At 42.2% G+C, this 72,089-nt stretch overlaps 1 non-coding gene and 1 pseudogene across 1 annotated transcript; both read right to left on the bottom strand.

Annotated features, from left to right (window-relative positions):
* Nucleotides 1–48,116: 48,116 nt before the first annotated feature.
* LOC122802526 lies at nt 48,117–51,519 on the bottom strand (annotated as a pseudogene).
* Nucleotides 51,520–51,947: 428 nt separating this feature from the next.
* LOC122801916 lies at nt 51,948–52,101 on the bottom strand. Its single transcript, XR_006364822.1, has one exon. It is a non-coding gene; the product is annotated as a 5.8S ribosomal RNA (ribosomal RNA).
* Between the last annotated feature and the right edge of the window lie 19,988 nt (nt 52,102–72,089).

The raw sequence follows: 72,089 nt of genomic DNA, 5'->3' as shown, positions 1-72,089 counted from the left end.
CAGTTAACAAATGACAAATAATTAAATAAATAAATAATATAGACAAGAAATGTTTTCCTCTTTTAAAGGCTCATCAGTTTCCCTGTCTGCGACCACTATATTTGTGATAAAAGTGTTATTTTTATGCAAACTTTTAGTTTATTTCTTAGAATTTAAAGGTTGTTAAGTGTTCTACATGAGCAAAAAGTGTTTTATATGTATTTAATGCTTGTGTACATTTCATGACAACTTACATGTTATTTTTTCTGTCAGGATTTATTGTAGGAAGTGATTTGTTTCTGACAGGGATTTTTATATTTTTCTGCTGACGTTATAGGAAAAAAGGACTTTGGGGGTAAGTGTAATCATGTGTGTCTACTGCTTGTGAAAGGACATACCTTGTGATGTTGACTCGCTTTTGACATAGGCAACAGTGATTCTCCCTTCTTTGGAAACTGTCCAAGGGCAATTATTGCAGTATTCCTCACAAAATGGATTTACTCACACAAGAATGGGTTTGTTTGATACACCTGAATCTGAAAACTCTTAAGTTGACTGCCTGGATGATAGTACTGTGAAACATTTTAGGCACTCTTTTTGTCTGAGGACATGCAGCAAGTATTAAAGGATGCAAAAAAAATGTTAATAGGAAATCATATATCTAAAAATCAAAAAGTAGCTGATGTTAGTCCAAGAACCAGGACCATCATAAGGCCCTTCTGCCTATGGCTCCTGATTATTCATGTGGGCTATTGTCCATTGGCCTCTCTTTCTCTTTTATCAAGGTTCATTTGCTAACCATCTCAGCTTGTCTGCCATGGGATCACCCCTTCTACCTGTCCTCAGAAAAGGCAGATTTTGAAAAGGTTTTACATATGCATCCACCTAGAAAATGTTGTGCTTGAAAAAGCTTCTGTTTTTTCCATTTGAAATAACCTGTCAATGTGAATTGAGTTTCTTAACATGAACAGCTGACATGTTCAATAAACACATTGGCTTATTAGCATATGGGCAGCAGTGCCTGGTAATCTATCAAAGCTCAGAGATCCTCCCACTGACTGTCTGTGGGTGTGAAGGACCGATCATTGGGCAGGACCAGGACTGCCCTTCAAATCAACAGACAGGACCCATTCAGTTTTTTAGTGCCACAGTAAGAGAAAGATCTCTTGGAAGTCTACTCTTCTCTTATGGTTTACTTCAGCTACTGAGCTCAGATAAGAAACCCTTTTGGGGTTTTATTCTTCCTTCTGCCTTTTTCTATCTCTACTTGAAATGTCTCTTCTGCTTATTTGCTTGTTTTTTTCATATTAGAAAATTGTATGTACTTTGAGTTCTAGTTCTCTTTTATTATATGAGTTGTGCTGTTTATTTAAGCTGATTCTAAGTTTCTGTGGGTTTTTAACCTTTTTAATGTGTTTATGGCAGTTGGTGAATCTTTTTGTGAGTTTTTATACTAAGGCTATTTTAGTGCAGTTCCTCTCATTGCCTTCTGCTGCCAGAACCATAAGGAATTTGCAACTGTTATTTCCATTGATTAAAAGTTTCTTTTGAAAGTTTTGACTAGAAAACTGCTGTTTATAATGTTTTATTTCCCTTTGGGGCTATGATTGTTTGAGATATTTAAATAGATTTGCATTTTGTATATTGGTCATATTTAAATTAGGTGTGTTTTACCTCCATCAATTAAAACACACACCCACTTGGACATATTCAAATTAGGTGTATTCTACATTCACAATTTAAAACATCTGGCTATTCTGACCCAGTCCCTCAAAATCCCTTATAACCAGGGCAAAGCTTACTGTAATCCATTCAGATTTGACTATAAGCACACTCATCTGTTTATGAAGACTAAATAAAACAGTTTTTTTTCTAAAAACTGCACCAGTTGCCTTATTCCTGTGGAGAGGATGGGAGGTGTAGATAAGCCATCTACAGTCAGCTGTGGGTCAGATTTTCTTGTATCCCAATCAAAGTCTTGTTTTGTTTGTCCTGAAATCCAGGTCCCTGGGTTACAGATGGGATATGACAAGCTGCCTTCAATGAGTTGATCTTTGGTATCCTTGTCCTTTGGAAAGAATGAGAGACGTCTACTTCAGAATGTCTTTGGTCCCCAAAAAACAGCTGTCATGACCACCAGTGTTTTAGACCTTTCTTTTCAGTGTATGTCTATCAAGGTCCCCAAGTTCAAAATGCTCACCCTGCAGACAGTGCTTCCCCTGTTACTGGACCACTGCTTCATAGTTACCCTGAACATGAAGGATGCATATCATCATATCCTTGTTGTTTATCATTTCAGGAAAGTTCTGATATTTTTGTAAATGGTACACACAAGCAAGTTTTTGTATTGCTGTTTGAGCTATCGACTGTACCTCAAGTGTTTACCAAATGCCTTTCCCAGTAGTGGCCCACTGTCAAACTCTGGGCATCCATATATTTCTTTACTTGGATGACTTGCTGATCTGTGCAAGGTCTGCATCCAGGTGTTTGGATTCACTAGAGAAGGTCTCTGCCTTACTCTCCCAGCTAGGGTTCAAGTTGAACCTCCAGAACATGTGTCTGATGCCCTCACAAAGACCATGGGTTGCTTAATCAATTCCCACAAGCAAATGTCCTTTCTTGCAGAAAAAAAGATCCTGTCGTAATTAACAGTGTTGCTGGAATTCTTCAAGAAGAATTTGCCTTGGCATAAGACTTCTTAAAAATTCTTTAACTGATGGTGTCCATGATTTTCATGATACCACTGGCCCATCTTCACATGAGAAAAATTCAATGGCATCTGCAAAATTATTGGACCTAGTACCTCCATCCCCTGGAATACCAGTTGCCAATGCTGTCCTTCATCAGATGAGAGTTGGTGGAGAGGTCAGTTGAGAATCACTCCAGGACCCCTTTTTTCCCCTTCAGTGCCAGTGCAGTCTGTCTAGACAGATATGTCTGACTTCGCTTGGAGAGAAGTGTCATTGGAGATGAAATTGCAAGTCACTTGGGGGCCAAAGGAATCATGGAATCACATCACTGTCTAAAAGATGTTGGCAGTGATTCATGCCTTGAGAGTCCTTCCTTGTGGTTAAAGGCAATATCACAGTGATGTGGTACCTCAAAGCACAAGGTTGTACAAGGTCATACTCTCTGTGTTGGCTGGCAATGTTGGCCTGGGAGCTGGCTTTACAGCTTTCTGCTACTTTTCAGTGATCATTCATCCCATCAGAGCAAAACATTGTGGCAGACAGACTCAGCAGATCCTGGGCAGACCCACACAAGTGGCTGCTCAAGTCAGTGGTAGTCCAGGATCTAATCCAGATGTGGAGAATGCCTAAAATAGATCTGTTAACCTCCTTTCAAAACAGACAGTTGGAGAAATTCTCTTCCAGCCATCCTCATGGACATGCTTGCAGGAAAGATGTATTCTTGTTCCCTTGGACAGAAATTTCCCTGTATGCTTTTTCACCCTTTTCACTGATTCACAAGGTACTTCTGAAGGTTCAGAAAGAAATGTCAAAGATCACAGTCATGACTCCCTACTGGCTGAGACAATTTTGATTCTATCCATATTGGTATTGGCAAAAGACAATTATCACAGACTCAGGGGTGACTGTTGCATCAATATTTGGGGAAACTTCAACTGAAAGACTGGGTGATTTAATTTTGACTCCGGTCAGGCATTTGTTTTATGAGAATATGCAGCAGTATTAAACATGGCCAGAAAACCTGCTATTAGAAAATCTTATTATTTATAAACGGATGAGGTTTTCTAAGTGGCGCTAAAATAGAAACAGAGGTTCCATTTAGGTTAATATTCCTCTGGTCTTGAAATATTTGTGTGAGCTACTTCAGGATGGCTTAGTGTATGTGTCCATTAAAGTGCATTTAATGACCAACTCTGCTTGTCTGCCTATTTTCCCCTCTTTCTTCTTTTGTTTTGGCAAAACAGTTCATGAAATGAGTTTTGTGTATGAGACCCTCTCATAAGCAAATTCTTTCTTCATGGGATATCAGCTGTGTTCTTGAAATATTGATTTTGCCACCTTTCAAACCAGTACTGCAAACTGATTTCAGGTTTTTACTAAGGAAAACTGTTTTGCTTATTGCTCTGACATCTGCAAGATGAGTTTCTGAGCTCCCAAAGTGAGATAACCTTACCTGATTTTATAGAGGGATAGGGTTGTGTTACCCACTAATCCATGTTTCATGCTAAAAGTGGTCACATAATTCACTCTCCATTGGTCTTTTAAACTCCCTTAGTTCATTCCAAACCTAAGAATAAAGGAGAGAGGATACTTCATACCTTGCATGTGCATTGGCAGCTCAGGTACTATCCTGATAGAACCAAGCTCTTTAGGAAGGCCAAAAGGCTTTTTATTGCCCTCTCAGCAACAACAAAAGGTCAATTGTCTCTAAGCAAATCATTGCACATTGGTTGTTATCCGATATTGCTTTTTGTTACACCCACCATAGCAAGGCAAATTCAGGCAAGATAAAGGTGCATTCCACCAGGGCCCTTTCCTCTTCATTGCATGATGGAAAGGAGTGAACTCTAGAAGAATTCTAGAAGCAGCAGCTTGGTCCTCATTCCATAGCTTTATGAAGCACTACAAGCTGGATTCCTGTTCTAAACCCAAAGTAGACTTTGTGAGGACCATTCTTCAGGGACTTCTGGACCCTTATCTGGGTCTATATCACTTTATCGTATGGATATTCAGTGAATAGCAATTTATCAAACTCCTGTTTATCGAAGCCGCTATTCATCAAATAACGAATTGTAACTGAGGCAAACCAGCAGTTGGCCACCATCTGGAATTTGCCCTTTTCCCCACTGTAGTGGGATCTCAGAGTTGGTATATTTAGTTAGGGGGATGGTGAGGGTGCAGCTCCCACATTGGGGGGAGGGGGTTGTATCGCCCCTCCTTGGTAGGTTTTAAATTTTATGTTTTTTTTTTTTTTACGGTTGCTTGGTTTGCCTATGGATGGTTTGCCCTAGTTATAATTCACCATTCGATGAATTGTGGCTTTGATAAACAGGGGTTCGATGACCACCCTTATCCTTCCTCTTCACAGGTTAGGTAAGCTTTGGGAGCCTATTAATATGTAGTAAGGCAATGTATTTGCTGAAAGTAGTACAGTTGCATAAGTCTTACTTTCCTATAACAGTAGAAGTTCATAGAACACACTGGCATACTGGTAGTACCCTCTCACCATCTACCTTTGTATGTAGTTTGCTGTTGGAGTTGCCACTGAGTTTTCTCAGCAGCCTTATTGTTATGTCTCTGGCTTTTGGTTTGGAACAGTAGATGTTTGCAATGCTTTCATTTTCATCTGCTGTTCCTGCTGGACCCTAGGAAACTGAATGGATCCTGTCTGTGGGTTTGAAGGGCAGATATGGTCAAGAAAGGTGATTTGTCCTTCAGACCCACAGACAGTGGGAGGATTTCTGAGCTTTGATAGACTGCCAGGAGGAGGGTAGCAGAGCACTACTACCCAATTCCAGTAAGGCAGTGTGTTCTACGCGCATTACTGTCATAGGTAAGTACAACTTGTACAGCTGTACTTTACTCATTGCTTTTACTTCAGCTAGGAGTGTATCCTGAATTACAAGTACTTACAGAGAATGAACCCCACCTTATTTTCCAGAAGGACAGGGTTTATTTGAGAACTAATCCCTCTTTTATACCTAAATTGATTTCAGTGTTTACCTTGAGCCAATCTGTTAATCTCCCTGTAATTTTTTTCCTGACTCTGAAAATGAAGGTGAATGGATTCTGCATACTCCACATGTCCAGAGGCAGCTCAGATACTACCTAGACAAATCTATATCCTTCAGTAAAGCTGATCAGCTGTTTGTCTCATATGAAGATAAGATGAAAGTACAATCAGTGTAAAAGATACTATTTCTATATGGTTGTCTCATGCTATTTCTTTTGGTTATTCTCACCATAAAAAGTCACTTCCAGGCATCATCACAGCCCATTCCGCAAGGGCTTTGGCTTCTTCGGTGGCTTTCTAGAAAGGGGTGGACTGTAGAAGTATTCTTGAGGCAGTAACTTATTCTTCTGTATGTACTTCTGCAAAGCACTACAAACTGGATTTCTTTTCTCAGTCCAGAACAGGCTTTGCTAGGAATATTCTTCAGGAGCTCCTTTATTCTTAATTTATTTCTTCCTCCCTTTTGCCTTTCTACCCATATAGCTTAGGCTACGGCAGCAGTGATTTACTGGAATATCTGCTGTTATCGTAAGTTTATCTACAGAGCTATAAAATCTATTTTTCCTCTCTACCATATGGCTACTTTTACAGATATGTAGGTTTTTGGCATAACATTGCAATAACTTCATTAAATCTCAGTCACCACCCATTTGGTTGCCATATATTTTGAATAAGCTCCTACTGCAGACTGGCCAGTTAATCAGTGATCACAGTACTAGTATATGTTTTATCACCGTTTGGTTGTATTTATCAATGTCAGGGTGATGCACTACAACATTTTGCCAGACAGCTCTGCTCATAGTTCCAGTTCTATACTGAACTCATGATCTTAAGCCATAATGTCATATCCCTTACTTTTCTAACTACCCCCTACCAGGAATGATATGGAACATGCTACTGAAGTGTATCAGTATCTCATCGTCTGAGAACCCTAATGAGAACCCCACTGAGAACCCCATGTGCATTTCAGTACTAATCCAGACACAGAACAGTGTCACAGTGGAATCACATGATTTCTCTATGAAGCCAATCTGACACTCATGTGCAATGACAACTGGCTTTCATGAAGTCTACCTGCCTTTCACATGGAACCTTTTCAATGTCATTTCCAGGGATGGTCATGAGAACAGCAAACCTGAGTTACATGGCTCCTTCTGAAACCACGTTCTGAAAGGGAGCTATTGTACCATCCTACAGTCCTGTAGCCTCATTCCTAGTTTGTAAGGCGAGACTGCAGTGTTTGGCCAGTGTTTTACTGAACACTGCCACCAACTATCATAACATGCATAGAGATATCATTTATATTCTTTGGCTGCTTGAATTACTGAATTGCTTGTTGAATTGATTATCTGCTTACTCTCACTCTCCTTACTATCCATTTGATCATCTCTGCAGCTGTACTACATTTCTTTACTGACTTTTCATACTTTTACATTGTGAATACAAAATTGAAGAAGTTAATTTCCCCAGCCTTCTAAAACATATAAGCAAGTGATTATAATAAAGACACAAACATTTTTAAAACAACAAAGCTATTTTGTTGTATACACTGATCCTGATATTCATAAAAACATGATTTTTTTCAAAGGAGTTTGCCATTTTCCTTGTCTTTGTTGGAGTACTGAACTGAAGTGGCCCTTTTATAAAATCTTAATTATGGCAGATTACAATTGTTTTAAAAGGGCATTAAAGCATTCCTTTGGCTGTCTTGGAATTTGTTGAGATTTGCATTGAAATTAACTTTCTGTTTTGAGCAAACGGCAAAATGCTGTATTTCTAGTGTGTATAATGTCTCTCAAAAAGACAGTAATAAGGCAAGCAGAATTTAATCAGTATTTTAAAGTTGCCACAACTTCAAAAACATTGCAATACGTAGAGTCGTTATAGATGTCAATCACCAAGTAATATATGAGAATGCAACATCCAAGATCACACATTCTTTGAATAAACATCTTCCCAAAGTATCCACATTTGAAATGCAGACTTCAAATACTATAGCAGCAAAAATCGACAATACCAAGTGTCTTGCTGCACTTCAGATAATGACTAGGGTAGTTTTCTAAATGTTTCTAGCATGCGACTTGTGATAATGATAAAATTGCACACTGATTTCCATGCATTTCAATATATTCAACAGTAGTAACCTCATGCAAAAAAGACCTCATTACTGATGGTCTGTTTACTTGGGCAAGCACTGTTATACTAGCTGCAGACAGCTTCAACAACTTGTTTAATGGCAATATCCCTTTTCTGATGTACTGCTGATAGTTTGTTTTGGTAGTTAACTAAATAATTCAAGCAAACACAGCCAGCACTCAAAAAAACTTTTTTATTATATAATGGATCCAGATCAGTGCTCTCAAAAGAAACAGTCAGGACAATGTGGGTCTATGTTGTCCTGACCATTTCTTTTGAGTACACTGACCTGGATCCATTATATAAGAAATATGTTTTTTGGAGAGTGATAGCTAAGTTTGCTTGAATTATTTGGATTGTTTAACCTTGCACCTTTGTGCCATACTTGCATCTCTTGGGCTTACATTTAGTTAACTGTTCTACCCACTATGTCACATTAATTTCAACATTAACATGGGAAAACAGTATGAAGGATTCTAAACTCTAGCCCTAAAGAGTTATTGGAATAAATTGGGCCATTTAATGAATTACAACATGAAAGTACATCAGGAAAAACCTCCTGGTCCATTTTTTTTTGTCTGAGTTGCTAAGCAGGTAGATAAAGTTAAACTTTAAAGTACATCAAAGCTTGATAGACACACACACGCGCGCACACACGCGCACGCGCACACACACACACACACACACACACACACACACACACACACACACACACACACATGGGTCCCTATCAGATGATAAAATCTTCACAACAGCAAGTGTTGATGCACTTAATTCACATCACCAAAACACAAACGTTCAAACGCTATGGGCTGTTACTGTACAGGAACACTGTGTCGTAAGAATTAGGGTTTTGCCCCTTCCACCACCATAGTGAGATCTCAGAGTCTGTATATATAATTAACACGGTATTTGGGGTGCAGGGGGGGCTTGCTCCCCTGCAAAAAAGGAGCTTTTGTGATCCTGGCATTGCTTTCAAGCTTCCTGTTTTTTGGTGATGCGGGTTCAGTGTTTCAACATTTGTCATTGTGAATATTCGATCTTCTGTCAGGGATCCATACATATGTATTTGTTTTCAAATACACTTACAAAGAAAATGAAGTAGCATTTACAAATTGAAAATGATACTTATTCTTTCTCTCTCTGTATATTTATCTATATGTTTGTGTGATACATATTTATATCTATATCTATATCTATAGCTATATCCATATATAGAGAGCTATGAGACAAAACAAGAAAAAATGCAGTGCATATAAATGAATTAGAGCATACAAAACAAAACACATGGAAAATACAGTATGACATATAGAGACACACAAATTAGTTTTTTATGAACTTAAATTTCCTTCAACTAGTTCTAAGGGAAACTTGATCAGTTTATGTTTTAGGAGTGCTTACTGAACAGTATGACATGTCTAGATCATTAGACTAGACAAAGGGAAAAGAAAATATGATTCCTGCCATACCTTATGCTTTTCAAGTAGCACAGGTAGCCCTTTTCTACCCTCTGTAAAGTCCAGATGAAGAGTATAATGTTCAGGTGGCACCCATTCTTACTTCTAAACTTAACGAAAGTGAATTTAGTCCCCATAGTAGAGTACTTCTCTTATAATACCTCAGCCCTGTCTATCATATTTCCATCCTGTGCACTAAGAATCTGCTTACATCCTAAATCCACTGCCGTATATATTCTTGATCTTAATAGTGGAGCTACAACTTCCTCTTGCCAGCATCACAAATGTGCCCTATTCCATGACCCCTGTTACCTGTAAAGACCCTTTATGAACTAAACCAGTTGCCGTCCATATACTCTCCAGTTAACCTTATCTATATGAACAATCAAGGATGCTTACATACTATTCTGTCTTTGTCATCCATCCTCTGTTCTGTGTACCCTTTACCTATCAACATCAGCCATGTTATTCCATTCCGTCCATCACCTTCCTCCATTACCTTCCTGTGCTATTCAGTAAGTGCTCCACGTACTTCCACAGTGTCTAGTTGTGTTTGTAGCATCTCTCTCCATCAGACCTTTAATCCATCCACCCAAGGCTAACTCTTCACTTCTTTTCTTCATTCCCTTAAGCTGTCCCCTGATGTAGCTCCTCCAATCCAATGCCCCAAAACAGAAACTGCCATGCTGCTGTTGCAGCCTTCACTCAGCCTTCTCACATCAGGGCACAACCACTACAAAGGAAGCTCACTAGCCTAACCTGTGCCTGATGACACCTCCAGCATTCTGTCATCTCCCTTAATCCTAAATCCCTCCTATTAGTGTAAAATACCACCTATGCCAGATACAGAGCTGCTGGTATTATATCAGGTTCTCAGTGTGCATCGTATTCCTTCTTTCATCTTTTATCTTTAGCCCAGACTTTCTACTCTTTTACCCATCCTTCTCTTCTTCTTCAGAGGGTTCCTGTTCAATCAGCTTTTCCCTCAAGTTGGTATATATTTTATGTTGCAGAATCATTTTTCTACTTTTCTTGTGTTCTTACAAAAAAGATTTCTCTTTTGTTTCTTTCAAAGGCTTTCTTTCTTCATCTTTGTCTTCCTCCACTGCTGTAATATTTTACAAAGGCCTTAATCATCTAAACACGCTCCACCTGACATACCAAATTCCTGCTTTACCTGTCAAAAACATTTCTAATTCCTCCCGTCATTCCCATCTTGCAAGTCCTATTTATCTCTTATTCAAGATTGACATATAGTTTTTTTAGTATATTCCTCCTCACTTTTGCATTCTTCTAGATACATTCTTATAAGACTCTCTTTCCACTCTTGACTAAACAAGCTGCTGTCCAGCAGACTTCTCTGTCATTTGCCAAAAATCGGTCAAAACCTGTTCCATCCTCCTTCCTTTCTTCTATATTACCCATCAAGAACATGAATGATCTGGGATTCTGCAATGGATTACTAAATTGATTGCAAAGTCTGGAATTTTCTACTGTCCTGCACACCTGTGAGCTGTAAGTCAGGACTTCTTAAATCTTATAAACTACGTTTTATTAAGAAATGTATTTCTTGGGTTTATGGGATTGTGCCTGCTAGTAAAAAAAACAAACAAAAAAAAAAAAAAAAAAAAAAAAAAAAAAAACAAAGTAAGAGCATAATTTCACCACTTCTACCTGTGACGACCATAGTTGCATCTGCTCATCCATTAATTTAATCTTACCTTGAATTCTGCCCAGTTTTTCATTACTATATCCTTCCATCAGATACTTTGCACCACATTTTCTAAGAACTGGCAACCAAAGTGTACCACTCCCCCTCTTATACTGACATGGTAATAGATTTTCACAAGTGTAAGCCATACAATGTACCAAAAGTGATAAATTCCCACAGTACACTGTGGTTTGTCATCTATATCTACTAGCCAGAACATATGGACCTCGGTAAATAAATGTACTGATTTCCAGTTATTGACAAAATGTCATTACTCCTCCTTCAATGTGTAATTGTCTAACTCTACAGTCAGCCCTGCCTTATGTCTCTACCTATACTTATTAACCTGAACCCTGTTACTCACTACTCCCTGTGTCCGATTACAGTATAAGATTATAACTTTTTAAGGCAAAGTCATCTTTAGTCCTACTTCACTTTAAACTCTTTCCAAAAACACCAAACTAACCATGTTGAAAGCCTTCCTGATGTCAAATAAAACCATTTCTGCTTTCCTCCCGCCTCTCCCTTCTGCTTCCAAAGAGAAAGTTATTGTGATCTTCAGATCTACGGCATTCCCAAAACCACCACTTTTCATCTTCTAAACTGCAGATAAGTTGCTCTTACATAACTGCAGGCACTGTTGTGTAAATCTTAACATCTACATTTATTAATCATATCAGTACTTAGTTTGCAGGATCTTTCCCTACCCTGCAATCCCTTTGGTAATGCTATCAGATTATATGCTTCCCCACACAAGTGTGGAATCTTTCCCCATCTTCCCCCTGTTATGAGTTAAGGACATCAGCTATATCAGGAGAAAGTTGCTGTACTTCTGTCTTTTAATTGTCAGCCAGTTATCTGTCTCCCCTTCCACACATTGCCATTCATCATTTGCCTCATAACCTGATCTTGTTTGATGAAATTACCCAAATGTGCTTCTGTTCTCTTCCATTAGCACTGGAAAACTGCTTATAACATAGTTCCCTCCTTCTCCTCAAGTCAGCTGATATTACACTCCATTTCACTATGGAACATCTCATAAAAAACTGCAACATTTTTTCTTAGCTCCTCAGAACTCGCAAATGTGTTCCTTTCGTCTGTTAAACTGTGCACTCCACATCTTTCATTTCTGTCCTTCAATTTGAATGCAGGCAATTAAACTTATACTTCAGATATCCCAATATGGCCTTCTATGACCATTTTTCTGTAGTCATACTGGTAGAATCTACTTTCTAAAGTGTTTCACGAAGCCAACTATCTTGTTCATAGGTTCATAGGTTCATAGGTTCATACTAGGCTATCTGCCCTAGGGCATTTATAAGCCTAGCCAGAGTTGTGTGGCTTTCACCACCCCTTAGGTTGAAGAATACTATACCCATTAGTTTGCTGTGCCTCTGTCCAGCAGTGATACAGAGATGATCCCCGGGGTAAACCTACGATCTCCCATCCACTGGTCAAGATTCCTCTTGAACAGAGCCAGCGAGGTGCTCTGTCTCACATGGACCGGGATTCTGTTCCACAGCATAGGGAGTCTCTGTGTGATGAATCTGTCCCTCCAGCACGTCCTATTTATATCCGTGTTGAGGTTTAAGTCTCTTGCTCTTGTGGCTCTGGTGGATTTGGATTTTTTGAGGTGGACCATGTCCATTAATTCCGGGTTGGACATGGCCTTGTATGTCAGGCACAGGTCACCTCTGAGCAGACGGTATGCGACTGAATAGAGCTGGAGTTTCTTCAGTTGGGCAGCATATGGCATATTTTTGAGCCCCTTTATCCTTTTGGTGAGGAACTTTTGGGGTCTTTCCAATTGCTGCAGGTGTCGGGTAAGATACATTCCGAATGGGGCATTGTACTCAGTCATTGGTCTGATAAGTGAAGAGTACAGGGTAACGATGACCTCCCTTGATCTGGATGTGAATCCCTTCATAATCAGGTGGGCAATGTAGAAGGTCCTCCTAACCACTTTGGCAATGTGAGTGTCAAAAGAAAGGTTACTGTCAACTTGGGTCCCCAGGTCCCTGATAACCTCTTCTGTGCTTAATGGATTGCCACCTATGTGGTAACTTAGGGTTACCTTGTTTGTACCAAAGGGTATGACTATACATTTTTTGGCGTTTAGCTTAAGGCCATGGCTCTGGCACCAGTTATCCGTTTCTATGAGACCTCTCTGAAGGATATCTGTGTCTGATGGATTTTCAACTATGGCGCCCAGTTTGCAGTCATCTGCAAACTTTGTCAGCCACAATCCTCCTATGTTTGCCTGCACTTCTGAAAAGTAGATGCCGAACAAGAGGGGGCCCAGGACTGAGCCCTGTGGGACACCGCTTGTGACCGGCAGTCTGACATGGCACCAGCAACTCTAACCCTGTGGGTTCTGTCCTTGAGCCAGTTTGCAACCCATCTTGTGACATATGGGTTTACATTTAAGCTGGTGAGCTTTTCTATGATACCTGAGTGGGGTATTGTGTCGAAAGCTTTTGCAAGGTCAAGGTAGGCTGTGTGAACTGCCTTATCCTCATCAATGGCCTTGGTGACTGTTTCAAAAAAGTCGACCAAGTTCAAGAGGCATGATCTGCCCTTGACAAAGCCGAATTGGGTAGGATCCAATGTCTGTAGGTCCCCTATGTCTTTATTTATGAGTTCCATTATGATCCTCTCTATAGCTTTGCAGACCAGGCTTGTTAAGCTTATGGGGCAGTAATTACCAGAGTCCGTAGAAGCACCGCCTTTGTGGAGTGGGACCACAGTTGCCGTACGCCACTCTTTGGGTACGTATCCTGTGGTAAGGCTAAGATTAAACAGCAGCCTTATGTGTGGGTTTAGTTCCTCATTGAGTTCATGTAGCACACAGCCGGGGACACCATCCGGTCCCATTGATGCTGTGTTTTTAGCTTTAGAGAGAGCAGCTCTTACCTGGGCATTTGAGATGATTGGGAGGCTACACTCTGCTGGGATAGATATTTCTCCTTTTGGGGGGGGATGGGAGAAATTTTCACTGAACCTGTCATCCAGTATGTTTGCAATGTCTGTGGGTTCAGTGATTTTTGTATCATTTTGGACTAATTCTGAGCATATCTGGGAGTTTCCACCCAGATTTCTAACATAGCTAAAGAAGGCCTTATGATTGTATTTTGAGTCCTTGGCGATTTTTCTCTCAAAGTTGGCCTTGGATGATTTTATGAGTGATCGTAGTTTTTTACTAGTATTGATCAGAGATGTCTTCCCTTTTAGGGATTTTGCTCTATCTTGTAGTAGCTTTCTCCCCTTGTTGTAAAATTTGTTTATGGCTGGGGTCCACCAGATCGGGCGCTTGCCTTTGGTGGAAAGGGTCTTGATTTTATTTGGGATTGCTTGATCCATGCAATCCTGGAGGTGCTCGTAGAAAGCATTTGTAAGGGATTCAGCAGCGTGGGTTGTGGTTTCCAATGGCTCTGGGGCCTTGAAGGATACTACACCAGTCTTAAGAAGTGTGAAGTTGGCTTTTGAGAAGTTCTTCACTGTGGTCTTTTTTGTTGGGGGTGGGGGCAGGATGTGGATCTCCAGTGAGATTAGTTTATGGTCTGATCTCACCAATGAGGCATATACTTCCGGTGTGGAGCATTTTGTCCCCATGTTTGTGATGATCAGGTCTAGTATATTTTCACCTCTTGTGGGAATGGTGACAAGTTGTTCCATGGCATTTGAGTTTATGAACTCCAGGAACCTTTGGGCTATGGTATTGGGGCTTGAGTAATGTTCCCAGTCTATGTTTGGGTAGTTGAAGTCACCCAATATGATGGTGTTTGGAGAGACATTTATACTCTCCAGTGTCTTCAGGAAGGCTGTGTGGGGTTCCTGAGTTTGAGAGGGTGGCCTGTAACATGCTACAAACTGTAGAGCAGTTTTGCCTATGGTTAATTACACCTGAATAGTCTCTGATGCTTCGTGAGTTGCCACCAGCCTGGAGGTGTGGGAATCCTTGATGAATATGGATACACCCCCTCCTTTTGTGGTACGGTCTGGGTTTTGGGGCCAGAACGCATGATATGAGGTAAAACCTGATAGTGCCGGGGTGATCTCAGGAGCCTTGAACCAGGTTTCAGTCACAGCACAGACATCGATGTTCTCCATACTGAGGAGGGCTTCGAGGGCGTGCATCTTGAGATTTAGACTTCTGGCATTGAGCAGCATTACCCTTAATTTTTTTCCATTATTGTTTTCTAGGGCGGTGGGTTTAGAATTTGAGCCTTGTCTAAAAAAGGCACTATGGGGGTGGCAAGAGCCTTTGCCAATATCCGGAAACCCAGGGGTGACATGTGCAAGTCATCCCTTGCGAAGCAGTGTGGCTTGTCAAGCATGTCATTTCAGGCAGACAGACATTGGATCCCCTTAGAATGACACCAGAAATTAAGCCAATTATTAAAACTGATCATTTTGTCTCTGTATTGTGGCATCATTCTTGGTGAAGGTAGGATACTGCTCAGGGTCAGGGTCATACCAGCCTGGGCTACATAATCTGAGAGCTCCTTTATGTCTCTTTTCATGTAGTCCAGGGAGGTACGTCTCAGGTCATTCACACCGGCATGGACAATGACTGAGTCATACTTGTACTTGCTGTGGAGTGACCTGAGTGCTTGTGTTATGTGGCAGATTCTAGCGCCCGACAGGCAGCTTACTGTGACCCTCTCCTTGTTCAGTCTGGTGAGTGGGATGTCAGTGTGTCTGACTATGGAGTCACCTATGACAAGTGTGTCTAGCATTGTGTTTGGCCTTAAGGGCTGTGACTGATTTACACACTGACTTTGTGATCTATGTGTTGCTTGTGTTATGTCATGAGGTGGCAGTTGTTTGGGTGTCTGCTTTGGAGGCCTCCGCTGTTTTGGTAGATTTTTGATCAGTGCCTCCGAGTATGTCTTTGTGTGTTTATGTGTTTGATTTGTAGTTGTGATAGTTCTATGTGAGACTGGGTTTATGGTGTGTGTGGTTACCTTCTCCTCCTGTCTGGTTTTGCCAGTCCTGAGTTGAGAGAGCTCAGCCTCCAGTTTGGCTATATAGTTGCATATCTAGTATGTATTTGTGTTTTGTGGGAAGAGGAGAGGGTTGTCTGTACATGAGGCAATTGTAACATTGCCTCAATATTCCCAGATTCACCAGCTGAGCAGGAGAAGATGCTAGCAACTGACCCTTTGACATGCTAGAAGAAATGAAAAAGTTTGCTGTGTAACTGAGTCAGAAAGGACCTATAGGGAAGTGGGTACTCAAGGGGGGTTTAAGCTAATGAAGTACTTTGTATAATATAGAAGTGCTTTACCCGACTAAAAAATGCTTTAGGAACAAGTGCTGAGCTTTACAGATAGAGAATAGACTGTTTAGATTACAAGTAGAGCAGTTCTAAGGGAAAAAATGAAGAGCAGACTTTACGGAGCCAGAAATAGTTTAACCTTGTTTAACCGGCGCTGCCCGATGGTGCTCTAGTGGCAACTCCGCGCTAAATGCAGAAAAGGCAATAAGTCAGTAGTACAGGCTAGCACACTTTAGTGGGCAGCCAAGCAATTAAATTAAACAGCAAACAAACACTTTTAGACTTGAATTAGACTAATTTCGACTAAAATGTACTTTTAAGTGCAGATAATAAAAAATGCAGTAAATAACTATGAAAACAGTTAAAGCTTGCTCTAGGTAAGCAGTAGAAGGTAAAACAAATATAAAAACAGCAGGATACTTAATCAGGAAAGCAGTCGCTTTTTTCAGTTCTCTGTAGCCAGGAAGACTCAACAGGACCACGTGGAGCTGTGTCTGAGCAATATGGCTTCAAAAAATGCCAGAGGCAGATTTTAACCAGGGAACTTCAAAAGAGCTAGAAATGGTCCAAAATGACCAATTACTACAGCTTCTTGTGCTGAGGTCACTTCCCTCAAGGACAGGTAGGCTATTCAAGGCTCCCCACTCCCACTGGTGAGCTAAGAAACTTCCTTCTATCCAAGTAAGGCAATGGACAACACAGGAACTACAACACAGCCCAGGATACAGCAAGGCCTGTAAACTGGTCTAACTAGTTTAGGAGAGGCAGGAAAACAAGGAATATTTTTTGTTTTTTTGTTTTAAATAGAAACACACAGAAATGCAGAAAAGGCAATAAGTCAGTAGTACAGGCTAGCACACTTTAGTGGGCAGCCAAACAATTAAATTAAACAGCAAACAAACACTTTTCGACTTGAATTAGACTAATTTCGACTAAAATGTACTTTTAAGTGCAGATAATAAAAAATGCAGTAAATAACTATGAAAACAGTTAAAGCTTGCTCTAGGTAAGCAGTAGAAGGTAAAACAAATATAAAAAACAGCAGGATACTTAATCAGGAAAGCAGTCACTTTTTTTCAGTTCTCTGTAGCCAAGAAGACTCAACAGGACCACGTGGAGCTGTGTCCATAATGCTGTTTGAATTGTACATAACTTAATTTCTAATTCCTTGACCTTGTGTTAATGTTGTTTTAGAGATTTCTTTTGTTATCCATAATCATTTTCCTGTATCCCAACATCCTGCTACCCCACCAAATACACTCAATGCCTTCTTACAAAATTCAGACTCATTTCTGCAGGAAAAGAGGATGATGAATTGTTGTGATCTTGTCATTGGACAAAATGACTCAGACGTTTATGTCTTCTGTAGCAGTTCCCAGAAGTGCCAGAGGTCTTGAATGGATTTTTGTGCTGATTATATTTGACAACACTGCTATGACTATAGCAGGTGGTAGTTGTGTTCCCATGGTGATGTGGCATTTGTTTCTTGGTCCTGCTGTTCCTTTTGCTGATGTTGCATTTGAACAAGGAATATAAGACAAGGTATAAGAAGGAATTTTTCTGGGAACCAGTAAGATACTGAGAAATTTAAGCCATTAAGGACTGACATTGTTTTTAGAACAGTTTGGACACCTGGATTTAACTCTGTTCCTGTTCCATATACTCCTACTGCACTATCCTGCTGATTATTCCACTTATTCTTCAGGCACTTTCTTTAACACCCTGTGAATAACTGGAATTGTTTCTTACATTCTGATCTGAAGACTTTGCTGTGAGTCCACATGTAATTCTCTTAGATGTACTGTCTTTTGCTAAATATGTCCAATTTTCTTTTGGAAGATCACATTTGGTAGGAGTTTTGCTTACTTAAGACATCTATAGATTTTCTGTTATGCAATATGCCAGTGTACTTGGGCAGTCAGTTGCATTTGCCACCACTGCTGAAGCACTTCATTTTTCTATGCCTTTTCTTCATTTATGTTGAGCCCAGTTTTAAGATCTACTGTCTGCTGTTTATCTGGATCTCATTATTCTTCACACATTGTCTCCAGGATTTCGGACTGTATGCATGTTGATCGATTTTTCAAAGGGCCTAGCACAAAGTAAGGCTTGATTATACTAAGTGTCTTTCCCTTATAACCCCCCCCCCCCAACTTGTAGTATAACATCTATATCTCTAGATAGATAGATGGATAGATAGATAGATAGATAGATAGATAGATAGATAGATAGATAGATAGAGATACAGATATATATAGCTAAACAGATAAACACACACACACACACACACACACACACACACACACACACACACACACACACACACACACACACACACACACACACACACACACATGCGCACGCACACGCACACCACCACTACCACCACCACTGCTTGTTATATTATTATTGTCTATCTGTTAACACAAAGGACTAAAACCCTGGCATGTTAATAAGCTGTTTCATGTTCCAAGGTACAGGCTTTGAATCTTTCTACATTCATTTGCCTACAATGTGACATTGAGTACATCACATAACCAGACAGTGCTTTGGGGCAATTGGGAATTTGGGCTAGGCTTCTTAATGGTCTCTTAGATTGCATGCCTATTAACTACCTACAAACCTATTGATTATTTATTATTGCTGGTTTGTCTGTCTTAGCAGTTGCTAGGGCTCAGAAGTTAAGTCTCATTGCTGTTTTATGCTGTTCCCCCTGCCTTTCCACAATTAACTTATATTATTGTATTTTAACCATTTTAATTTTTCTTTTATGCTACCATTCTATTTTGTATTTTATCTCCATGGGTATTAGTGTCAACCACTCGTTTTTATATTGCAGCAAGTCTACTCTTTTTTGGTTAGGACCTTTAATCAGCCTACTTTTATATATTTCAGCTATGTAAGCACAAGCAATCATGGTATCAGATGAAGGTAGGCCAATGTGAGCAGTTCTGGATGCACTGTCCTAGTGGGCCACCGGGCTGACTGCTGCTTTCCTGGGGTGAAACACCAGAGTTATATTCTCTGTGTGGTACTCATGGTACTCAGAGATCTGCTTTTTTCATCAGTGGGAAGCACACAGGAGTCTGTGGATCCTTTTAGGATGCTTTATATGAATACTGGGATCATCTCTGACTTTGTTGCATGATGCTGACCTTGCTTTTGTTTTGGAGACATGGATCAGTGATAACTACAGTCGCACTTAGCTGCTGTAATTCCACATGGGGTCTCCATGATACAATAATAGATAAGGGTAAGATCCAGAGTGGAGCCGCTCTCTGCAGTTAACTCAGGCTTTGTCTAACTCAGGCTGCCAGTAGAATGACCAACTGCTTTGAGGTTGTCCTTGCTGTAAGAGCAATTGTTAGATTTCTATTTATTTACCACCCATGAGGCTACATAATTAAATTCCTGTAGGAGTTCACTGACTTTCAAATTGAGTCCTAGCTCACAAGTATCTAGCTGTGTTGTTGACTTCAATATTTAGACTGCTGATGAGTCAGTGGTTCTTGCTAAGGAATTCAACTGAGTTATGAAAGGCTTTGGGTTTGCTTAGGTTATTAACTACACAACATAATAGATTAGGTCATGTGAAGGCCTTAGATCTGGTGGTGGTGGAACCGGTCTTTTGGTCTGACCACCTCATTGTACACTTTTTGCTGAAGCTCCCATACTGTAGTCCCCAATCTTGTGTTGAAAGATTGGTTTTATTAAACACATTACTCCTGGTATTTTTTTCTTCTACAGTCTTTTAGTTCCTCCTAGACATTGGTGCTGACTCACTTGATGCCATGGTAAGTGACTATCATAGGTTATTATCTTTGGCATTCATGAGGTCAGGGGCAGAGGCTGGAGTGCTGATAGTGGCAAATGGGTCTGTGGAGCAAAAATCAGCATATACTTACCAAGATGACAGCTCTCATAAGAAGGCAGCTTACCTATGCAGCATGATTGCAGCAGCAGCTAACTGACCAGTACTCTGTGTCACATGATGAACAGACTGTGCAGCCCAATCCCTTTTACTACTTGTAGTGCCTTATCTGCCCAAAGTCTGAGTCTGCTACTCATTTGTTGTGTTGACAAGATTGTTACTAATAGGTCTGCTCTACCACAGTCTGACTCCATGGGCTTACCTGTAGACTCCGGCTGTCACTGTTTGACATGTTAGATGGTGTTTGACATTCCTAATTATGATAAGGTCTTGACTATTATCTCTGGTATGTAGACTGTAATTTCCAGGCTGGACTCTTGTCCATGTATGCTGGTTCTGGTTATTCTTAATGTTCTAGGTCCAGTGACATTTCAGATTTTGATTTCCTCGTTGGAGTCTGGAATTTTTCCATCAGGCTTGAAGATGGCCTTGTTACACCTACCCTCATAAAGGCTTATTGATGACTACTGTCATATCTCTAACCTTCTATCTGTGATCTCCTTCATGATGCTAGAGTGGCTTATATCCTAACTCTCTGTGTGTACTCAGAAGGCTTGTTCTACTATTTATATCTATTTTTCCTACACACTTAACTGTGGAATACTACAAGGCTTGATCTTTGACCCTCTTCTGTTTATGTTTTTTTTTTTTTTTTGTGTGTGTGTGTGTGTGTGTGTGTGTGTGTGTGTGTGTGTGTGTTTGTATTTACTACAGTGTGGAGATCTTATAAGGGAAGGTACTTAATATACCATTGTTAGGTTGGTGATACCCAGTTCTGCCTCTTCTTACTATAGGAAGAAATAGTGAGTATGCATTTGATTGCAGACAACTGCAAGGCCTTTCACTCATTGTTAGAAAACAACTGGTTGAAGCTCAGCACTCCCAAAACTAAGACTATGGCAGTTCACACTATCTTGATGAAGTTCTCTACTCCCTTCCTTCCCGATTACATCTTTTATGGAGGAAATGGACTTGAATTTCTGGACAAGGTGTGTAATTTAGGTCTGATTTTGGACACTCCATGACCAAGTGTCTACCATAGTGAAATCTTACTGTTTCCTTCACTACAAATCTCCAAGATCAAACTTTTGTTACCTCAAGCTGATCTGTACGTAGTTGTCTATGTCTTGGGCTCACCTTACCTGAAACTGCCACAAGACCCTCTATGTGGAACTTTTAGACACAGAGCTTGAACAACTAAGTTACCGACTGATACTTAACATTTTCAACATGCTAGACATGTTCTGCATAGCCAACATTGGCTTCCAGTTCATTTCAGAATTGTTCTCAAAGTTCTAGTTTTAGCTAATTTGTCCTTTCATGACATCAGCCCCTCTTACCTGAAGGGGTTGGTGGTGCTGTACTCAGCTACTCAGGTTCCCAGGGTTCCTCACCTTGAATATCCAGAGACAATACTGTATCCAAACGTCACTCTGATGCACCAGTATATAGGGTATGTTCCTTAGTAAACTAAAGAATTACAAACACTGGTTCAGAAAAAAAAAATTCAGTTCCTTAAATGCATCTGTGCATCAGGAGACTACTGCAACTTGAAAGTGCTTTTCCCATTGGGAAATCTGTGAAAGGACAATTAGTAATTACAAAACTGTGTACAAACTTTCTGTGGTACTTAGCAAATCCAAGGAAAGTAAAGTCTTCACATGCCTTTTACTGGGTCATGCAGACCATTTGTGGCTTCTTCTTAAAGAGGAGTGAATGACAGACTGAAACAAAGGCTTTGTTAAAACCAATACATTTTCTGACATCAATGACACTATCTTCTATCTTACGGACTTGCACATGTGATCAGGGTGGTTTATGTTTCATATCATTTTCTAAAGATGTATTATATTTATGTAAAAATTGTACATGGGATTGCATTTTTTAATATTTTTGGGAATAGGAAGTAGGAGAGTAGGAAGTTTGTACATGAAATGAAGGGAAACACTGCACAGGAAGAGGAAGACTTAGTTGGGTGTGTGGGCCTCCCTGTGGTAAATTTATTTCACATTTGAAATGTTTTAAGTTTTTTAAAGATATCAATCTATTTCTTTTAGAAGAAGGCTGATTTGTTCCTATACCATTGTTTAAATAAGTATCCCTTGGGCTTATATGGTGTCCACATTCAGCCCTGGAGTTATCCATGACTTGTTCCTTTCCTTAAACAGTGAACATCCGTGGGGGCTGGGATCAACCAAGGAGTGAGTATAACTTTAGCATATGAAGTACTATACTAGAAAAATATGTTGAAATATGAAGTACTAGACTGGGAAAAATAAATCCTGGAATGAGATAATGTTTCAATATTTTATTTATTTTTTTTATTTATACTTTGTTGTTCAGGTTAGTCCCTCTAGGCCAATTGCATCTTTTCAGGTGAGAACTAAGGTAGTGTTCATACTGACTAAGGGAAATTTGGCCAGAACACTGGGAGATATCCACTAATCCCTGGAGTTCCTAGATGACACTGGAAGGTTGCTACTGCAGTTCCATGAATTCCAAAATGGAGGAGAGTGCAGCAGAACTGGAGAGAAGAGCAGGAGAAAATGTCCTGAAGGAAGGAGAAGGAGATGAAGTAACTGTTACAGAGTTGGAAAGTTAAGGACTGCATAAATGCTTGTAGATTTGATGAACCAGTCAGAGCCAACTGAAGAAGATGCAAGATGGAGTGACATGGAGGGAAGAGTATTTCAGAAAGAAGAAAGTGAAACTGGAAACACAAACAACAGCGGGTGAAGGGGAGACATTGTAGGTAGTCTCCTCTAGTGGAGTAGTTAGTTTTCAGTTTTTACCTCTGCAACAGCATTTTTGTTACAAGAAAGAAGTTATGCAGATGCAGCAAGGCAAGGAAGAAAGGAACAAGGAAGTGAGGGAGGACAAACATTTGCAATTTCCACAACAGCCACAGAGAAGACTACCAGTGGTAAGAATAAAAAGCCAAAGTGATGGCAGTGTGAACAGACATGACAGTATGGATAGTATTATTTTGTCACTAGAGTTTAACATCAAAGCCATAAAAGCATTAATTCATTTGGGAGATGATTTTTTTTTCTGAAATGACATTTGAAAGCTTTAACTTGCTAAAAATAAATATGACTGAAACTAATAAAAAAAGAAAGAAAAAATACAGTAGCACCCCACAAAGACTACTTATTTCACAATTTCGGACTACAACTAGAAATAAAATGAATGTGCAGTTTAAGACTCCAGATATGGATGAGCATAAGTTATAAGTGTTTTTATCTTTCACTATACAGTAAAGTACATTACTTTACAAAAATCTGTGATGAAAGAAATGAATGGATTGGCATTTGGGAAACGTGGGTAACAATGGGTGTTAATGATGAGAAAATTCAACATATTTGAAATGCAATAATTGTAAATGGTAAGAGAGGATTTGTTAGGTACTAGGGCCAATAAAAAACATGTTGTTTCTGTTGGGATGAAAATCATTTAGTACAAGACTGTAACAGACAAAAGTGTTGCCAATGTGAGGACAGGGAACATACAGCAAAAAAACGGTAAGCCTTTTTGAAGAAAATGTCAAGAATTTAGACAGTTCTGGTCTGACTGTCCCATATTAGAAAAGGAAAGTGTAGATGAAGAGGAAATCATAGAAGAAATACAGACAGTAGATAATATTACTACAGATGATGTTGAAAGAAAAGATGGTATAGGGGAAGGGGATACTGTAAAAGGTTAAACAATGAACAGGTAGTTAGAGAAGAAATAATTCAAAGTGAGGCTATTAATATACATGAATAGAATAGATTTGTAATTTTAGAAAATGATGAATAAGAACAGAGAGAACTAGAGACAGGAAAAGAATAAGAACAAGACAGTAAAAAAATCAATTGATTTGGAGACTTCAGAGAAGGAAAAGAAAAATAAGATCTGGAAGTAAAACACTTACAAAAAATGAAAAGGATAATACAGAAATTATAGCATTACATGTGATTAGCATTATAAATGATATAAGATGTTTCGTGGTGGATGAATGGTGTAAAAAATAAACACAGATTTTTTTTTTTTGCTTACTAGATACCAGATGTAACAAAGATGAAAAAAGGAAAAAAACAGAGACATTATGGGGGGGGGGGGGGTACAAATTGTATGATAGAAAAAGAAACATGTCCTGAAATAGGAATTCTTAGAAAGCATGACAAAATAAGAATTATAGATTTAACAATAGTAGTACCAGGAAAGGTAGTGATATGAGAATGAAACAAAAATAAATAAGATTAAGTATTATTTAAAAAAAGATTATTATTTATGCATATAATAATATGACAGATAGAAAATAGTTGTTTGAAGACATCAAAAAACATGTTCGTAAATTTGTCAATAGTGTTAGTAGGAGCTTTTAACTGTAACCTGAGGAAAGAAAAAGGAAAAGACAGCACAGGATATTAATCTAGTCAAGGAATTAATAAAATGTGGAGATTTAAAAGTAGGAAAGACTCAAGAATGGACATTTAAAAGGGGAGTTTGTAAGACTGAAATTGATGATATAGTGTACTCTAAAGACATGAAAGAAATAGCAGGGGGAATGCAAATTGCAGATGGAGGAGATTAAAAACAGAGGTTAAAAAATTAGGAAATTATAAGTGAGAAAGGAATATTATAGAAAGATCATATAACAATGAGACCATTTTATAAAAAATGACATAGTGGTGAGTAGTGTATAAGCAGAGATATAGACATATATATTTAGAAGTGGAAATAAAAATAAAAATGAAATAATATGAAATATAAAGACATTTAATGGAATTATGGGAAAGAAACAGGAAGTGACATAATAAGGGAATTAAACGCATATGTATTAAATTAGAGAAAAAGTAAAAAATGTTACATAGGAAAAGTTTTTTTTTCCCTGAAAGGAAACCATGAGCAGATTTCCCCTTATTTATGAAAAGAACTGAAAATGAGAGAAGGAAGTGTGGATGCTATCTTAGATACCAAAGGAGATCTAAAATACAAACAGGAATATATTATGGAGATGGTAGCAATCTTTGAAGAGAAAATGTATAAAAAAAGAGGAAATGGATGGGCAAGAAAAAGATAAATGAAAAAATATGAAAAATTAAGTAATTTTTTGAAAATGATATAACATTAGAAGAATCAGAGGAAGTGATAAAAGAAGGTAAGAAAGAATCAGCACCAGGATTAGATGGTATTAGGAAATGAATAAAGACAAAAGATATACATTTTATAGTTATTAAATGAATGATTGAATGAAGGCATAATGGAATAAGACATATGTAGTGGAGTGATAAAATGTATATGACTAAAGAATGAAAGAAAATATATAACAATTGGAGGCATGTAACACTAGGCAATACTGAATACTGAATACTGAATACTGAATATGTATGAAGATACTTAAAAAGGATGGTGAAAGTATTGGATGAAAGTTGTAAGAGAAGGGATTTATGGTGGAAAAGGAAGAGAGGTGAAATAAATAATTATAGTGAAATAAGTGGCAGAGATGATACTGAAAGAAAATGTAAAAGTAGGACTGACAGCATGTGAGGTAGTTAAAGTGGTTGGTAAAGTTAGCCATGAAACAGTGTGTCAGATTTTAGAGGCCTATGGCAAATGAGAATAAAATATTAATGTAATAAATGTTAAGAAAATTCATGGGCACAAATTATGATAAATAGTTGGATGGGAAAATAAGTATTAAGAAAAGAATAAGATATGGATATCCAATGAGTATATGTTTATTTGTATTAATAATAAATGCAGTAGTACAGACATGCATTTATGAAATGAGGGAGGCAAGATGCAAGATGGAAGGAAATGTTAAATTGCCAATAATGTATGATATATACTGATGATTAAGTTCTAATAATAAAAATAAAAGATGGATAAGTGAAGTTGTAGTAAATATCAAAAGGCTATTAAAAAGCTGGTCTGCAGTTAAAGAAAATGAATTGTAAATGATTTGCTGAGATAAGATATCAATAGAATATATTTCGCAAGAAAAGCCACGGTGGTACAGCGGTAGCATTGTTGCCTCACAGCAAGAGGTTCTCCTGTTCGATTCATGGCTGGAGTGCCTTCTGTGTGGAGTCTGCATGTCCTCCCCATGGTCGAGTGGCCTCCGAAAGACATGCGTGAATGGGCATGCCTTTGCTGAAGGTTGGGCATCAGGCTGGCAACTCGGCACCATAAAAAAAGTCTACTGCCAATCATTAGTGGACCGGAGTTCCACTGTGGCAACCCTTAACCGGGAAAAGCCGAAAAGAAAACATATTTCACAAGAAAAGAAGTAAAATTTTTGAGAGAGACATTTGGTGAGTAGCAACACATAATAAGTCAATGGTAAGAAATACTAAAACAAATAAAAATGTTAGCTTCATGGAAAATTTTTACTTATCATGTCAGAAAAGGATGCATATGCTGAATACTTTTGTATTTGGAAAAAATAGCATATTTAGTGGGAATACATATAGGTTCATAGGTTCATAGGTTCATACTAGGCTATCTGCCCTAGGGCATTTATAAGCCTAGCCAGAGTGTGTTTGGCTTTCGCCACCCATTTTAAATTAATTTTGCTATGCCCTTTTTCGAGGTTAGTATACTGTGCCTCTGTCTAACAGTGGCACAGAAGTGATACCCGGGGTAAACCTACGATCTCCCATCCACTCATCAAGATTCCTCTTGAAGAGAGTCAATGAGGGACTCTGCCTAACCTGGACTGGGATTTTTTCCAGAGTGAAGGGAGCCTCTGGGTTATGAATCTGTCCCTCCAGCATGTCCTATTTATTTCAGTGCTGAGGTTCAAGTCTCTCGAGCGCGTAGCTCGATGGGATTTGGATTTTCTGAGGTGCAGCATGTCCATTAATTCTGGGTTGGACATGGCTTTATACGTCAGGCACAGATCACCTCTGAGCAGGCGGTACGCCACTGAGTAGAGCTGGTGTTTCTTTAACCGGGCAGCATATGGCATCTGTTTGAGCCCTTTGATCCTCTTGGTGAGGTACTTTTGGGGTCTTTCCAGTTGCTGCAGGTGTCTGGTAAGGTACATCCCAAAAGGGGCACTGTACTCAATTATGGGCCTGATGAGGGATGAGTAAAGAGGCACAATGACCTCCCCTGATCTAGATGTGAATCCCTTCATGATTAGATGGGCTATATAAAATGTTTTTCTAACCACTTTGGCCACGTGGTTGTCAAATGAGAGATTGCTATCAACTTGGGTCCCCAGGTCCCTAATTACTTCTTCTGTACTTAATGGATTACCACCTATGTGGTAATTTGTGGGCACTTTGTTTTTGCCAAAGGGGATGACTATACACTTCTTGGCATTTAGCTTGAGGCCATGGCTCTGGCACCAGTTGTCTGTTTCTATGAAGCCCTTTTGGAGGATGCTTGTGTCGGCTGGAGAGTCGATTATGGCACCCAGTTTGCAGTCATCTGCAAACTTGGTCAGCCACAGTCCTTCCGTGTTGGCCTGTACCTCCGAGAAATATATACCGAACAAGAGAGGTCCCAGGACTGAGCCTTGTGGGAAGCCACTTGTAACTGGTTTGGAGTCTGACATGGCTCCAGCAATTCTAACCATGTGGGTTCTGTCCTTGAGCCAGTTTGCAACCCATCTAGTGACATAGGGGTTTATATTTAAGCTGGTGAGCTTATCTATAATGCCCGAGTGGGGTATTGTATCGAAGGCTTTTGAGAGGTCCAGGTAGGCTGTGTGGACCACCTTCCCCTCGTCAGTGGCCTTGGTGACTGTTTCAAAGAAATTGACCAGGTTTAAGAGGCAGGATCTGACCTTAACAAAGCTGAACTGGGTAGGATCCAGTGTCTGTAGGTCCCCAATATCTTTATTTATGAGGTCCATGATGATCCTTTCCATAGCTTTGCAGACCAAGCTAGTCAGGCTTATGGGGCGATAGTTTCCAGGATCCGTTGAGGCACCACCTTTGTGGAGAGGGACCACTGTTGCTGTACACCATTCTTTGGGTACATATCCTGTAGTAAGGCTGAGATTGAACAGTAGTTTTATGTTTGGGTTTAGCTCTTCTTGGAGTTCATGTAGGATGCAGCCCGGGACATCGTCTGGTCCCATTGATGCTGTGTTTTTTGCTTTGGAGAGGGCGGCTCTTACCTGAGCATCTGAGATGTCAGGGGGGCAGCACTCTGTTGGGATAGATATTTGCCCTTTTGGTGGGGAGGGGGGGAGTTTGCGCTGAACCTGTCAGCTAGGATGTTGGCAATGTCTGTGGGTTTGGTGCATTTTTTGTCATTTTGGACTAATTTTGAGTATATTTGGGAATTCTCACCCAGGTTCCTAACATAACTAAAGAAAGCCTTGTGATTATCCTTAGTGTCCTGTGCAATTTTTCTCTCGCAGCTGGCCTTAGATGATTTTATGAGTGCCCGTAGTTTTTTGCTAATACTGATCAGAGATGCCTTCCCTTTTTGGGATTTTGCTCTATCATGTAGTAGCTTCCTCCTTCTATTGTATAGTTTGTTTATGGCTGGGGTCCACCAGACAGGACATCTGCCTTTGGAGGATTGGGTCTTGGTTTTATTTGGGATTGCATGATCCATGCATTCCTGAAGGTGTTCATAGAATACGTTTATAAAGGATTCTGCAGTCTGGGCCGTATTTTCCACAGGCTCGGGGGCTTTGAAGGATTCCACCTCAGTTTTGAGGAGTGTGAAATTTGCTTTAGAGAAGTTTTTCACTGTGGTTTTCTGGGCAGGGGGTAGGGTCGGGATGTGAATATCCAGTGAGATTAGTTTATGGTCTGATCTTACCAGTGAGGGATACACTTCTGGTCTGGAGCATAGAGTCCCCATGTTGGTGACGATTAGGTCCAGTATATTTTCCCCTCTTGTGGGAGTGGTAACAAGTTGTTCCATAGCATTTGAGTTTATAAATTCTAGGAACCTTTGGGCTAGGGTGTTGGAGCTAGAGTAATGCTCCCAGTCTATGTTTGGGTAGTTGAAGTCGCCCAATATAATGGTGTTTGGAGAGACCTTCATATTTTCCAGTGTTCTCAGGAAGGCTGAGTGGGGTTCCTGGGTTTGGGAGGGTGGTCTGTAGCAGGCTCTAAACTGGAAGGCAGTTTTACCCACTGTTAGTTGCACATGGATAGTCTCTGATGCTTTGTGCTGTGCCACCAACCTGGAGATGTGGGTATATTTGACGAATATTGATACTCCCCCTCCTTTTGTGGTTCGGTCCAAGTTTTGGGGCCGAAAAGCATGGTATGAGGTATAACTGGTAGTGCTTGGGTGCTCTCGGGAGCTTTGAACCAGGTTTCTGTTACTGCACAGATATCGATGTTCTCCATGCTAAGAAGAGTTTCGAGTGCGTGCATCTTGAGGTTTAGACTTCTGGCGTTGAGTAGCATTACTCTTAGTTTCTTATCCCTTGTGATACCTATGGAGGTGGTTTTGTCTTTTGAGCCTTGCCTAAAAAAAGCACTATGGGGGTAGCAAGAGCCTTTGCCAATATCCAAAAGCCCAGGGGTGACAGGTGTAAGCCATCCTTAGCAAAGCATCGTGGCTTGTCGAGCATGTCATCCCAGGCTGACAGGCATTGGATCCCCTTTGAATGACACCAATACTTAAGTCAATTGTTGAAATTGATCATCTTGTCTTCATATTGTGGCATCATTCTTGGTGAGGGTAAGATGCTACTCAATTTCAAGGTCATACCGGCCTGGGCTACATGCTCAGAGAGCTCCTCTATGTCTCTTTTCATGTAGTCCAGGGAGGTACGTCTCAGGTCATTCACACCAGCATGGACAATGACTGAGTCATATTTGTACTTGCCTTGGAGTGACCTGAGTGCTTGTGTTATGTGGCGGATCCTAGCACCTGACAGGCAGCTCACCATGACCTTCTCCTTGTTCAGCCTGGTGAGCGGGACGTCAGTGTGCCTGACGATAGAGTCACCTATTACAAGTGTATCAGGTGTGTTGTTTAGCCTTAAGTGCTGTGACTGTTCGGCACACTGGCTTTGTGAGCTATGTGTTGCACGTGTTTTGTTTTGGGGTAGCAGTTGCTTGGGTGTCTGCTTTGGAGGTCTCTGCTGCTTAGGCAGATTTTTATTTAGAGCCTCCGAGTATGTTTTTGTGTGTTTATGTGTTTGGTTTGCTGTCGTGGTAGGTTTATGTGAGACTGGAATTGTAGTGAGTGTGGTTTCCTTCTCCTCCTGACTGGTTACACCAGTACTGAGTTGAGATAGCTTAGCCTCCAGTTTGGCTATATGGTTGCATCTCTCACATGTGTTGGAATTTGTTGGGAGGAGGAGAGGGTTGTCTGTGTACATTAGGCAGTTGTAACATTGCCTCAAGATTCCCAGATTCACCAGCTGGACTGGAGAGGAGATTGACAACTGACCTTTGGACATGCTAGAATAGTATTGGGAATTCCTTTATAATTGAAAAAAGGGCCAATGGGGAACAAGGTACTCAAGGGGAGTTTGTGAGGGTGTAGTGCTTTTAATTTTTTAGTGCTGACTTATATAATTGTTTTAGTGAGCAAGTGCCAGGTAACTTAAATGCAATGTGTTACAGGTAACTTAAATGCAAAAATGACAAACAGTAACTTTCTTTCAAGTGAAACAAGAAAATAAGTACAGTAAGCAATGCAGATATCACTAGGGATCCACAGAAGCACTGAAAAGCCGCGTTTTAGGTGGAATTAGCCGTTTCAGGGAAATAACAAGCAAACAAACAACAAGCATACAACAAAGCTAGATTCAACAGGCCTGGATCTAGTCTATGCTACAGCAAACAAGGTGTACCAATTTCAGTAAGAAACAGTTCAAATATGCAGGCACTATAAGCCTTTAACCAGAAATTTCCAGCTCAGAAGGGCAGAGTCCAGCCTCTCCTCCCACAAGAGTGCAGACCACGAACCTTCTTAATGTAAAATAACTGGCCTGAAGCCCAAGTGCTTAAACCAGAACTAATACACTTATAGAATATCAGACACTGAGCCCTCAATCAGCAGTTCCCAACTTAGAAGGATGTAAGCTACCTGTCCTGCCACAACAGTGCAGGCCACAAACCTTCCTAATGTAAAACAACTGGTCTGAAGCCCAAGTGTTTAATCCAAAAGACTTAGAATGATAGCTACACTTTAATCAAGTTACTACCAAGCAGTAATAAGTACAATTGAATACTTTAAAGAATGCCTGGATTAGTGATCAAGTTATACAAACAAAAACATACATGTTTCTCACTCAAATAGTAAAAAAGTTGGAGTTTTATATTTCATTTGGGGCTCAAGGGTACACCTGGAAGAAGAAGTATAATATATAATAAAAACAAAGAAGGTGGTTTGAGTTTTACAAAAAAAAAAAAAAAAAATCCAGTGGTGCATTTAGCATATATGCATTTATTTTTGGGTAATGAGAAAAGTAAAAGAAAAACAAAAAAAAATGATAGGTAAGATGCTATGTGAAAAATATAACAATGTCTGGGCAAAAAACAGGGAAAATTAAAGAAAATTCAACATGATGGAAGAAAAAGAATATGACAAAAATAAAATTATAGAAGTTAAAAGTAAGTGAGGTTGATGTGAAAAGAATGGCATAATATTTTAGATTTTTTGTGGGTGTACCCATGGAAGAAATTAAAAGAAGATGCAAAAAAGGCAATAAAAGACAAAAAAAAAGTCAAAAGGTCTGACATTTTCTTACAAAGCATTGGATCTTTTTGCGGAGAATTTTGTTAGACAGGTTATTGGTGAAAGGGAATATGAAGTATAACAAGACAGAGGAAAGAAAATGTGTTGACTGTAATGAAGAAGAAGTAACATTGCTGTTTGAACTGCAAAAAGAATAAAGAGTTTTGGGAAAAGTTTAAAAATTAATATAGATGGGAAGGGTTTAAATGTATAACTGAATATGATAGTGATAAATTGGATAACATACAGTTTGTGGAAAATATCTGAATATTTGCTATATAACAAGAAAATGGAAGAGGAAGATGTGTTAGCTGAAATTAGAAGATGGTTGTGGAAGAAAGGCTGAGGGGGATTGAGGGTAAATATAAAATAAAAAAATGAAAGAAATAGAACTACTATGGTAAGTTTTTTGGTGTGGATAACTTGCATATGTTGAAGTATGAATGTAAAAATGAGCGTGTAATTGATTTAAAAATGTTATATGGTATAAAATGAATGTAAATGTTAATAAATCCCCAATACTATAAGTGCTGTGGGATCTTCTACGTCTATCTCAGTTACCAATAAATCCAAAAGAAAGCATTTAGTCAACCACAACTAAGGAAAATACAAAGAATAAATGCTTAGTACAAAGGAAGTCCAACAGGAAGAACCACTCAGGCAAACGTAGTATCCACACTACTTTTTTGCACACAACGATTTAACTCTTTCATCCACTGAAATGTAGACTTCTTCAGAATAGATTGTGTATTTGAATCATAGTTTAAATACCCTTCTTTTTGGTGCCAAATAGAAAGACATTAAAAACACTGCTCCATTTAAAGTGAACTTGCACAAACATTACATAAATAATGCATAAATAGTACTATATAAAAAATACATAAAATCAGGTGGATTGTAGACACTAATTAATACATTCATATATGAATGATGTATTATTTGAAAATATTCTAATAAAAATCCTTAAGCATGTACATAAAAAATCTTTTCACAAGAAAATATAAAAAATGTTTTTGTATGAATGTATGTATTATGAAGCTTTCCCTCAGTATGTAAATCAAGATTAATACTTATATACCAACAATAATACTTATACTTGTGTCTGTAAAATAGGTTTAATAGAGATGTGATCGTTTAGACCAGGAAATTAGAGGCATCAGTTAATAATTGCCACTTTATCTCCCTATGTCCCAAAATTGCCTTAAAATTACCCCCTCGAGGACCAAATCTTACTTGTTCTAATATAGCAAACTTAAAATAATGACTTTCTCCACATCCACATCCCCAGATTCGACCTATAGTATCTGGTAGCCACTCAAAAACGTTTCCACTGGGTGTAGCCAGAGATAAATGGGTAAAACATATTTATAACAAAATACCACATATGATTAAAGAATCGTGGGACTTCCTAGGAAGTTTATCTCCCAACCTTTGGAAAGAGGGATTGATTTTAATCACTATTGATGTGGTAGATTTATTTTCATGCATACCCAAACAACAAGGATTAGAAGGATTTTGTAATAGTATTAGGCAGTATGCAAATCTGGATTGGGATTCTGTCAGCCTCATTATGGAATGTATGACTATGGTACTGGATCATAGCTATATTTATTTTGAAGGTGAATGCTTTCGACAGACCAGAGTCCATGTTTCAGTGGATGAAAGTGCTAAATCGTTTTGTGTAATAAAGTAGTGTAGATACTACCTTCACCTGAGTGGTTCTTCCTATTTGACTTCATTTGTACTAAGCGTTTATTCTTTGTATTATCTCAGTTAACACCAATTCAGGCAGATAGGGCCTCACTTTAACATCTCATTTGAAGGATGACATACTCAGGAATGCAGCAGTGCCCTTATGCTCCAATGCAATGTCATTATTGGAAAAATAATTTAACTAGCTGGTGTGGGAATGTGGGAATGTAAGCCACAGCCTTCTACTTGAAAGTGAATGCCCTATACAGGGTGGGAGGATGACATAATGGTTAAGGTGTTTACCTTAGAGACACAAGGTGCAGGGTTTGATTCTCACATGGGGTAACTGGCTAGGCTTCAAATGGCCCAAAAGAGCAGTTAGCCTAGTACTAACCTATGATCCTATGAATGCTCTACCCGCTGATCTACTGAGATTTTATATATATATATATATATATATATATATATATATATATATATATATGGGTCTACTTCAAATAAATGAAATCCCACTTACCCGACTTTCATAATATCGAGCCAAGAACACCGAAAGTCCAAAACACTGACTGATGGGAACACCAACATTTAACTAAAGGTAACTTACCCATTGGTCAGCCCGACAAACTGAAATGGAACCAATGATAACTCCCCCATGGGTTCTCCCCCCACACCCCTCTAACTAAATATACTAACTCCAAGATCGCACTACAGTGGAGGATAGAGGCAAAAGTCAACATGCTGTCTAAGCAGTTACTTCCCTTTAGTTACACATCAGTGTTCCAAGCGATCAGTGTTTTGGACCTTTGGTGTTCTCGGCTTGGCTTGATGTTATGAAATTCAGGTAAGTGGGATTTCATTTATATGAAGGGGATCCATATATATATATATATATATATATATGTGTGTGTGTATTAGATATATATATATATATATATATATATATATATATATATATATATATATATATATATATATATATCCGGGTCTACTTCACATGATCGAACATCCAAATGTTCGACTTTTATATGGCGGAGACCATATGATCGAACATTTGAACGTTCGAAAATGTGAAAATAAAATAAACAACAAGAAAAAAAAACTAAACAGTGCTAGCAGAGGGCCCAACGTGGGGGGCTGTGCCCCACACACCCCCTGCTATTTAAATATACCAACTTTGAGATTGCACTACATTGCGGTAATGGGGAATCTTCCCATTCCGTGCTCTATGGAGATCCCCATTCAGACCATTCGAACTTTTAAAAGTTTGATCATATGGTCTCAGCCATATGAAAGTCGAGCTTTTAAAAGTTCGACTGTCTGAAGGTGACCCATATGTACATATACCCACGCATACACAAGAGGTTGTAGATGAAGTGGAGAAAAAAATGACAGAGGAATATATTAGAAGGAGATATTATACAGGTTATAGAGAGTTATAGAGAGAGGAATTAGCAGAAAATGATGTATAAAGACACTAATATAAATATTTAGAATGTTTGTAGTGAAGGTGGGAGATGGGCTAAACACTAACTCCTGAGGAGACTTTTTTTTTTGCTTTCACAACTGACGATCGGGTTGCCCTTAGTACTTCTCCTCATTTGCCAAGGCTATAAGACTTGCCTTGGTCTCTCCAGAGCTATCCCTGACCCACATCAGGTGGGCTGGTGAGAAGACTGAGGATCCTGATGCAGTCTTGCACTGCTGCCTGTTTTTTTTTTTTTTTTTTTTTTTGCTATTTTGCCCCAAACATTCATAAGCTGGATGATGGAAGAACAATAGGTCATGCTGACATATCTTTCCACTTCTGGGATGACTGACAATACCCCTGCATCCTTTGGACTGCACCCCCTCCACATATGGACAGCCTCCACTGAAGATCAAATGTGAGGTGGTATGAGTGAGTACCTTTCCTCCTGGGATGTCCATCCTCCCATATTAGCACCACAGATGCCCAAGCCATTAATCAAACATGGGTCACCTGGGCCACAGTCATTGTTTTATCTCTCTACAACATGGTACTGGGACAAGCAGGCTGTTGATAGTAGCTGTCCTATTTGCTGTCAAAGAAGGTGCTGTTACTTAAGTATGACAGTAGTTTTATAAAATCACTGGAGCTAAGTCATGTAAAATGGACAGTGCCGTGGTTTAGCAGTAGAGATGTCACCTCACAGCAAGAGGTTCTCAGGTTTGATTCTCGGCTAGGATGCCTTCTGTGTGGAGTCTGCATGTCCTCCCTGCATTCGTGTGGGTTTCCTCTGGGTGCTCCAGTTTCCACCCACATTACAAAGCCATGCGTCTGGAGCATTTCTCCCCGGGCCTCTGCTGAAAATTGGCTCATTCCAAGTCAGACTTTCCCGCTTAACAAATGTAAAATAAAATAAATAAATAAAATAAAATACAACCAGTTAAGGTGAAAGTACTAATTGAAGTAACTGCATTATGTGCTTCAATACTGTAATGCTGTCTGTGACATTAAAAGGGGAGCATGGATGGAATAATGACAAAGGTAGTCTGAGTGGTACAGGATATCTACCAGAAGGAGAAAAAGTAGCTAGTGGAGGTGAATAAGAGGATTACATGTAGCTGAGTGAAGGGAGAGAAAAGAAGAAATAGAGCATTATGTTAAGAAATATAACTGTAAAAAAAATAGTGAGGGAGAAATTCAAAATGATGGTGCAGTAGAAATACAATTTTGAAAAAAAAATATATAGGGAAAAAATTACTATAATGTAATTAATGCATATATATATATATATATATATATATATATATATATATATATATATATATATATATATATATAATGTAACACTGAAGTAAGATAAGATCGAAATAATGTTAATTTGAGATAAACAAATAACATATTTAAATTAAACGTTCTAAATATAAATTCTGATCTTTAATTGTTCCAAATTCAAATGTTTAGTTTACTGAGGGAAAAAAACACAAAATAAAACCACTAGGCATTAATTATATATTCTGACAATGCTTAACAGCCACCCATTTTCCAAAAACCAAAAACAAACACTATGAGAATGCAAATAAATTATCACTAATTGCTCTGTGGGCTTCAGAAGTCAAATTGTTCAAGCCCGATCACCAATGAATAATGCAATCACCTGGAGGATTATTTTCCTTTGATAAAGGTTGGGAGGGTGGCCTAATGGTTAAGGTGTTTGTCTTACAAACACAAGATGCAAGGTTTGAGTCTCACAAGGGATAATTGGCTAGGCTTACAATAGCTTACAAGGGCAGTTAGCCTAGTACTAACCTATGAACACTTGTCCACTTCTGTTGAAAGTGATTAAGATAGCAGATTCTAGGTTGCCATCTGTTTCTCCATTACGCAAACCACTGAGAAAAATATAGTGATGTAGTGCAGGAGGAGTGGGATTCAAACACACAACATAGTGGCTACCTCAGAAATGTGATTAGGACAAGAAATGATGTATTTAAGTAAAAATATAAATTCTATCCCACAACAAGTATCAAGCAAGATCAAGCTCCGATGCAGCAAAGTAATCATACAATACCTACCTCCTAAGACTAACTGCCGAAATGTCATGCCTTTCACAGTTTGTATTTCAAGACAAATAAGTAAATTCTGTGCACCATTTTAGGTCAAATAGTTAACACCTTTAATCAATAGTAATACTTTCCAGTGCTTATTGAATAGCTACCTTGCTGATTTTATTTTTTCCACACTTTTTTCTGAGCAGTTAATGCTGCTGTCTCATTAGAAGTAGGTATGCGTTAAATAAAGTTTCTTTTTCTGTTATTTAAAAACTTTTATATTACTATGCCAAGTCCTAATGACTGAACTTTGTTATGTAGTAAATTAAGAAAATAATAATCTGTATTTCTCATACCCCAGGATTTAATAAAATCCATGTAGGCACAGGGTAGAGCCTACACAGAATGTATCCATGTACATGGCCACTACACCCCCCCCCCGGTAGCGCGCCATGCATATTAATGATGGTGCATTGCCGAGGGAGAGCATAGGAGCATGAATATTCAGTCTGTGTAGGGAGAGGTGTGATGGCTACCTGTGGTTGTGGATGCATACAGGGTGATGCTCCTAGTACTGCTCCCCACTACTGTTGTAATGCTGTGAATTGTCAAATGTGTAATATTTTATTTTTATTTTTTTTTCTGTTTTTTTTTTTTTGTATGTTTGTGCGGTCTGGTGGGTAGTGCAGCATTGCCAAGCTGTGCTCACATATAGACAGCTAACACCTGCCAGGCATCAAAAATAGAAACCAGATGTTATTAATTATCATGATTACAAATCTTTCTTATTTTAAGTGTTTTTTTTTCTTTTTTCCTTTTAAATTGCTGTTTGTGCGGGACGGAGTGGAGTGCTGCAGAGTCAAGTGGTGTTCATACATCCACACATAGCTGACAGTTGCTAGACATCTAAGAACAGAAATTGGATGTAATTAATTATTTATGTCTGGGATTATTTAAGCACATTTGCACAGGTCACCTTGGTGCTTAGCAACACTAACAGGTAGCCCAGTAGTATATCTGGATGTATACTTCTTTACATACTACCCAAGTAGCTAACTGGGTAGAGATACAGCTTAATGCTTAGTAAGTCCTGGGGTTGAGTCCGTAGCAGTTATACGATATCTGTAATTTAATTGTTTATATATGTTTAATTTTAAAAACAAATTTATGAAAAATGGCACTGCTGCACTGTGCTGAACACTGCTTAAACATACTAATGGCTACTTTTGTTTGTACAGTGCTAAGCTTAGCTAAAAGCTCAGTTGTGTGAGTTTTTGTGTTGCTTGCCTTTGCTTAGGTGGTTTGCATGATGCTAAGCAATGTGGCACTTTTTTGAATGTTGCTTAGTGATGTGTAACAGCCAGAACACAGCTTATATTAGGTGCAATTGGTGGAAATTTACAATGATGTTTGGAGTCTGATCAACTGGTGATATGGCAGGTGGTGCTGGTGAAGGTGCACGCTTTTGGGTGCAGAGATGAGGTGTTCAGGAGTCCAGTGTCTTTGTTGGGCTTCTGGTTAAAAATCATGAACACAGGCTGCTGCAGAGCAGTTTCCAGGGCTCAGAATATAAGGCAGAGGCCTGGGACCAGTTGACTGGGGAACACATCAATGTTACTGGTATCCCCCACATAGGTGAGCAGTGTCATCACCATTATGATGACATGAAGAGGAGAAATAGGGGAACCCTGGACACCTGAGTCCAAGATGCCAAAGCTAAGAATGCCCCACAAATATGTAAGTATGTTTTCCACTGTTTGACCAATATGCTAGCTGAATATCTGAAAAACTGGCATGCATAATGGCGTGCTTCTCTCCCAGCAGCTGCAGATGAGAAAACTCACAATGTGGAGTCCCATGCTGTGTGCCTGGCCAGGTTGTGCCGTGAGTGTGGTATGTATGGCTTTATTATGTTAACTGTAGTGCAATAAGCAAGAAATTGTAAAGCATTTACTGCAGTAAAGTGTACACAATAAAAACTGTAGTGCAATAAATGGGCAAGTAGAACTGTAGTGTAATAAATAGGCAATTAGAGCTGTAGTGCGATGAATGAACAATAACAACTGTACTGCAATAAACAATAAACAATACCAATAACAGGAAGCAAAATGGTATACAGCAGGACTTTGTTGTCATAACCATTGCAGAAGAGCTGTATGCATTGCTTATCTATGGTAAGTTTGCTGCAGTCAAGTGTAACACTGTAATAGCTGTAGAATGCTAAACTAATGACCTGCAAACTGCATTGTTTAACTCATAGTATGGTTTAAGGCTGTCGTCAGGCCAATGTCGGTCACATAATGCTCTCTGTTCCTCCACTTCAGGTAATAAAGGTATATGGGTGAAGTAGCCCACTCTATGGGCAGATATTTTGTGGACTTCACAGACATTTATCAGCACTACCAATAAAGTGTTAAGCAGTATTGTTGATTCCTACAGGAATCTGTTTTAATAACCGTAGTATGGCCATATTCCATGCATGTGTGTTCTGCTGTCACTGCAGTCAAGTATAGCACTGTAATAGTTCTGGAATGCAAAATGAATTCAGTCACATAATGCTGTCTTTTTCTTCTACTCCAGGAACAAAAGGTATATAGTTGAGTTAGCCCATATTATGAACAGATATTATTGTGGTTACATTTCAATGACACATCAGCAATATCAATAAAGTGTTAAGTAGCATAGTTGATTCCTACAGAAATCTGTTTCAATAAATGCTCTCACTGCAGTCAAGTATAGCACTGTAAGAGTTCTAAAATGCAAAATGAATTCAGTCACATAATGCTATCTTTTTTTCCTACTCCAGGAGCAAATGGTATATGGTTGAGGTAGCCCATGTTATGAGCAGATATGATTTCGCTAACATTTCACAGACACTTAATAAAGTGTTAAGCAGCACTGTTGATTCCTAAATACATCTGTCTATATATTCCCAGAATAGGTGTATTCCTTGCATGTATGTATGAAGCTGCTGCAGTTAATGTTACATTTTTTGCAGATGTCCCCTGCAATCAGAGCTATTGGGTTCTATTCCCATACATGCCAACTAAGGCATGACGGATGTCTAGTTTATGTACTGTACACATGCCTCTCAAGTGTCACAATTTCACATAATGTAATTAAAACTGCCTTATCCATCTTTCACAGGACTGCCAGAAAAATGATTACCTGGAATGCAATGTATTACCAAATCCACTTACAGAACACCTTGGTAGTTATAGAACTCCACATTATGTGAAAGTGCTCTGTGTAGTTGTGTACCTGCATTTATTGCTCAGCCCATACTGACCCATGCTAACAGCTTGAGAGATATGTACATGTTACATCAACTCTAGGAGAATTGTAGTCACTGTGCTTAAAACTGACACGACATGCCTGTAGAGTATCTATTATCAGTGTTTTCAGGGATATAGTCTGCATTGTCAATAATGGATTGTTTCTCTCTCGCTGTCCCCACCCCTCTTATCTTCATTTATTCATTTTTGTTATTTATTATTATGATTTAATATTAACATATTTTATTAAACTAACTATATTTTTGCAAACTGTGATGTATTATTGTTATGTGTTATTATGCTTCAGTATTAACATATTTTGTTAAACTAACTATGTTGTTGCCCTTATGGTTTACGTCTTACTGGCATGCTGTTAACGTACTGACTGTTATGTTATTTACTGTTGTGTTACACATAATATACATTAATATGCACGTGGATTCATTGAAATGATGTTCCATTCTGTTAGTACTAACAATGGTTTGGTTATTACTAACCATAGCTTATTGTTATACCTCATTTACCAAAGCACATCAAGGTAGGCCAGTTACGGCTGATCTGCGTACCTTGCCTCAACCGGCCATGGCACCGGGTCCCAGCAACTCTGGGACCCAGACCGGTGGTGGCCCTTCTGCTACCCCTGCACTACATGTGGCATTGGGTAGTACTACTCCATGGAATGGGACCCGGTTCCCCTCTGGGAGTGTGATGGAGGGGGTGTTGTTACCCAGGATGAGCTGCCAGTACTGCTGCACAGGATAGTCTACCATAGATTTGACTGCCACCTGCACCGGCTTGAAGGCATGCTGGCTGACCTGGTGGGGCAGCCTCACCATGGTATCCAGCCTCCAGCATTGTCACCCCTGTGGCAGTGAAGGAGCAATGCTGACAGTCACATGGGTGTGGATGTGAGTCATGCTGCTGTTATCTGGAAGCACATGGGACTTGGATTCCACAACACCCTCCCTATCCAAGGTGTTCACTCCCCTCATGTGTCAAACACTGCCATACTCTGCTGTCTTGTCTGTCTTGTCTGTCTGCAAATGCCTTCTCACCTTGCCAACTTACCTCACCCACATGTACAGATGTCCCTTCCCCAACATTCCACTCACATTAAAAAAAAGAAATGGGCTCCTGTGCAAAAAAAAAAAAAATACCATCCCATACATAGCTCTCCATTTTGCATACGTGTCCACTGGACATGTGTAATTTGATCCAATTGGCTTGACAGCATAGTTATGTTGTCCTCACCCCACTCTCTGAGGTTGAGAGTTCAAAGTCATGTACAAATTCTGTGAAAGTCCACAGTTGTTGCTATACAAGAAATGGATAGCTATGGTTCTTTCCTACACCCTTTTTGCACATCCCTACCTGCCTTTCACTATGTTTTATCCCTGCTTGCACCCCATTTCACAACTTTCATATCTTCCATTTTTCTTTTCTTTATATTTTTTTAGCTCTTTGCTGTGTCCCTACTTGTAACAACATCCATAAAATTACTACCAGTCTGTAACACATGGCTTGGCAGTTACCCAAACAGTGTACATATTCTTATATTTATACTCCATCTTACCCAAGGACATACCAAACATGTTGCCTGGTACTCTGTTAGTGATACCATTGCCTGACATACTGACCTTAAACACATGCCTTATTTGGCACTGACCTTAAACACATGCCTTATAAGTGGAAAGGGTAGCCTCACTCTGGCTCTGCCTCTACAACAAGGCTGACACAGCTCCCACAGTTACTCCTACAGGTTGTTGTCCTCCAAAGTGTTAACACTCTCTGTCTGTGTCTATTACCTGCAGCAGCAGCTGCAGCCTGTAGCACCCACATCTCTATGTTAAGATTTCTGCTACAGGCCTGCCCTCTGCAATGATGTAGTCTCCTCAGCCCAGTAATGTCCAGCCCAACGTATCAGAAAGGGTCCCTAATCTACATGAATGCCTTATATATTGTACAGTGATTGCATGTCATTGGCTGATGATAGTGCATATCAGCTATGTTAGCTGCAATTAGCATTTCAGACCCACAGATTGGTTTAGAGGCAATCACCTGCTGATAAGAAGCATGTTTAAAAGACAAGCAGCTGGCTATGGGGAACCAGTCTGTATGAGACTTTCCTCATACAGAGCACGCCTTTGTGAAAACTTTACTATCACCACATATCAACAGAGGAGTACTGCACTCCATCAGGTATGTAACTGATTTTGTGTACAACAGGATGCAGATGAGTAAACAAACATATGGGGAATAGGGATTACAGCATTAAGCCTGTCTTAGACCTGTGATAATAACATGTCATTGATCTCCTGCTGTCTTACACCTTCACAGGACATAAAAACTTTTATTAAATGTTAGAATTGCACTCTACCCCGATAGTAATGTTTTTGTTTCACATTTAATGCTTGCATTTCTCAGCTATGGTATTCTGTCTCTCCTGTATTTCCCTCCAACCTTTTCAGTGACCCTACTAACTGCAGCTGCTTCTTACTCTCCATTCCTAGTTTTAGATTTCCACAGCCGCTGCGAATGGGTTGCGCTCAGCCATTCCCCTCCTAGTGGTCCATGGCAGTTTTCACCTGCTATAGCAACTTCATGAACCTGGCCACTAAACAATAAAAGGAAACAATCATCCTGAAAGAAAAAGGACTAAAAAAGCATTGTAGGTGCACCTGAATTCTACAATATTTTGGGCTTATCCCTATATTAAGTGCATAATGTACTTTGTTAACTGTAGGCCAGGGATGACAGCTGCTCCCCATTCACAAGCTAGGATTTCTTGTAATCCTTAATTACAAAAATCCTTAATATACAGTCCCATACCCTTTTAGTAGTTGTTCCTGATTCCCAGCTAAGCCAAACACACTAAAGTTAACATAAGTATAAATACACAGCACAAGGTTTCTGAATTGGCTAAACAGCACATTGTAGGCAATAAAGATAGTACTTTTGTTCTGTAAGGTCCTGCATATATTCAAAAGAAAACAAAAACTAACTGTAACTGTTGTTCTGTAAGGTCCTGCGTATATTCAAAAGAAAACAAAAACTAATAGAAAGGCAAAGTACCTTTTCTCCAAACAGACATACCTACAACCAGTTTGGATTGAGTGATTATTTTTTGTCTGACTTACTCCTACCTGAGGCCATCCCACTCTGGCCCCCTACCCTACACCCAATCCCACCCATCCACATCTCATTTCCTTTATACCTAAGCTAACCACACCCCCTGTACAATTCTCCAATCCACTTCCCTCCTGCCTCAGCTAACCACACCCCTCTAACCTCAACTCTTATACACAACTCCCTCCCCACTAACCCCACCTAGACTCAACCTCTCACAATACCATACTATACTCTACTTTTCTATACCTAACTCACTTCCTGATTCCACACCCACTCTCCAGTCAGAATGAAAAGCCAAAACTGCTTGCTCTACAGCAGTCTATTATCAGGCATCCTCCTCCTTGCTTACTATGCTAAAAACCCTGATAACTTCAAACTAACCAAACACCCATCCCTAGCACTCACATACACTTCACCACACCTCCCATGCAAACCTTATCATTATATCATCACCAAGACTTACTCTAGATTTAATACTAATGCCCTCCCTTCATGACATATACAACACACCAACACTCAGTCGCCCTTCTACAGTTATAACCAACTTATAACCAAACACATGCACCTAAGTTCATACTCTCTAACAAAGATAAAACTCCTGTTCCTCCACATCTACCCAAAATCTCTCAGACACCACTACCTATACATCTTTACCTATTACAAGTAACTCTGACCTTTCCACCACATGCTTTAATCTCAGAAGCCTTGCAAACAAATTACCTGAATTTCATGCCACTCTTGCCTCCCACTCCCCAGACATTGCAGTTATAACTGAAACTTGGTTAAACCCCCACATCAAAGACTCTGAAATTACTACAAATTGTTACAATATTATAAGACAAGACAGGATAAACAAACCTGGTGGTGTAGCAATTATGTTTAAAGAATCACTTAATCTAGAAAAACGAAACTGTTCCCCATCAAGCTTCTCTCATGTTGAACTCCTTATCACTCAACTACAAATTAATCCTCACAAATCCATTAAGATCATACATATACACCTACCACCAGGCAACAACCTGCACAACATAGAATCCCTCCTGTCCTGGTCATCATTTTCTCTATCTCAAGAAACCATTATTCTAGGTGATTTCAACTTATGCTGGTTCTCCTGCTCCTCTGACTCCCTTACCTCATTTATAAATTGTACAACTTCACCCAAATTATTAACTACCCCACCCACATCGATAAGCACTCCAATAAAAATTCACTTCTAGACTGAATTTTAGCCAACAAAGCAAACCACAAAGGGTCATGCAGGCTGTCTACCAGTCATGCTAAGTGACCATACTCCTACATTTCTAGTTAGGAAGAAAACACATATCTAAACCAGCATCTCATACAAATACACCCATAGCAAAAAATATTTCTCCTCTGACACCTCCAATTTACTACTACAAAACTGCAATTGGTCCCCATTAAAAAACCTGCAACTAGACCTAGCTGTAGAATACTTCAATAACAAATTCCTTGAAATATTAAATAATTTTGTCTTCCACAGAAAAATTTACCAAAAAAAACAAGCAGCTACCATGGCTTTCTAAAGAAACAAAACAACTAATGAAACAAAGAGACAAGGCCTGGTCACTGTATCATATAACCAAAAATAACAATGATCTCACCCTTTACAAACAACTTCACCCAAATTATTAACTACCCCACCCGCATCGATGCTAAGAAACCATGCTAAGAAAAACATCATCAAGGATAAAAGAACTTATTTCCTCACCTGCTAACAAAAATACTAGCACAATACACAAAAATTCTGGCAGAATATCAACCAAATCCTGAACCCCAGTAAAATCCCTACCCCTGCCCCCCCTTACTACTAACTCCTCTGTGCCCTTAGCCTCACAATTCAATTCCCACTTCATCAAATCTATCACTTCTGTCCTAGACAACAAAACAATCCCAACACTCACTGTCCCCTCCCCTACCTCTAATGAGGCAAACTCCTTCTTCTTTATTCCCTTTCCAACTTCCTACATAAAAAAACTCCAATGTAAATTAAAACCCTGCTGCTTAACTGCCGACCAACTTCCAAATGAATACCTAAAACTAGCTGCCCCATCCATTGCGTACCCCATATCATTACTAATAAACTGCTCCATCTCTGAACAATGCATTCCCAAATTATGGAAAAATCTCTCATATCATACCACTTCATAAGGGCAGCCCATCTAGAAACATAACTCCCTAACATCCCATCAATATTCTATCCCCCCTTGTCAAAATTCTAGCTAAATGTATTCACCAGCAGCTCATGAATCACCTCACTACCAACAACTTACTCTCCAGCACCCAGCATGGCTTCAAGCTTAAACGCAGTACTAACTCAGCCCTCACGACCTTTGCAGAGACCTTTTGCCACCACAAAAATGAAGAACATCTAGTCTCAGCCATTTTCTTAGATATGTCAAAAGCTTTTGACACAGTTTCCCATCAGCTGCTCCTCAAAAACTTGCCACTAACAATCTCAATACCACACCCTTAACATGGTTTCAGTTATCTATCCAACTGTCAACAGGCTACTAAATGGGCATACAGCCTCTCCCCACTATTACCAGTCACCACGGGAGTACCACAATGCTCTATACTTGGGTCCCTCCTCTTCATAATATTTACCAACAACCTATATACTGCGACTCAAAATGCCACTGTCATCCAATATGCAGATGACTCCTCCCTTATCTGCATACTATCTAATAACAGTATAAAAATTAAACCCACCAATCAGACCAAGCTGCTAGGGGTAAACATAGATGACTCACTAAAATTTGATAAACACATCTATCTGACCATCAAAAAAATCCACTCTAAACTAGGTGCTCTATACAGGGTTAAACATTACCTTACACAACAAGCTAGACTGGCCGCTGCAAGATCCCACTTGGTGTCCACCCTCCTATACTGCTCTGAGGTCTTTACTAACCTGTCAAAAACCAACATAAATAAAGTAGACTCCTGCTATAACTGAATAGCTAAGTTTGTCACCAACCAACAACACAGAACACACCACTGCACTGCGCTACAACAGCTCAACTGGCTAGAACCTCACAACCTATTATTACTTTCACTTGCCCATAAAATCATATTCAACCCTTCCGACTGCCCAGCTCTAGCAAACCTAGTTCAGCCAAACACAAACTGTAGACTCCTTGGGTCATCCAACAAACTAATGCTAAAAGTAACCCAGTCTCAGAACTATCATGGAGACTCCCTCTACTCCCATAAAATAGCCAAAGACTGGAACACCCTTCCTCAATAGATAACTAAAAACCCCAACCTGTCCACATTTAAAACTACCCTGAAAGACTATTTAAATGATAATTGGCTATGCCCCTATAGTGCTCCTAACTAATATTCTTCCTATTTTTCCCACTCATGTCACACATTAACCCAAATAGTACTCATCCCACATAGGGCTATCCCACGATCTATATTATGTTTATTAATCTTTGTTCCTTTAGATGACCTAACTTGTTAAAACTACATGACCAATTTTGGTCTTTCAGAAGTGACTCACCTTGTAAAGCTACATGACTTATGTACCTCATATATATTATTAAAAAAATAATAATAATAATATTCCCATATGCCTGAAACATGCATATTTATATTGTTTGTATTCTGCTATTATATTTTGCTAAAATATTTTTGTTAAGCTCATTTACATATTTTGTTAGCAATGTACTACTTAAACTGAGTTTACTGCTTGTACCTTAATAATGTTCTTTTTGTTGTGGAGCTTTTCTCCTCAGGTCTCCGCTGAAAATGTTTTTTTTTTTTTCAATCCAGTCAGACACTACCTAGTTAACAAATGTAAATAAATAAATAAATAGAATACATCAAAGGTGCATTGTCATTTGTCATTGTGGTAAACTGGTCTCATTGGACTGTCCATTTAGAGTGGTTGTAATAGCACACTTCTATTTGTGTGCCACTTTTTTAGTACATATTATCGAGGGGTTGCCAGTAGGGGACACACCACAGTAAACTCAAGTGTTGGGTGTATGATCATAGAGCAGTATCTGCCATGCCACACATGGGGATATCTGACTATTGCCACTACCTCAGTTGTATCCACACACTTAATATGTTTACACACTGTGGAGTATGACATGTGTGAACAAGCAGTGGATAGTGCCAACCATGTTGTCCTTGCTGTATCTCTACATAGTGTACTTCCACGTATGTGATCATGTAATGTGTTCCCCTTTTGTTGTCTTTCAGGAATCATGTACCCCAAATGCCATGCACCCTTCTCTGGTACAGAGAATGAAATTATGCTGGAAGTACTAATGCAATATCATCACATCCTGTCCAGGGGAGACAAAAAAGGGAACAGTGGACTGGACTGTGGGCAGACCATATCCATGATGTGAATTGCACAGGCCATCAGGAAAGGTCATATGAGCAGGTTTGACACCATGCAACAGACATGGTCAATGCTGCATGACTAAGGGCAACAGATGAAGCCAGGGATCATGCCATCACTGGTGGAGAGCCTGAAGTGGAACAACCACTCTCGACCACTGAGGAATTCCTGGCAAACCTAGGCACACATGACAGCTCCCAGGCATCCATCACAGCATACACTGTGGAAGTGGGTACAACAGTTTTCAGAGCAGAGGAGCATGCAGGTAGGCTTACTCTTATCAGCATTGTAATACTGTAGCAGTCAGTGTGTCAGGCTGCACATACTTTAACATGGTTATCAGGTCTTTGTTCTTTTGGGGGGGGAGGGTTTAACCTCAGCTGTACTCTCACAGTCAGAATATGACCAATACAACAAGTAACACAGTAGCTACTGTAAATGTGAGCTATATGGTCATTAGTAATTGTGACTGCTTCACAATGATAGGAAGAGCCAACATCAAAGGATCAAAAAGCGACATCGCTATGAACACTTGGCCACCACAAGCCAGTTATCCCTGTGGTAACTTTTTGGACACCTCCTTCTTAAAACCCAAAAATCCAGAAGGATCATGAGGCCCAACTTTCACGGTCTGCATTCATACTGAAAATCAAGATCAAGCAAGCTTTTGCCCTTCTGCTCCAGGGGAGGTTTCTGTCCTCCATGAGCTTGCCTTAGGATACCTGCATTACTCTTTAACAGGTGTACCTCCTCAGTCAAACTCCCCACCTGACACTGTCCCTGGAACGGGTTGCGCCCAGATGCCTGGACGCTTGAAGCCAGAAGTGAGAGCCTCAGTGGGGCTCGCCCCCCCCCACCTCACCGGGTAAGTGAAAAAATGATGAGCAGTGGTATTTCACCGGCGGCCAAGGCCTCCAAATAATTCTACACCTCTCATGTCTCTTCACATTGCCAGACTAGAGTGAAGCTCAACAGGGTCTTCTTTCCCCGCTGATTATGCCAAACCTGTTCCCTTGGCTGTGGTTTTGCTAGATAGTGGGTAGGAACAGTGGGAATCACTAATTAGATGATGAGGCATTTGGCTTCCTTAAGAGAGTCATAGTTACTCCCGACGTTTACCCACACTTCATTGAATTTCTTCACTTTGACATTCAGAGTACTGGGCAGAAATCACATTGCGTCATCTCCCATCTTGGGCCTTTGCGATACTTTGTTTTAATTAAACAGTTGGATTACCCTGATCTGCACCAGTTCTAAGTCAGTTGCTAGCTGCCTGATGATGCGGGACACCAGTCGGGACTGGCGCCCGCCAAAGCTGGGGCGATCCACAGGAAGGGTCCGGCACACGTCCAGAGTTGCCGCTGCCATACCTGCTGACCCCCCCTGCGAGGGTGGAGTGCAGTGAGGGCTGGTGATGTCTCATCCAGCTGCAGCGTGCACCCTACCCCGCTTCACGCCCAAGCCCAACCGACCCAGCCCTTAGAGCCAATCCTTATCCCGAAGTTACGGATCTGGCTTGCCAACCTCTCTTAACTACATTATTCTAACATGCCAGAGGCTGTTCACCTTGGACACCTGCTGCAGATATGGGTACAGCCCAGCCCGAGACTTACACCCTATCCCCCGGATTTTTAAGGGCCGGCAAGAGCTCACCTGATGCCACTGGAACCGCGGAGCTTTCCGGGGCACAGGCCCCTCTCTCGGGTGAACCTATTCCAGGGTGCCCTGCCCTTTACAATGAAAAGTGAACTCTCCCAGGGGCCTTCGTTGGCTTCTCTGGGATCGTTTGTGTCACCTCACTGGAAGCCGCAAAGTGCCCATCTCCATGACTCCAGATTCGAGGATCTGAACCCGACTCCCTTTCGATCGGCCGAGGGTGATAGAGGCCATCGCCCGTCACTTCGGAATGGCACTCGCCTAACTCTCAGGACCGACTGACCCATATTCAACTGCTGTTCACATGGAACCCTTCTCCACTTCGACCTTCAAAGCTCTCATTTGAATATTTGCTGCTACCACCAAGATCTGCACCCATGGTGGCTCCACCCATGCCCTCGCCCTGGGTTTCAATGCCACTGAGGTGGCAGTCATACTCGTTGCGGTGTAGCCCCCTCAGCTCGCAGTGCCAGTGGCGGCCGGGTATGGGCCCAATGCTCCAGCGCCATCCATTTTCAGGGTTAGTTGATTCGTCAGGTGAGTTGTTACACACTTCTTAGCAGATTCCGACTTCCATGGCCACTGTCCTGCTGTCTATATCAACCAACACCTTTTCTGGGGTTTGATGAGCATTGGCATTGGGCACCTTAACCCAACGTTCTGTTCATCCCGTAGCACCAGTTCTGCTTACCAAAAGTGGCCCTCTGGATGCTCACATTCCATGCCCAGCTCCAAGCCAGCAAGTCGGCCTTCTTACCCATTTAAAGTTTGAGAATAGGTTGCGATCGTTTCGGCTCCAAGACCTCTAATCATTAGCTTTACCAGATAAAACTATGTCCGCTGAGCGGCAGCTATACTGAGGGAGACTTCAGAGGGAACCAGCTACTAGATGGTTTGATTAGTCTTTCACCCCTATACCCAAGTCGGACGACCAATTTGCACATTAGGACTGCTACGGACCTCCACCAGAGTTTCCTCCAGCTTTGCCCTGCCCAGGTATAGTTCACCATCTTTTGGGTCCCACCAGGTGCGCTCACGCTCCACCTCCCAGACAGGATGAGTGAGAAGGTCTGGCGGTGCACCACACATGTGGGGGTGGGGGATCCTGCCTCAGCCGGCGCGTGCCGGCCCTCACTTTCATTGCGCCGTGGGGTCTCTGCTCACCCTCGGACTCGTGCACCTATTAGACTCCTTGGTCTATGTTTAAAGATGGGACAGGTGGGTCACCGACATTGCCGCTGACCCCAGGCACCCGAGGTGAGCCCGCCAGCCCGGAGATGGGACAGGGTCGGGCCGCACTGAGGGCAGTCCGGCCCAGTCAATAGTCTCGCCGGGCCACTGGGATGGTGGGGGAGGGTGCAGTGGCAGTCATCTCCCACGAACCCAGGGCACAGAGAAGGCTGATTCCACGGGCTGTAACACTCCCCTCCAGGGAGGGGAGCCACCTTCCATGCGGACTTTTTAGCTGACCCGGAGCTGGTCGTGGCACACCACAGGAAGTGCACCCAATGGCGGCGGGTAAGCCCGGGGACAGTCCCCCACACCCGCCAGGTTGAGTCCTCTGGATGGACCGTGCAGACTCCACCTGTTTACCTCTGAACTGTTTCACACCCTCTTGAACTCTCTCTTCAAAGTTCTTTTCAACTTTCCCTTATGGTACTTGTCCGCTATTGGTCTCGTGCCGGTATTTAGCCTTAGATGGAGTTTACCACCCCCTTTGGGCTGCATTCACAAACAACCCAACTCCGGGAAGACCTGATCCCAATGTGCTGGGGGCCGCCACCAGCCTCACACCGTTCGTGGGCCGAGCCTTAATCACAAGGACTTGGACCCCCTGGGTGGCACCTGGGAGATGGACTTTCATACGCCACATTTCCCTGCACCCATTGGCCGGGTGGGGATTTGGTACTGGGCTCTTCCCTCTTCACTCGCCATTACTGAGGGAATCTTGGTTAGTTTCTTTTCCTCCGCTTAGTAATATGCTTAAATTCGGCCGGTCGCCACGTCTGATCTGAGTTCGCGTTCTGAGCAAGGTTGCGGGGGAGGTGGTCGGACAGTGGGGGCCTCAAACTTGGCGGACAGACTGGCCATCCTCCCCGCACCCCGGTAACCCTCGCCTGCCCACTTCTTGCTGCCGGACTTTCAGGTGGTGGAGGAGGACGGCTGAAGCGGCCTCAATGCACAGGAACCAGGCAGGCATGTGTCGTGCTCCAGCTAGTAAGGGCAGCCAGGTAGTGGTACCACTGACAGCCTCAGGGGGGCAGGCTGGATGCGCACCTGCTCCCTCCCGTCCTCGGACAGGCTTCCCAGCTTGGGGAGGTGGGGGACTTGTCTCCTCCAGCCACGTCTCTCCCTGGGGGGATGAGGAGGCCAAAGGCAGGCTCCCTCAACTCCCCAGCTGCCCCCTCTGCAGGGGTCAGACACCCCCTGGGGAGATGGAAGGCACAACGACCCTCAGACAGGCATAGCCCCTGGAGTAACCCGGGGCCGCAAAGTGCATTTGAAGTGTCGATGATCAATGTGTCCTGCAATTCACATTAGTTCTTGCAGCTAGCTGCATTCTTCATCGATACATGAGCCGAGTGATCCACCACTCAGAGAGAGTCATACTGGTTCTCGTCCGCTGGGGGCACCGCTGTCTGCGCTGTATCGCACCTTGAGACGAGCACGTGAGGTTTCACAGGCATCATCGCGTGCACTCGGACTGGGATTACTGGCCCCGTGAAGCAGGACAGTAGGGAGTCCCATGGCGGCCAGCACGTGGCTGCACCGCCGACCCTCCAGGTCTTTGAACCGATGCCCTGTATCCTTCACAGGGACCCACAACTGACATTGAGGGGAGAGGACTCCAGTGTGCCACCCAGGGGGTGGCCCAGTGTGGCCCTAGGGGAGGCTGCCGCACCCCTGCCGGGATGGCACCCTCTCCCTCCCCCTACCGCACGAGGAGCCAGCCATCTCCGGGGCACTTGGCTGACTGCACCGCCAGGCCAAGTGTGCCTTCCAACACCATCCCCTTCCCCCAGGGGGTGAGGGGGGTGGATGCCACCCTTTGCTCTACTGCTCCCTCCCCTCTCCCTCCCTCCTCCCAAGAGTCATGGGCCCGGTCCCACCAGCCTCCACTGGGGTGCACGGAGAGATGGGAGTCAGAGAGAGACGCAAAGAGAGAGATGCGGAGGGTTGAGTGGTGGAGCAAGGACAGGCCCTGGTACAAGGGGACAGCACCTTCCCAGGACCCTCGGTGTTAATGATCCTTCAGCAGATTCACCTACGGAAACCTTGTTACAACTTTTACTTCCTCTAGATAGTCAAGTTTGATAATTTTCTCGGCGCACTGCTGGGGCCGTGACCGACTCTAGCGAGGGAGATCCGAGGACCTCACTAAATCATCCAATCGATAGTAGTGACTGGCGGTGTGTACAAAGGGCAGGGACTTAATCAATGTGAGCTTATGATCCGCACTTACTGGGAATTCCTCGTTCATGGAGAATAATTGCAATCTCCGGTCCCTATCATGAATGGGGTTCAGCGGATTACCTGGAACTGTCGACCAAGGGTAGACGCATGCTGATCCATTCAGTGTAGCATGCATGCAGCCCTGGACATCTAAGGGCATCACAGACCTGTTATTGCTCAATCCCATGTGGCTGAAAGCCACTTGTCCCTCTAAGAAGTTGGAGACGACCTCACGGGGCCGAATAACTAGTTAGCATGGCAGAGTCTCATTCGTTATCGGAATTAACCAGACAAATTGCTCCACCAACTAGGAACGGCCATACATCACCACCCACAGAATCGAGAAAGAGCTATCAATCTGTCAATCCTTTCTGTGTCTGGGCTGGGTGAGGTTTCCCGTGTTGAGTTAAATTAAGCCACAAGCTCCACTTCTGGTTGTGCCCTTCCATCAATTCCTTTAAGTTTCAGCTTTGCAACCATACTCCCCCCAGAACCCAAAGACTTTGGTTTCCCAGAAGCTCCCTGGCGGGTCATGGGAATAACGCCACCGGATCACTAGTCAGCATCGTTTATGGTTGGAACTACAACGATATCTGATCGTCTTCGAACCTCCGACTTTCATTCTTGAGTAATGAAAACATTCCTGGCAAATGCTTTCGTTCTTCTTGCGCTGGTCCAAGAATTTCATCTCTAGTGGCACAATACGAATGCCCCTGTCCATCCCCCTTAATCATGGCCCCAGTTCTGAAAACCAACAAAATAGAACTGAAGTTCTATTCCATTATTCCTAGCTGAAGTATTCAGGCGACCGGCCTGCTTTGAACACTCAAATTTTTTCAAAGTAAACACTTTGGACCCCCGGGACATTCAGTTAAGAGCATCGAGGAAGTGCGGAGAGGCAGGGGCTGGGACAGGTGGTAGGTCACCTCACGGTAGACCACCAGCCCGATCCTAAGATCCAACTACCAGCTTTTTAACTGCAGCAACTTTAATATATGCTATTGGAGCTGGAATTACCACAGCTGCTGGCAATAGACTTGGCCTCCAATAGATCCTCATTAAAGGATTTAAATTGTACTCATTCCAATTACAGGGCCTTGAAAGAGTCCTGTATTGTTATTTTTCATCACTACCTCCCCGAGTTGGGTTTAGGCAATTTGAGCACCTGCTGCCTTCCTTGGATGTGGCAGCCATTTCTCAGGCTCCCTTTCCGGAATCGAACCCTGATTCCCTGTTACCCATGTCACCATGGTAGGCACAGATAGTACCATTGAAAGTTGATAGGGCAGACATTCGAATGTCATGTTGCTGGCCACGAGGGCACGCGATCGGCTCAGGTTTATCTAGAGTTACCAAAGCTGCTGGCCCTAGACCCGGATTGATTTTGGTCTGATAAATGCACGCATCCCAGGAGGTCAGCGCTCATCAGCATGTATTAGCTCTAGAATTACTACAGCTATCCAAGTAATGGTGGCACAATCAAAGGAATCATAACTGATTTAATGAGCCATTCTCAGTTTCACTGTAGCATCCGTATGCACTGAGACTTGCATGTCTTAATCTTTGAGACAAGCATATGCTACTGGCAGGATCAACCAGATAGGAGCACTTCAGTGGGTGGGCAGAGAGGAAGGGCTGGAGCCCGCACCTCTGCCTACAGGAGGAGTCCCTCTCCCAACGGAGGGGGCACCTCGGGTGCTGATCATGGAATGGCGACCGTGGCCCTGGAGGGCATGTGGCCAGTGTGGAGAGGTGCCATGCTCAGAGCCAAAGAGTGAGGGAGAGAGCTCCCAAAGCTCCCATGCTCAGGGATGCCCACTGGAGCGGGGCAGCCCGGTGCGTGACAGGACCCCTTTGCCTTGGCCTAGGCTCATCGGTCTCGCCTTGACTTCACCGCCGAGGGGCACGTAATGCTCCACGACCCCCACCTGTGCCTTGTTCCCTGAGAGGAGAGGCTCAACCCACCGGCCGTGACCCGCAGAGCCACTCCATGGGCACCCTCCACCAGTAGAAGTCAATCCGCCCAATCGATCAATGGATGGTGGGGAGAGGCACCTCAGCCCCCACCGTGAGGGCTCCCACTGGGAGATGTTCTCCCCGAGGCAGGGACCTGGACTTGCACTCCCCATGGGATGCCCAGTCATCCCTTAACTACTGGAGGCTGCCAAATCATGTCAGATCGTGCTTGCCCGGCGGACGACCAGGGGGATAGACCTGTGGGTTGCAACCAACCCCGCAGCACTCCCCTCAGCCGCAGAGGGACAGATCCACCTTCCCGCTGCCCAGTGGAAGCTCGCTGGGTCTCGCAGACTCCCGCCTGTTACTTCCCCGAAGACTTCCATTGTGGGTGGCTCCAGCTGCCATCTCTCACCCGAGCAGGAGCTCTCCCGGCCCTGCGGCCCTCTGCCGGCAGCTCTCTTAGGGACTTCCACTTGGAGGGGGGTGGTCCGGACCCTCTGTCATGGGTGGGAGTGCTCCCTCCCAGGCCGCTTACAGCCTCTCTCCACCTTCCAGACTTCCACTTGGCTGGGAGCGCTTTTTCCCCGAGTTACGTATCTCCTGGAAGCTGCCTGGCCAGGCCATGTCCTCATGTCCTCAGAGCCCCTCAGGAGGACCTCCCTCTGGAACCAGCTGGCCTCGTGGAACTCCCCTCGGCTGCCGAGGGGCAGGCACACTCCCATCGGGACTTCCGAGCCCACGCTCCTTTCCGGTCCAGAGCACAACATGCCCTGTCTCCCCCAGATCTCCTTGGAGGCTGCCTGGCTGGGCCGTGTCCCCCATGCCCTCAGAGACTCACAGGAGGACCTCCCTCCATTCCCAGCTGGGCCCATGGAACTCCCCCGGCTGCCGAGGGGCAGGCACGCCCTCCTCGGGACTTCCACGTCCCACTCCTTTCCGGTCCGGAGCACCACGGTCCCCGTCTCCCAGGTCTTCTGGAGGCTGCCTGGCCGGGCCATGTCCCTGTGCCCTTGGAGCCCCACAGGGAGACCTCCCTTCAGTCCCGGCTGACCCCGTGGAATTCCTCTCGCCCGCCAAGGGGCAGGCCCTCCCTCATTGAGAATTCTGCTTCCTTTCTGCTTTTCCGTCCAGAGAGGTTCCCGCAACTTTGCTATATTTTGGGGATGCCGTTTTGTACCGGGTGAGGTCAAATGCCTACCCTCTGCCTGACAGGAACGTTCCAGGTACGGAGGACTCCCACCAGTCGATCCCTCGAAGACTTCCATCGTGGGTGGGCTCTGCCTGACCCCTCTCACCCAAGCAGGAGCTCTCCTGGTCCCGTGGCCTCCCGCAGGCAACTCCCATAAGGACATCCATGTGGAAGGGAGCCTGTGTGTCCAGACCCTCCTCACACAGGCAGGAGCTCTCCTGGCCTGGCCTATTTCCACCCCTCTCTCCCTTCCACACTTCCATGGGATGGGACCCCTTTGGGCTTCCACTTCCACCCAGGTGGGAGGGCTCTTTTCCCAAGTTAGATATCTCCTGAAGGTGCCAAATTGTTCTGTGTCCCCATGCCCTTGGAGCCCCTCAGGGGGACCTCGCTCCAGTCCCAGCCAGCCCCGCAGAACTCCCCTCAGCCACTGAGGGGCAGACCCACCCTTATCGGGACTTCTGAGCTCACTCTTCTTTCCAGTTCTGAGCTCCATGGTCCCCATCTCCCCCAGGTCTCCTGGAGGCTGCCCAGCTGGGCTGTGTCCCCATGCCCTTGGACCTCCTCAGGGGGGACCTCTCTCCAGTCCCGGCTGGCCCCACGGAACTCCCCTTGGCCGCCAAGGAGCAGGCCAACCCTCACTGGGACTTCTGAGCTCAAGCTCCTTTCCAGTCCACAGCTCCACGGTCCCCATATCTCCCAGGTCTCCTGGAGGCTGCCTGACCAGGCTCTGTCCCCATGCTCTCAGAGCCCCTCAGGGGGACTTCCATCTGGTCCTGGGTGGCCCCACAGAATACCTTTCAGCTGCCGAGGGGCAGGCCTGCCCTCATCGGGACTTCCGTGTCCCACCTGCTTTCCCGTCCAGATGGGTTCTGGGGACTTTGTGATATTTCGGGGATGCCATCGGGTGCCAGGTAAGGTTGGATGCCTTCCCCTGACCAACAGGAGCTGTCATGGTCCACAGACTCCCACCGGTCGCTCCCTTAAGGACTTCTACCTGGAGGGGGGGAACGCTGTCTGGACCCTCTCACCCAGGCACGGCGCACCCTCCCTGGCCACTTTCTACCTCTCTCCCCCTTCTGGACTACCATCCTGGAGGGGGCCATGGTCCAGATCCCCCTCACCCAGGTGGGAGCTCTCCCAGCCTGGCTGATTTCCACCCCTCTCTCCCTTCCAGACTTCTGTGAGGAGGGACTTCTCTGGGCTTCCACTTCTACCGAGGCAGGAGAGCTCTTCTCCCAGGTTAGATATCTCATGGAGGCTACCAAAGCGTTCTGTGTCAACAGTGCTCTCTGAGCCTCTTAGGGGGACCTCCCTCCGATCCTTCCCGGCCTCGTGGAACTCTGCTGGGCCACAAGGCCTCAGACTTTCTCTCATCCGGACTTCCGTGATGCCAGTTCTGCCCTTTGCCCTCATGTAGGGCTTTCAAACTCACGAGGGAGATGGCCTGGGGTGCCGGCATCTCTGCACATTTCATTGCTCGCGTCTGGCTGTCACCCCCGCCATGCTGGGCACCAAAAAACGTGCTCCGCTCTGAGCCTCATGGTCCACGGCCCCTCTCCCTCTCCGCACTGCCGTTCACAGGGCCTCATCCCCACGGTTCCAGGTGGGGGACCAGAGGCTGACCCGCTGCCCGCGGATTGCCCCGGGTGTGAGACACCATGGCGGCTGTATCTCTGCATCCCTGAGGGCTGGGAGGATGGGATCGTAGACTTGGTGTCCCAGGGAGGCACTCGGCCCACCCACGCCATCCCTTGACTCCCCTGGCTGGCCCCGGGTGCAGGATGCCTCGGTGGCCATATCTCCGCACCCCTGAGAGCCAGGAGGATGGGATCAGGGACCTGGCATCCTGGGGAGGACCTCAGATCCCCTGCACAATCCGCTGACCACCCCTGCTGGCCCAGGGTGTAAAATGCCTCAGTGGCTGTATCTCCCACACCCCTGAGGGCCGGGAGGATGGGATCGGGGACCTGGCCTCCTGGGGAGACCCTCAGTCTGCCCACACCATTGGCCAACTCCCCCAGTCGGCCCCAGGTGTGAAACACCATGCTGGCCATATATGCACACCACCAGGGGCCGGGAGGACGGGACACCCTGAACTGGCTTCCCTGGATGGCCCTAAGCCCTCTCCTGAGGACCACGCACCCCCCCCGTCGGGTTGTCCCTCTGGGGATGACCCTTAAGCCTGGGTACGTGAACCTCGGCCCCCTCCGCTCCCACAGGGGTTCTGGCTTTCTGTACAGAAGTGCCAAGGGGTGCAGAGTGAGGGGCACAACCGAGGACCCATCACTGGGTTGTGTCCAGACCCCGCACCCTCAATCCTCCAGCCCCCCGCCGAAGACCAAAGTCCCGCCTGCGATCTGGATCCCAGCGAGGGAGGACGGGTGGCGGGTGGGCCCGGACGGCCTGAGGATGGGTCCCCCCTCCCAGCAAGGGCATGGAGCCCATCCCATCACCTGTGACAAAAGCTTGGCTCGAGGGATGACTTTCAATAGATCGCAGCTTGTTATATTAATTGCTGCTCTGCTACATATGAAACCCTGACCCAAAATCAAGTTGTCTACAAATGATTTAGCACCCGGATCCCCATGAACGTATAGTGCACTGCTGGAGAGAGGCAGACCCCTTCCATCCGTGCTCCAACCCAGTGACAAGCGCCACTCCTCGCCGACCTTGCGGCCGGCTATCCCTGGCCAGCCGGAGATCCGTGGTGCTGTGGTATCATTCCGTTTAGGTGGGATTCTGACTTAGAGGGGTTCACAATGACTGCTGACCATAATTACTATATTAATTAATTGTTATATTAATTGCTATATTACCTTGCTGTGCTGCAACAAGCATTGGTATTAACATTACCTCACCCTCAGTTTTTCACAGGTCCATCTGGAACTGGCCAAGTCCATGGTCCTGCTCCTAGTAAGCATGACACTGTTTTGTTAAGGAACATTTATATTCTATTAATGTTAAGGGCCAGAATAATGCCCTATTTAAACACATAATTTCATGTGTAAACAGGGTAGAATGTTTTTATTTTCCATTCTGGAACAGGTACCTAAGGATCTTAGAGGGGGGTAATCACAGCAGTGTAGTTGAACATAATGAAACACTTTGGCAGTGAAAGTTAAGAGCAGATAAGCCTCCTGGTTTAAATGATTAGTTCATTCTACCTAATACAGAGAGAACATTGGGTAAGGCCTTCTGTTTCTCCTTTTTTCCTTTCAAAAAAAAAAAAAAAAAAAACATTTTTTTTTGCCTGAATTTCCTTGTGTTCTGACTGTGCTTCTCAAACATTTTGGAAATATAGAGTATATTTCAGAGCATTTATTATAACTGCAATTGCATTAATATTGCTACAACTCAAGTGCTCTAGGTTGCACTGTATCTGAAGTGTTTGTGTATTTTAGCTGCTTTTCTGTATATATAGATTTCTCTGTTTCTTTAACTAAATAAGCTCTGAAAAGTTGTTTATTGCATTCCTGCCTATATTTCTGAGTTTTTTTCACTTTTAAAGTTTGTTTTTGCTTAGTTTAACTGGTAGGCTACACACTCAAGTGCACTAGCCGAATTAAAGCATTTACTGTGTTTCTGTACCTAATTTCTGCTACTTTGTAAAAAAAAAAGAAAAAAAAAAAGAAAAAAATATCCTTGTTTCCCGCCTTTACTGAACTAGAATAGTCCAGTCTTCAGGTATTGCTGATCTCTGGGCTGTGTCATAGTTCCTGTGTTGCCCATATCCTTATTTGGATAGGAGGAAGCTTCTTTGTTCACCAGTGAGAGTGGGGAGCTCTGAGCAGCCTATCTGTCCCTTGAGGAGTGGTTCCAGCCCAGTGACTTGTAGCTTATTGGCCGTTTTGGGCCATTTCCTATCTCTTTCTAACCCCCTGCTTTAAAGCCAGCTTTAGCGCGCTTTTGTGCTTGTAATTTAAAGTTTGTCCTGTTTGTTGCATTTACCTGTTGAGGCTACACACTCAAGTGTGCTAGCCTGTGTTACATATTTATTGCATTTTCCTACTGTTTGTTGCAAAAAAGAAAAAAAAAAGATAAAAGATATTCTTGTTTCCTGTCTTTCCTGACCTAGAGTAGTCCAAATACAGGCTTTGCTGTATTCTGGACTTTTGGAAAGTTCCTGTGTTTCCCATTTCCTTTCTTGGATAAAGGGAGGCTTCTTTGTTCACCAATGGCAGTGGGGAGCTTAGATCAGCCTATCTATCCCTGGAGGAGTGTTTCCAGCACAAGAATCTGGTAGTCTATTGGCCGTTTTGGGCCAATTTCTAGCTCTTTCAAGTCCCCCTGTATAAAACCCGCTTTGGCGCATTTTTTGCGCTTGTTACTACTCAGTCAAGCTCCTCGTGGTCCTGCAGAGTGGTGCTAGCAGCAGAGAGGCTAAAAGAGCGACTGCTAACCTGATAAAAGTGTTTTTTTCCTGCTACTACCTGGGCGACTGTCCGATCTATCTAAATTGCAAGTATTTCTGCTTCTTCCTGAACTGTTTTAAACTGTTTAAAGTTGTTTTTGCACCTGCACTTTTAAAGTTTGCCCTGTTTATTGCATTTACTTGTTGAGGCCACACACTCAAGTGCACTAGCCTGTGTTACATATTTATTGCATTTTCCTGCTGTTTGTTGCAAAAAAGAAAAAAAAAATTATCCTTGTTCATAGATTAGTACTAAGCTAACTGCCCTTGCGAGTCATTTTAAGCATTGCCAATTATCCCTTGTGAGATTCAAACCCTGCACCTTGTGTTTTGTAAGGCAAACACCTTAACCATTAGGCCACCCTCCCAACCCCTCTGATGTTTCCCATCTTTCCTGACCTAGAGTAGTCCAAATACAGGCTTTGCTGTATTCTGGACTTTTGGAAAGTTCCTGTGTTGCCCATTTCCTTTCTTGCATAAAGGGAGGCTTCTTTGTTCACCAGTGGCAGTGGGGAGCTTAGAGCAGCCTATCTATCCCTGGAGGAGTGTTCCCAGTACAAGAATCTGGTAGTCTATTGGCCGTTTTGGGCCAATTTTTAGCTCTTTCAAGTCCCCCTGTATAAAACCCGCTTTGGCGTGGTTTTTGCGCTTGTTATGACTCAGCCAAGCTCGTCGTGGTCCTGCAGAGTGATGATAGCAGCAGAGAGGCTAAAAGAGCAACAGCTAACCTGGTAAAAGTGTTTTTTTTCCTGCTACTACCTGGGCGACTGTCCGATCTAACTAAACTGCAAGTATTTCTGCTTCTTGACCTGTTTTAAACCGTTTAAAGTTGTTTTTGCACCTGCACTTTTAAAGTTTATCCTGCTTGTTGCATATACCTGTTGAGGCTGCACACTCAAGTGCGCTAGCCTGTGTTACATATTTATTGCATTTTCCTGCTGTTTGTTGAAAAAAAGAAAAAAAAACAAAAAATGATCCTTGTTTCTCGTCTTTCCTGACCTAGAGTAGTCCAAATACAGGCTTTGCTGTATTCTGGACTTTTGGAAAGTTCCTGTGTTGCCCATTTCCTTTCTTGGATAAAGGAAGGCTTCTTTGTTCACCAGTGGCAATGGGGAGCTTAGAGCAGCCTATATATCCCTGGAGGAGTGTTCCCAGCACAAGAATCTGGTAGTCTATTGGCCGTTCTGGGCCAATTTCTAGCTCTTTCAAGTCCCCCTGTATAAAACCTGCTTTGGCAATGTTTCTTGCACTTGTTACTACTCAGCCAAGCTCCTCATGGTCCTGCAGAGTGGTGCTAGCAGCAGAGAGGCTAAAAGAGCGACTGCTAACCTGATAAAAGTGTTTTTTTTTCCTGCTACTACCTGGGCGACTGTCCGATCCAGCTAAACTGCAAGTATTTCTGCTTCTTGAACTGTTTTAAACTGTTTAAAGTTGTTTTTGCACCTGCACTTTTAAAGTTTGTCCTGCTTGTTGCATATACCTGTTGAGGCTACACACTCAAGTGTGCTAGCCTGTATTACATATTTATTGCATTTTCCTGCTGTTTGTTGCAAAAAAGAAAAAAAAAAAAAAATTATCCTTGTTTCCCGTCTTTCCTGACCTAGAGTAGTCCAAATACAGGCTTTGCTGTATTCTGGACTTTTGGAAAGTTCCTCTGTTGCCCATTTCCTTAATTGGATAAAGGGAGGCTTCTTTGTTCACCAGTGGCAGTGGGGAGCTTAGAACAGTCTGTCTATCCCTGGAGGAGTGTTCCCAGCTCAAGAGTCTGGTAGTCTATTGGCCGTTTTGGGCCGATTTCTAGCTCTTTCAAGTCCCCCTGTATAAAACCCACTTTGGCGCGGCTTTGCGCGATTTTGCGCATAGCGCAGCATCAGGTAGCTCCTCTTAATTGGGTTTAAACCATTCTCGGCTCCACAAAGTCTGCTCTTCACTTTTTCTCTTAGAACTGATCTAGTTCTCATAATAAACACCCTATTCCTACTCTAAAGCCTGGCACTTGCTCACTAAAGCAATTATATAAGTCAGCACTAAAAAGTTAAAAGCACTACACCCTCACAAACTCCCCTTGAGTACCTTGTTCCCCATTGGCCCTTTTTTCAATTATAAAGGAATTCCCAATACTATTCTAGCATGTCCAAAGGTCAGTTTTCAATCTCCTCTCCGGTCCAGCTGGTGAATCTGGGAATCTTGAGGCAATGTTACAGCTGCCTCATGTACACAGACAACCCTCTCCTCCTCCCAACAAATTCCGACACATGTGAGAGATGCAACCATATAGCCAAACTGGAGGCTAAGCTCTCTCAACTCAGTACTGGCGTAACCAGTCAGGAGAAGAAGGAAACCACACTCACTACAATTCCAGTCTCACATAGACCTACCACGACAGCAAACCAAACACATAAACACACAAAAACATACTCGGAGGCTCTAAATAAAAATTTGCCTAAGCAGCAGAGACCTACAAAGCAGACACCCAAGCAACCGCTACCCCAAAACAAAACACGTGCAACACATAGCTCACAAAGCCAGTGTGCTGAAAAGTCACAGCCCTTAAGGCTAAACAACACACCTGATACATTTGTAATAGGTGACTCTATCATCAGGCACACTGACGTCCCGCTCACCAGGCTGAACAAGAAGAAGGACACGGTGAGATGCCTGTCGGGTGCTAGGATCCGCCACATAACACAAGCACTCAGGTCACTCCAAGGCAAGTATAAATATGACTCAGTCATTGTCCATGCTGGTGTGAATGACCTGAGACGTACCTCCCTGGACTACATGAAAAGAGACATAGAGGAGCTCTCTGAGCATGTAGCCCAGGCCGGTATGACCCTGACCTTGAGTAGCATCTTACCCTCACCAAGAATGATGCCACAATATGAAGACAAGATGATCAATTTCAACAATTGGCTTAAGTATTGGTGTCATTCAAAGGGGATCCAATGCCTGTCAGCCTGGGATGACATGCTCGACAAGCCACGATGCTTCGCCAGGGACGGATTGCACCTGTCACCCCTGAGCTTTCGGATATTGACAAAGGCTCTTGCCACCCCCATAGTGCCTTTTTTAGGCAAGGCTCAAAAGACAAACCCACCTCCATAGGTATCAGAAGGGATAAGAAACTAAGAGTAATGCTACTCAACGCCAGAAGTCTAAACCTCAAGATGCATGCACTCGAAACTCTCCTTAGCATGGAAAACATCGATATTTGTGCAGTAACAGAAACCTGGTTCAAAGCTCCCAAGAGCACCCCAGCACTACCAGGTTATACCTCATACCATGCTTTTCGGCCCCAAAACTTGGACGGAACCGCAAAAGGAGGGGGAGTATCAATATTCATCAAAGATACCCACACCTCCAGGTTAGTGGCACAGCATGAAGCATCAGAGACTATCCATGTGCAATTAACAGTGGGTAAAACTGCCTTCCAGTTTATAGCCTGCTACAGACCACCCTCTCAAACCCAGGAACCCCACTCGGCCTTTCTGAGAACACTGGAAAATATGAAGGTCTCTCCAAACACCATTATATTGGGAGACTTCAACTACCCAAACATAGACTGGGAGCATTACACTAGCTCCAACACCCTAGCCCAAAGGTTCCTAGAATTTATAAACTCAGATGCTATGGAACAACTTGTTACCACTCCCACAAGAGGGGAAAACATACTGGACCTGATCATCACCAACATGGGGGCTCTATGCTCCAGACCAGAAGTGTATCCCTCACTGGTAAGATCAGACCATAAACTAATCTCACTGGATATTCACATCCCGACCCCACCCTCTGCCCAGAAAACCACAGTGAAAAACTTCTCTAAAGCAAATTTCACACTCCTCAAAAACGAGGTGGAATCCTTCAAAGCCCCCGGGCCTGTGGAAAATATGGCCCAGACCGCAGAATCCTTTATAAATGCATTCTATGAGCACCTTCAGGAATGCATGGATCATGCAATCCCAAATAAAACCAAGACCCAATCCTCCAAAGGCAGGCATCCTGTCTGGTGGATCCCAGCCATAAACAAACTATACAATAGAAGGAGGAAGCTACTACATGATAGAGCAAAATCCCAAAAAGGGAAGGCATCTCTGATCAGTATTAGCAAAAAACTACGGGCACTCATAAAATGTCTAAGGCCAGCTTCGAGAGAAAAATTGCACAGGACACTAAGGATAATCACAAGGCTTTCTTTAGTTATGTTAGGAACCTGGGTGGGAATTCCCAGATATGCTCAGAATTAGTCCAAAATGACAAAAAATACACCGAACCCACAGACATTGCCAACATCCTAGCTGACAGGTTCAGTGCAAACTTCTCCCCTCCCACCAACCGGGCAAATATCTATCCCAGCAGAGTGCTGCCCCCGTGACATCTCAGATGCTCAGGTAAGAGCCACTCTCTCCAAAGCAAAAAACACAGCATTAATGGGACCAGACGGTGTCCCAGGCTGCGTCCTACATGAACTCCAAGAAGAGCTAAACCCAAACATAAAACTACTGTTCAATCTCAGCCTTACTACAAGATATGTACCCAAAGAGTGGCATACAGCAACAGTGGTCCCTCTCCACAAAGGTGGTGCCTCAACGGAACCTGGAAACTATCGCCCCATAAGCCTGACTAGTTTGGTCTGCAAAGCTATAGAAAGGATCATCATGGACCTCATAAATAAAGATATTGGGGACCTACAGACACTGGATCCTACCCAGTTTGGCTTTGTTAAGGGCAGATCCTGCCTCTTAAACCTGGTTGATTTCTTTGAAACAGTCACCAAGGCTATTGACAAGGGGAAGGTGGTCCACACAGCCTACCTGGACCTCGCAAAAGCCTTCGATGCAATACCCCACTCAGGCATTATAGATAAACTCACCAGCTTAAATATAAACCCCTATGTCACCAGATGGGTTGCAAACTGGCTCAAGGACAGAACCCACATGGTTAGAATTGCTGGAGCCATGTCAGACTCCAAACCAGTTACAAGTGGCATCCCACAAGGCTCAGTCCTGGGACCTCTCTTGTTCGGTATATATTTCTCGGAGGTACAGGCCAACATGGAAGGACTGTGGCTGACCAAGTTTGCAGATGACTGCAAACTAGGTGCCATAATCGACTCTCCAGCTGACTCAAGCATCCTACAAAAGGGCCTCATAGAAACAGACCACTGGTGCCAGAGCCATGGCCTCAAGCTAAATGCCAAAAAGTGTATAGTCATCCCTTTGGCAAAAACAAAGTGCCCAGAAATTAACACATATGTGGCAATCCATTAAGTACGGAAGAAGTAATTAGGGACCTAGGGACCCAAGTTGATAGCAATCTCTCATTTGAAAACCACGTGGCCAAAGTGGTTAGAAAAACATTTTATATAGCCCACCTAATCATGAAGGGATTCATATCTAGGTCAGGGGAGGTCATCGTGCCTCTTTACTCATCCCTCATCAGGGCCATAATTGAGTACAATGCCCCTTTTGGGATGTACCTTACCAGACACCTGTAGCAACTGGAAAGACCCCAAAAGTACCTCACCAAGAGGATCAAAGGGCTCAAACAGATGCCATATGCTGCCTGGTTAAAGAAACTCCAGCTCTACTCAGTGGCATACCGCCTGCTCAGAGGTGATCTGTGCCTGACATATAAAGCCATGTCCAACCCGGCATTAATGGGCATGCTGCATCTCAGAAAATCCAAATCCCATCGAGCTATGCGCTCGAGCGACTTGAACCTCTGCACTGAAATAAATAGGACATGCTGGAGGGACAGATTCATAACCCAGAGGCTCCCTTCACTCTGGAATAAAATCCCAGTCCAGGTTAGGCAGAGTCCCTCATTGACTCTCTTCAAGAGGAATCTTGATGAGTGGATGGGAGATCGTAGGTTTACCCCGGGTATCACTTCTGTGTCACTGTTAGACAGAGGCACAGTATACTAACCTCGAAAAAGGGCATAGCAAAATTCATTTAAAATGGGTGGCGAAAGCCAAACACACTCTGGCTAGGCTTATAAATGCCCTAGGACAGATAGCCTAGTATGAACCTAGGAACCTATGAACCTATGATGCAATTACTCTAAAATGACTTTTAAAACACAAAAGGTTGAAAGGAAAATAAATTAGGCAGTGAAATGTGTATTTCAATATATTTGTTAAGATAGGTGTACTAGGTTTTTATGTGTTGTTTTGTCAAGTATAGTTTCATATTGATTAATTAAAAGGTACATTTTACTTGTCAATTTTTACTTGATTTACTTGAAGTGATTGTTCTAAAGGTCTGGAATTGAGTGTGCATTTTGTTCTTAGCAGTGCTTTTTTCGTAAACAAACAGGTGGTGGTACGCATATGTTGCATTTGGGTCACCCCTCTATGCAGCCATTCCACTGTCCCATTATTTGGCTATTTCTCTCCAGTTGCCATAAACACTGCTCAAATCTCTCAGTGTGCATACTGCTTTCTGCTTTACATATAAAATGATTACAGATATTTGGATTTAATTTAAAACTTTTATTTCAAATTGTCCAGCACAAACACTGATAGACCTTCACTAAACAAAGCAACACAGTCTCACACTGAAAACAGCCTTAGCATTAAAACTTCTGTGACTTTGAAACTCACATTCATTGAAACAGCATTGAAACCCACATTCAAAGAAAATGCATCTGGCCAGTGGCAAATTAAGCTTATCTTTGGGCTGTTTTCAAATCATAGACCCTTGCACACATTTTTAGGACCATGCAAAATTTCTTTAATTCACCTTCCTGATTGTACTAAATTATAATATATAATAATTAAATTATATCCCTTGTATAATACAACACCATTTCTTAGACTGTGCTTTAAAAGTATAGCCAGTAAGCAAAGAAACAAGACATATGAACCAATAAAGCCCAAACTGCCCAGTTCAGAACATTACAACCATAAAAGGCCACTCAAACTTCTGTCATTATAACCCACCAATATCAGTTAAATATGCATAGTCTCTGCAGAAGTAAATGTCATCTGAATAATTCCACATTAAAGAGATTTGACTGTAACTAATGAGAAGGTTGTTGCTAGCAAAAAACGTTATATTTAAGTATTTCATCTACAAATTCACTGCCTGCTGACCTTGAAGAATTAATTGTCTATGTTACATTAAAAATGATAAGCTGGTAATATTGCAATAGGGAAGGATGGCAAACTAAAACAGGTTCATTGTTACTAGGCATCTTATCCAAAGGAGGACTTACCCAGGACTGCAGCACCCCACCCTCTTAAAATTCAGCACAGTATCAGCAATCCATCTACATGCTGTGGGACTACAGCCTTCTGCATCAAAACAAAAGTATGCTACCTGCTGTGCTACTGACACTGCTTTAAAACTCTAAACACACAACAGTGATACCATTTGTTAAGCAAAACAGTTGCATATTTTGGGTAGAGAATTCAGGCTCTTGTTTCCTGTAGCTAAGGTACAGGTCTTGAGCCTAAGCAAATTACTAACTACCTGCTAACCCTAACTAGGGCATTTTACTGTCTCACATTTTAAATATTGCTCTTATAACCAGCTGCTAACCCTAACTAGGGCATTTTACTGTCTTCCACACACCTCAACCTTTTAATGCAAGAAATCTGGACAAAGTCTAAAATAAATAGGAACAGATTATAAATATTTCTCTCATTAACTTACAAAATTAGAGTAAAAGGATTTGTGTTAGTATGCATTTTTCTAAGGGATATGAAGTCTAAACCTCAAATATGTCATTATTTAGCAACTTCAATCTTTTTATGTAGAAAAAAATATATGGGGGAAAAATCTGGACATTCTGCAAAAACCTGGGCAGTTGAGGGGTATGGTACCTGTCTCTTACACACACACACACACACACACACACACACACACACACACACACACACACACACACCATACCTCTCAACCTCTTAGCAAAGAAGTCTGGGCAAAGCCTGTCATAATAGAGGGACAAAGGCCCAAAGCTAGGGACACATTTTAAATATTGTTCTTATAAATTCAGAAAGTTGCTAGAATAACAGGATTTTTGTTAGAATTTTCTAAAAGATATGAAGTCTGAAATTAAACTCAAATGCATGCCATTAGTTAGTAACTTGAATCCTTAGATCATCCCAGTGATTTATCAGAAAAAATACATTTTTTATGAAGAACAGACCAAAAATATAAGGCAAAAATGTGGACATTCTGTAAAAATATGCACAGTTGAGTTGTATTACGCATACATACACCCCTACCTCCCTCTTAGACTCCCCCCATACCTCTCAACCTTTTCAAGCAAGAAATGTGGACAAAGACACACATAATGGGGGGATGACCAAAAATAAGGACATCTTTTAAATATTGCTCTTACAAACTTAAAAAGTTGATAGAACAACAAGTTTTGCAGTAGTATGAACTTTCTGAAGGATATGAAGTCTAAAGTTCAAATGTCTGCCATTATTTGCTGTGTAAATCCTCAATGATTTGCCAGGGATTGCCAGAAAAACACAGTTTTATGAGAAACAGGCCACGGATGTGAGATGAAAATCTTGACATTCTGTGAAAATCTGGACAATTCACTCACTCACGCACACACAAACACAATCACAGACCTACCTACTTCTTATACACACACACACACACACACACACACACACACACACACACACACACACACACACACACACACACACACACACACTCACACACACTCGTCTACCTATTTCTTGCACACACGCACACTCCTCTTAAAAACTTAAAACACACACGCACACCTACCACTCACACCACTCACTTGTCAGGTCATGGTCCACAGTCCAAACGTCTTCAGGAATTCAAATTCCATGCAGAGCAGGAAGATGTAAACAATCAGTCACACATTGCACATACACAGATGGTGTCCTGCATCTTTGCAACCTGATGCAAAAGGCATTCTTTAAAAAGAACACCCTTAAAAAATAAAGTTTTTTTTTTAAAGAAACAGGGCAGCAGAGGTGCCAGTATGCCATTCTGGTGCATACTGGCCCAAAAAAAGCCCTGGTTCTGAGGAAGTCTTTTTTTGACAAAAGTGAAGAACAATGACCACTAATCCAGTTATGGGTCTTTGTTATTATGAGTATTGGTGGATTTGTTGTACACAATAGCGCAGGTGTCTCTTTGGACTCTGATGAGGATGATGGCCACAGTGAGGCATAACTAGGGGTGTAGGGGACTCAATCTGTCCCAGAAGTAGACATCCCTCTTCTGACTCCATTGTCACCACACACAGTCAGTATGCCCACACATACCCAGTCTCTGGAGGCCACAGATATTGGTCATTCAGAAGGTGGGGACATTGAACAGGAAAGTGTTGCTCCAGTGAGTGTAGACACTGCCCATAGCTAGAGATATGAGAGGTTCCTGAGATAGATTGACAAGGGTGCTTGTAGGATGCCTGCTGTCCATTCACTACCTGATGCAAGTGTCACCTCACAGGTCACTGGGTGCATGTTTCAGGCAATCATAGAGGCACAGGCACATTCTAAACAGAACACCAGACGTATGCTTAGAGTTAGGGATGCAACACAGTCTGACAACCATGACTTCCTTCACCACATTGGGGACACTCTGGATTGGTTGACTGATGTAGTGGACAGAAGGTGGGCTGAGAGAGTGTCTGCCAAACCTCACATTGTCTGTGCTGGAAAGTGTGGTTGGAGTTGAGCATCGGACTCATGGACATAGGTCAGAAACCCCATCTGCTGAGATTCCGCGTGGCCGTGCACAATCACACTCCCATAGTGGCAGTACATCCAGTGCTACAGAGAGGAGTGTGCTGTCCACACCATGACATGGCAGGCCAAGGTCTCATCATCCTGAGCATTCCCCTGGGGGACACAGTCCCAGCAGACAGCAGTCACTGTCAGGTACTAGCACCACTTCTGACCTTTTTTCTCAAATATCTCAAATATCTTTTTATTAATTTTTTTTTCTTCATAATTTGAAATCAGAAATGATATACAGTACAATAGAAGTTGCTGATGTTGCAATTTGCATAACACTAGCATGCTATTAAGCTAGGTGTTCACACACTGTGATAAAAAGAAAAAAAAAACTATTTCAAATTAGCTGAAGTTGACAAAAAAGGATTACCATGAAGTTATTATTGTGCTATAATTCAGTCATGAGGCATGAATATAGTAAAGCAATTGACCTATACATTATTTTAATACAATAAGAGTATATCTTGAAGCATAACACCAACCTAATGATGCACAAAAATCTAAACTACTATACATTATATACATATTTACAAAAATGTCACCTTAGTTGATGTTGTTACTACTTTCAACTAAAGAGAGTGTTCAATAACTTTATGTATATTCACATACTTTGCCCTTCATGATAAAATATCAATTAAAGCTTTACAGTAATTCTGATAATATGCCTGGTTCTTTTGACTTTTTCATGAAAGTGGCATTCATTTGGTATAAAAGTTTAGAGAGTATGTTCATTTTGACAATTGAGGCCTTCGATAAAGTAGAATGTTTAAGCTTTTCACATTTGCTAATTTTGCAGACTATATTAGTCCAAGTTTTAAATATGTTATCAATCATATCTGATTATATATGACTAAAGATTATACCTAAATATTTCAAAGTATATTCTACTTTTATATTAGTCGCTGAAAAATAAAATTCCTTATGGCCTATGGGGTTTAGTGGATAGATAATTGACTTATTAGGATTAATTGTGTAGTTAGACACTTGGGAGAAATTGTCTATGGAAATTAAGATTTTACCAAGATCAGTATTAGGGTATTGAAAGTAAATATTTAGGTCATCTGCAAAGGCTGTGTATTTTATTTGGGTTTTTGATACTGAAATAAGGTGATGGTATGTTATTTGACTAATTAGTAGAAGTAGTGCTTCTGTATAGAAATTGAACAGGTTTGGTGAAAGTCGACATCCCTGTCTGGTGCCATTAACAAACTTTATCAGGTTAGATGTTTTCTTATTAATATAAACTGTTGTAGTTGCCTTACTATATAACGTTTTGATCATTGTTATATATTCTTGTGGGAATCCAAATTGTCAAAGTATAAAAAAAGAGGAATTTTGATTGACTCTGTCAAAGACTTTTGTTGCATCCACTGATAAAGTATATTTAGGGGATTTGTCCTTAGCACATAGGTGGTTTAGTGCATCAGTGGTTAGCGTATCATCCCATACTTGTCTCTGACTCATAAAGCCAAGTTGCTCAGGTGAAATTATATGTGGAGCGATTTTCTGTATGCTAGAATTGTTGAAAGTATTTTCAAATCTATATTTATCAGATGAATGGGTCTGTAGTTGTTCAGATTTTTGGAGTCAGTGTTTGGTTTTAATGATAAATATGGCCTTGGAATTGTTAATATATAGGTGTGATATCCCAAATTCTATTATATGGTTGTATATTTTTAAAAGTATTGGTGCTAATTGTTGTTTGAAGAGTTTATAAAATTCTACTACATACCCATCAGGACCAGGAGCTTTCCCTAGTTTTAGCTTTTCAATAGCTTTTTTTACTTCTTCTACTGTTAATGGACTTTTTAGGTTGTTAGATTGAGTATCAGTAAT

The sequence above is a fragment of the Protopterus annectens genome, chromosome 1.part0 (genome assembly GCF_019279795.1).
Source record: "Protopterus annectens isolate FY-2018-M chromosome 1.part0, PAN1.0, whole genome shotgun sequence".
Classification (NCBI taxonomy): Eukaryota; Metazoa; Chordata; order Ceratodontiformes; family Protopteridae; genus Protopterus; species Protopterus annectens.
The sequence above is the reverse complement of the archived record's forward strand: the minus strand, read 5'-3'. Positions and strand labels throughout refer to the sequence as shown.